Source organism: Triticum aestivum, chromosome 6A (assembly GCF_018294505.1).
Source record: "Triticum aestivum cultivar Chinese Spring chromosome 6A, IWGSC CS RefSeq v2.1, whole genome shotgun sequence".
In the NCBI taxonomy this organism is placed as follows: domain Eukaryota; kingdom Viridiplantae; phylum Streptophyta; class Magnoliopsida; order Poales; family Poaceae; genus Triticum; species Triticum aestivum.
Window position 1 is genome coordinate 509850698 of NC_057809.1, and position 72089 is coordinate 509922786.

Consider the following 72089-nt stretch of genomic DNA (forward strand, 5'->3'; position numbering starts at 1 on the left):
TGCTTGCCTTTCTTTCGACATTGATGGTTGGTCGGAAGAAATCGACGATGGCCCAGGTACACATTCTTCCTGCATTTGTCCAGGTATATACTTTCAGTGTCATCTAAACAGTGTGTGCATGCGTGGTATCCTTTGTTTGTCTGTCCTGAAAGGTTACGGAGAGCGGGCCAATCGTTGATGGTCACAAACAGCAACGCCTTTAGGTTAAATTCCTCCTGTCTGTGCTCATCCCACGTACGTACACCGTTTCCATTCCACAGCTGTAAAAGTTCTTCAACTAATGGCCTTAGGTACACATCAATGTCGTTGCCGGGTTGCTTAGGGCCTTGGATGAGAACTGGCATCATAATGAACTTCCGCTTCATGCACATCCAAGGAGGAAGGTTATACATACATAGAGTCACAGGACAGGTGCTGTGATTGCTGCTCTGCTCCCCGAAAGGATTAATGCCATCCACGCTTAAAGCAAACCATACATTCCTTGGGTCCTTTGCAAACTCATCCAAGTACTTTCTCTCGATTTTTCTCCACTGCGACCCGTCAGCGGGTGCTCTCAACTTCCCGTCTTTCTTCCGGTCCTCACTGTGCCATCGCATCAACTTGGCATGCTCTTCGTTTCTGAACAGACGTTTCAACCGTGGTATTATAGGAGCATACCACATCACCTTCGCAGGAACCCTCTTCCTGGGGGGCTCGCCGTCAACATCACCAGGGTCATCTCGTCTGATCTTATACCGCAATGCACCGCATACCGGGCATGCGTTCAGATCCTTGTATGCACCGCGGTAGAGGATGCAGTCATTAGGGCATGCATGTATCTTCTCCCTCCAATCCTAGAGGGCATACGACCTTCTTTGTTGCGTATGTACTGTCGGGCAATTCGTTATCCTTTGGAAGCTTCTTCTTCAATATTTTCAGTAGCTTCTCAAATCCTTTGTCAGCCACAGCATTCTCTGCCTTCCACTGCAGCAATTCCAGTACGGTACCGAGCTTTGTGTTGCCATCTTCGCAATTGGGGTACAACCCTTTTTTGTGATCCTCTAACATGCGATCGAACTTCAGCTTCTCCTTTTGACTTTCGCATTGCGTCCTTGCATCGACAATGACCCGGCGGAGATCATCATCATCGGGCACATCGTCTGGTTCCTCTTGATCTTCAGCAGCTTCACCCGTTGCAGCATCATTGGGCACATCGTCTGGTTCCTCTTGATCTTCACCAGCTCCCCCCGTTGCAGCATCACCGTATTCAGGGGGCACATAGTTGTCATCGTACTCTTCTTCTTCGCCGTCTTCCATCATAACCCCTATTTCTCCGTGCCTCGTCCAAACATTATAGTGTGGCATGAAACCCTTGTAAAGCAGGTGGGAGTGAAGGATTTTCCGGTTAGAGTAAGACCTCGTATTCCCACATTCAGTGCATGGACAACACATAAAACCATTCTGCTTGTTTGCCTCAGCCGCATCGAGAAACTCATGCACGCCCTTAATGTACTCGGAGGTGTGTCTGTCACCGTACATCCATTGCCGGTTCATCTGCGTGCATTATATATAATTAAGTGTCCAAATTAATAGAAGTTCATCATCACATTAAAACCAAAGTACATACATAGTTCTCATCTAACAACATATAGCTCTCCAGAGCATCTAATTAATTAAACCATACATTGAAACTATGTAAAACATTTCAATGCGAAAACAAATGCGATCATAATCGCAACCAAGGTAACAATTGATCCAACGGCATAATGATACCAAGCCTCGGTATGAATGGCATATTTTCTAATCTTTCTAATCTTCAAGCGCATTGCATCCATCTTGATCTTGTGATCATCGACGACATCCGCAACATGCAACTCCAATATCATCTTCTCCTCCTCAATTTTTTTATTTTTTCCTTCAACAAATTGTTTTCTTCTTCAACTAAATTTAACCTCTCGACAATAGGGTCGGTTGGAATTTCCGATTCACATACATCCTACATAAATAAAATCTATGTCACGTTGGTCGGCATAATTTTCATAAACAATAAATGAACCAATAGTTATAAAGATAATATATATACCACATCCGAATCATAGACAGGACGAGGGCCGACGGGGGCGGATACCAAAACCATCGCACTATATAAGATGCAATAATAAAAGTAAGAAAATAATACAAGTATCTATGTAAACATACAAGTAAGAATATTTTTCCTTTCAGAAAGAAGATAAGAACAAGAGGCTCACCACGGTGGTGCCGGCGATGAGCTCGGCGCGGGTGATCGACGGCGGTGAAGACGGGGACGGGGCGTGACGGACCGCTAAACCTAGACAAATATTGAGGAAAATGGAGGTTGGAGGTCGAGCTTGGAGAGGAGAAAGCTTAAGTAGTGTGGCTCGGGCATTCCATCGAACACCTTGTGTGCATAGGAGGTGAGCTAGAGCACCACAAAGCCCTCTCCCCCTCGGCCAGAAAAAACAGAGCAGTGTGCTCTGCTCTTACGCGAGGGGGTATATATAGGCACCTCATTGGTCCCGGTTGGTGGCATGAACCAGGACTAAAGGGGAGCCTTTGGTCCCGGTTCAAGCCACCAACCGGGACCAATGGTGGTGGGCTAGGAATGAGGCCCACTGGTCCCGGTTCGTCCCACCAACCGGGACCAAAAGGTCTAGATGAACCGGGACCAATGGCCAACGTGGCCCGGCCGGCCCCCTGGGCTCACGAACCGGGTCCAATGCCCCCATTGGTCCCGGTTCTGGACTGAACCGGGACTAATGGGCTGACCCGGCCTGGACCGTTGCCCCCTTTCTACTAGTGAAGGCGGTTAGCTCAGTTCTGAGAAGCAATGATCCAGGAGAAGTTAAAGGGAAAACGTAATAAATGCCGAGCGTTGCCTACATAATCTGACAAATAGCCTAGCGCTCCTCTCATGCATGATCTAACGTCTATTGACTGCTAATCCTATGGCCATGCACTAGTCTGATGGGACTCTAGGGATCAGTAGTCTGATCCCTAGTGGTTCCCTATATGTTATCAAAGTGCCAAGTGCACATGCATACACACAATCATTTCGCTTACTTTTATGTGTGGTGCACTTGTTCGTGAGGAATGCATATATGGTAGCAAAGCGGCCCACACATATTCACAAACAATGTCTTAGAATGTCTATGATTTTATAATTTGAAATTAGTTTAATTATTTAACTATTAGAAAGAAGACAGCCCAACACTATATGTATCCATGAATTTCCTTTTTTGATTTTCTAATTACTTGACTAATATGGCCCACTTGTGTATCTTTGTTCACATAGTCCCAAGGGAAAAAATGTTCTTTTCAAAAACTGGAGGGGGTTTAAAGTATATGAACTATGTCACTTAAACATGTGAACTTACAGGGTTTTCTCTAGTTCGACAAGTTTTTTTATCCCCATAATTTACTTGTCGTCAAGAGGAACGAGAAGTTGAATCTCTACTAATTTTCATCCGGTATGAACTACAATATGAATGTAGTAAAAGTATATCAAGACATTTTAACATAAATATAAAAATTTAAAAGTTTGGAACACAGAGGTATATAACCCTAACTATTAGATCCTGTACAGTTGGATAATTAATAATATTTTTATAGCATAAAGTAATTGTAGTGTAAACACTTTGATATGGAACTAATAATATATTCATTGATGGTATACTAATGATCAGTAGATTCTGATAAGTAATAAATCCCATGTATATCCAAATTCAGCATTCATATGATTATCTCATATCTTTTGGTAGAAGCAAACAAAATCTCCATGTAATATATATTAATCAACTCCTTCTGTTAAATGGCATTAGTGTAAGCCAAATCAATTAAGGAAGACTCAACAGTTGTCCACCCGTCTTCACATTGGATCAGCAACACATCTTCCCCGAAAACTACAACGGTGAGTTACTAGGGGCTGATTATATGTTTAAAATAAATTTATACAAGAACATTAACCTTTGCATGCACTCTCAAGATCGACTTGACTTTTGTAATGCATATATGTTAGCAAAGTGGCCCGCACACATGTGTACACACAATCATTTCACTTATATTTATGTGTGGTACACTTGTATTTGAGTAGTGCATATATCCTAGCAAAGTGTCCCGCACACATGCATATGCAATGTCTTAGAACGTCTATCATTTTATAATTTGAAATTATGTTAATAATTTAACTATTAGAATGAAGATAGCCCAACGCTGTATGTCACCATGAAACTCCTTATTTAATTTTCTAATTACTTGACTACTATGGCCCACTTGTGTATCTTTGCTCTCATAGGCCCAAGGGAAAAATATTTATTTTTACAAACTAAAGGGGGTTTAAAGTATATGAACTATTTCACTTAATCACTTTGAACTTACATGGTTTTCTCGAGTCCAACGAGTTTCTTTTTATCCCCACAATTTACTTGCCATAAAGAGGAATGAAAAGTTGAAATTTCTACTAATTGCCATAAAGTATGAACAAAGATATTAAATTTACAAAAAATATATCAAGACAATTTAACATAAATATAACAATTAAATGTTTGGAATATAAAACTAACCCTAACTATAAGATCATGTAAAGATGAATAACTGATAATATGTTTGGTAACAAAGAGTTCTTGTAGTGTGAACACTTTGATATGGAACTAACAAAGATTCAACGAGGGTAAAATAATGATCAGTAGATTCTATTTAGTAACAAATCCAGTGTATATTAAATTCAGAATTCATACAATTAACTACCATCTTTTGGTAGAAGAAAATTAAATCTCCATGTAACATATATATATATATATATATATATATATATATATTAATCAACTCATGGTGTTAATGGCATTAGTGTAAGCCAATTGAATGAAGGCAGAGTCTACAATTGTCCACCCGTCTTCCCATCGGAACACCAACAAATCTTCCCAGAAAACTACAACGGTATGTTACGAGTGGCCGATTATAACTTTAAAATAAAGTAATACGAGAACAATAACATTTGCATGCACTCTCAAGATCGACTTGACTTTTCTGTAATGTATATATGTTAGCAACGTGGCCCGCGCACATGTGTACACGCAATAGTTTCCCTTATGTTTATGTGTGGTAAACTTGCATTTGAGCAATGCATATATCCTAGCAAAGTGCCACACACACATGCATATGCAATGTATTAGAATGTCGATCATTTTATAATTTGAAATTATGTTAATAATTTAACTATTAGAATGAAGATAGCCTAATGATGTATGTCTCCATGAAACTCCTTATTTAATTTTCTAATTACTTGACTACTATGGCCCACTTGTGTATCTTTGTTCTCATAGGCCCAAGGAAAAAATATTTTATTTTTACAAACTGAAGGGGGTTTAAAGTATATGAACTTTTTCACTTAAACACTTTGAACTTACATGGTTTTCTCTAGTCCCACGAGTTTCTTTTTATCCCCACAATTTACTTGCCATAAAAAGGAATGAAAAGTTGAAACTTCTACTAATTTCCATAAAGTATGAACAAAGATATTAAATTTACAAAAATTATGTCAAGACAATTTAACCTAAATATAACAATTAAATGTTTGGAACATAAAAGTAACCCTAAATATAAGATCATGTAAAGTTGAATAACTGATAATATGTTTTGTAACAAAGAGTGCTTGTAGTGTGAACACTTTGATATGGAACTAACAAAGATTCAACCAGGGTAAAATAATGATCAGTAGATTCTGTTTAATAACAAATCCAGTGTATATTAAATTCATAATTCATACAATTAACTGCCATCTTTTGCTAGAAGCAAATTAAATCTCCATGTAATATATATATATATATATATATATATATTAATCAACTCATAGTGTTAATAGCATTAGTGTAAGCCAATTCAATGAGGCAGAGTCTACAATTGTCCACCCATCTTCCCATCGGAACAACAACACATCTTCTCAGAAAACTATAACGGTATGATACGATTGGCCGATTATAAGTTTAAAATAAAGTAATACGAGAACATTAACATTTGCATGCACTCTCAAGATCGACTTGACTTTTCTGTAATGTATATATGTTAGCAAAGTGGCCCGCGCACATGTGTACACGCAATAGTTTCCCTTATGTTTATGTGTGGTACACTTGTATTTGAGCAATGCATATATCCTAGCAAAGTGTCCCGCACACATGCATATGCAATGTCTTAGAATGTCTATCATTTTATAATTTGAAATTATGTTAATAATTTAACTATTAGAATGAAGATAGCCCAACGATGCATGTCTTCATGAAACTCTTTATTTGATTTTCTAATTACTTGACTACTATGACCCACTTGTGTATCTTTGTTCTCATAGGCCCAAGGGAAAATATTTTATTTTTACAAACTGAAGGGGGTTTATAGTATATGAACTATTTCACTTAAACACATTGAACTTACATGGTTTTATCTAGTCCGACGAGTTTCTTTTTATCCCCACAATTTACTTGCCACAAAGAGGAATGAAAAGTTGAAATTTCTACTAATTGCCATAAAGTATGAACAAAGATATTAAATTTACAAAAATTATATCAAGACAACTTAACATAAATATAACAATTAAATGTTTGGAACATAGAAGTAACCCTAACTATAAGATCATGTAAAGTTGAATAACTGATAATATGTTTTGTAACAAAGAGTGCTTGTAGTGTGAACACTTTGATATGGAACTAACAAAGATTCAACCAGGGTATAATAATGCTCAGTAGATTCTGTTAAGTAACAAATCCAGTGTATATTTAATTCATCATTCATACAATTAACTGCCATCTTTTAGTAGAAGCAAATTAAATCTCCATGTAATATACTCATAGTGTTAATGGCATTAGTGTAAGCCAATTCAATGAAGGTAGAGTCTACAATTGTCCACCCATCTTCCCATCGGAACAACAACACATCTCCCAGAAAACTAAAACAGTATGTTACGAGTGGCCGATTATAGGTTTAAAATAAAGTAATATGAGAACATTAACGTTTGCATGCACTCTCAAGATCGACTTGACTTTTGTGTAATGTATATATGTTAGCAAAGTGGCCCGCGCACATGTGTACACGCAATAGTTTCCCTTATGTTTATGTGTGGTACACTTGTATTTGAGCAATGCATATATCCTAGCAAAGTGTCGCGCACACATGCATATGCAATGTCTTAGAACGTCTATCATTTTATAATTTGAAATTATGTTAATAATTTAACTATTAGAATGAAGATAGCCCAACGATGCATGTCTTCATGAAACTCTTTATTTGATTTTCTAATTACTTGACTACTATGACCCACTTGTGTATCTTTGTTCTCATAGGCCCAAGGGAAAATATTTTATTTTTACAAACTAAAGGGGGTTTATAGTATATGAACTATTTCACTTAAACACATTGAACTTACATGGTTTTATCTAGTCCGACGAGTTTCTTTTTATCCCCACAATTTACTTGCCACAAAGAGGAATGAAAAGTTGAAATTTCTACTAATTGCAATAAAGTATGAACAAAGATATTAAATTTACAAAAATTATATCAAGACAACTTAACATAAATATAACAATTAAATGTTTGGAACATAGAAGTAACCCTAACTATAAGATCATGTAAAGTTGAATAACTGATAATATGTTTTGTAACAAAGAGTGCTTGTAGTGTGAACACTTTGATATGGAACTAACAAAGATTCAACCAGGGTATAATAATGCTCAGTAGATTCTGTTAAGTAACAAATCCAGTGTATATTTAATTTATCATTCATACAATTAACTGCCATCTTTTAGTAGAAGTAAATTAAATCTCCATGTAATATACTCATAGTGTTAATGGCATTAGTGTAAGCCAATTCAATGAAGGTAGAGTCTACAATTGTCCACCCATCTTCCCATCAGAACAACAACACATCTCCCAGAAAACTAAAACAGTATGTTACGAGTGGCCGATTATAGGTTTAAAATAAAGTAATATGAGAACATTAACGTTTGCATGCACTCTCAAGATCGACTTGACTTTTGTGTAATGTATATATGTTAGCAAAGTGGCCCGCGCACATGTGTACACGCAATAGTTTCCCTTATGTTTATGTGTGGTACACTTGTATTTGAGCAATGCATATATCCTAGCAAAGTGTCCCGCACACATGCATATGCAATGTCTTAGAACGTCTATCATTTTATAATTTGAAATTATGTTAATAATTTAACTATTAGAATGAAGATAGCCCAACGATGCATGTCTTCATGAAACTCTTTATTTGATTTTCTAATTACTTGACTACTATGACCCACTTGTGTATCTTTGTTCTCATAGGCCCAAGGGAAAATATTTTATTTTTACAAACTGAAGGGGGTTTATAGTATATGAACTATTTCACTTAAACACATTGAACTTACATGGTTTTATCTAGTCCGACGAGTTTCTTTTTATCCCCACAATTTACTTGCCACAAAGAGGAATGAAAAGTTGAAATTTCTACTAATTGCCATAAAGTATGAACAAAGATATTAAATTTACAAAAATTATATCAAGACAACTTAACATAAATATAACAATTAAATGTTTGGAACATAGAAGTAACCCTAACTATAAGATCATGTAAAGTTGAATAACTGATAATATGTTTTGTAACAAAGAGTGCTTGTAGTGTGAACACTTTGATATGGAACTAACAAAGATTCAACCAGGGTATAATAATGCTCAGTAGATTCTGTTAAGTAACAAATCCAGTGTATATTTAATTCATCATTCATACAATTAACTGCCATCTTTTAGTAGAAGCAAATTAAATCTCCATGTAATATACTCATAGTGTTAATGGCATTAGTGTAAGCCAATTCAATGAAGGTAGAGTCTACAATTGTCCACCCATCTTCCCATCGGAACAACAACACATCTCCCAGAAAACTAAAACAGTATGTTACGAGTGGCCGATTATAGGTTTAAAATAAAGTAATATGAGAACATTAACGTTTGCATGCACTCTCAAGATCGACTTGACTTTTGTGTAATGTATATATGTTAGCAAAGTGGTCCGCGCACATGTGTACACGCAATAGTTTCCCTTATGTTTATGTGTGGTACACTTGTATTTGAGCAATGCATATATCCTAGCAAAGTGTCCCGCACACATGCATATGCAATGTCTTAGAACGTCTATCATTTTATAATTTGAAATTATGTTAATAATTTAACTATTAGAATGAAGATAGCCCAACGATGCATGTCTTCATGAAACTCTTTATTTGATTTTCTAATTACTTGACTACTATGACCCACTTGTGTATCTTTGTTCTCATAGGCCCAAGGGAAAATATTTTATTTTTACAAACTGAAGGGGGTTTATAGTATATGAACTATTTCACTTAAACACATTGAACTTACATGGTTTTATCTAGTCCGACGAGTTTCTTTTTATCCCCACAATTTACTTGCCACAAAGAGGAATGAAAAGTTGAAATTTCTACTAATTGCCATAAAGTATGAACAAAGATATTAAATTTACAAAAATTATATCAAGACAACTTAACATAAATATAACAATTAAATGTTTGGAACATAGAAGTAACCCTAACTATAAGATCATGTAAAGTTGAATAACTGATAATATGTTTTGTAACAAAGAGTGCTTGTAGTGTGAACACTTTGATATGGAACTAACAAAGATTCAACCAGGGTATAATAATGCTCTGTAGATTCTGTTAAGTAACAAATCCAGTGTATATTTAATTCAACATTCATACAATTAACCGCCATCTTTTAGTAGAAGCAAATTAAATCTCCATGTAATATACTCATAGTGTTAATGGCATTAGTGTAAGCCAATTCAATGAAGGTAGAGTCTACAATTGTCCACCCATCTTCCCATCGGAACAACAACACATCTCCCAGAAAACTGAAACAGTATGTTACGAGTGGCCGATTATAGGTTTAAAATAAAGTAATATGAGAACATTAACGTTTGCATGCACTCTCAAGATCGACTTGACTTTTGTGTAATGTATATATGTTAGCAAAGTGGCCCGCGCACATGTGTACACGCAATAGTTTCCCTTATGTTTATGTGTGGTACACTTGTATTTGAGCAATACATATATCCTAGCAAAGTGTCCCGCACACATGCATATGCAATGTCTTAGAACGTCTATCATTTTATAATTTGAAATTATGTTAATAATTTAACTATTAGAATGAAGATAGCCCAACGATGCATGTCTTCATGAAACTCTTTATTTGATTTTCTAATTACTTGACTACTATGACCCACTTGTGTATCTTTGTTCTCATAGGCCCAAGGGAAAATATTTTATTTTTACAAACTGAAGGGGGTTTATAGTATATGAACTATTTCACTTAAACACATTGAACTTACATGGTTTTATCTAGTCCGACGAGTTTCTTTTTATCCCCACAATTTACTTGCCACAAAGAGGAATGAAAAGTTGAAATTTCTACTAATTGCCATAAAGTATGAACAAAGATATTAAATTTACAAAAATTATATCAAGACAACTTAACATAAATATAACAATTAAATGTTTGGAACATAGAAGTAACCCTAACTATAAGATCATGTAAAGTTGAATAACTGATAATATGTTTTGTAACAAAGAGTGCTTGTAGTGTGAACACTTTGATATGGAACTAACAAAGATTAAACCAGGGTATAATAATGCTCAGTAGATTCTGTTAAGTAACAAATCCAGTGTATATTTAATTCAGCATTCATACAATTAACTGCCATCTTTTAGTAGAAGCAAATTAAATCTCCATGTAATATACTCATAGTGTTAATGGCATTAGTGTAAGCCAATTCAATGAAGGTAGAGTCTACAATTGTCCACCCATCTTCCCATCGGAACAACAACACATCTCCCAGAAAACTAAAACAGTATGTTACGAGTGGCCGATTATAGGTTTAAAATAAAGTAATATGAGAACATTAACGTTTGCATGCACTCTCAAGATCAACTTGACTTTTGTGTAATGTATATATGTTAGCAAAGTGGCCCGCGCACATGTGTACACGCAATAGTTTCCCTTATGTTTATGTGTGGTACACTTGTTTGTGAGGAATGCATATATGTTAGCAAGGTGGCTTGCACAGATGCACTTGCAATGTCTTAGAACCTTTATGATTTTATATTTTGAAATTAGTTTAATTATTAAAATATTAGAATGAAGATAGCCAAACACTATATGTCTCCGTGAAACTCCTTATTTGATTTTCTAATTACTGTATTAATATGACTCACTTGTGTATCTTTGTTCCCAGAGGTCCAAGAGAAAAATATGTTTTTTTACAAACTAGAGGGGGTTTAAAATATATGAACTATTTCACTTAAACACTTTGAACTTACATGGTTTTCTCTAGTCCGACGTGTTTCTTTTTATCCCAACAATTTACTTGACACAATGAGGAACGAAAAGTTGAAATTTCTACTAATTGCCATAAAGTATGAACAAAGATATTGAATTTACTAGAAGTATATCAAGAAAATTTTACATAAATATAACAACTAAAATGTTTGAAACACAGAGGTACCCCTAACTATAAGATCATGTAAAGTTGGATAACTGATAATATGTTTTGTTGCAAAGAGTACTTGTAGGTATAATAATGATCAGTAGATTGTGATAAGTAACAAATCCAATCTGTATCCAAATTCAACATTCATAGGATTAACTGACATCTTTTGGTAGAAGCAAGCTAAATCTCCATGTAATATATATTAACCAACTCATACTGTTAATGACATTAGTGTAAGCGAATTCAATGAAGGCAGAGTCTACAATTCTCCACCCTTCTTCCCATTGAAACAACAACACATCTTCCCTGAAAACTACAACAGTATGTTACAAGTGTCTGATTATATGTTTAAAATAAAGTAATACGAGAATGTTAACGTTTTCATGCACTCTTAAGATCGACTAGACTTTTGTGTAATGCATATATGTTAGCAAAGTGCTCCGCACACATGTGTACACACAATAGTTTCACTTATATTTATGTGTGGTACTCTTGTTTGTGAGCAATGGATATATCTTAGGAAAGTGGCTCACACACATGCACAAGCGATGTCTTAGAACGTCTATGATTTTATAATTTAAATTAGTTTTGGGTCGGGGCATTATACGGGTTCTGCTAGAGATGCTCTAAGACAAGCCTTTTGAGACGGAGTGAGTACAATTGATCTTACCTCGACAATAACCTATATATTTTAGTTATTTAAGAATATATTGGGCTATGGTCACTGTGAAATTATTGTTTTTTTGGCACATCAATGTGTTATGCATTCTCTTGCAGTTCAGGTTGTGCAAACTTTACGACATCAAAATGCAATATTTTAACTCAAAAATAAAATGCAATGGTTTGATATACGCACTCTTCTCAGTTGATTGTTGATTTATCTTCTTATCAGGGCACCCTGAGTGGTTATCATCATTAAGTGATTGTACTTGTCTACATGCTGTTGTTCTTGACCCGCTTTGATGAAACCTACGATCCACCATGAATTCTTTGGTTTGGCATTCACTTAGTATGCCTTTCAAATCAAGTGATATGTCATGGATATTAATGCGCATATCTCCCCCATTCCAGCCTCCCTCCATTCCAAAATACTATAATGGGTGTAAGTTTTTCCAAGTCAAACTATTTAAAGTTTGACCTAGTCAGTAGAAACATATATTTATATTTAGAAATGTTTGACCTAGGACTGAACTTATAATACCACTATCCGGGTTTATTAGTCCCCTTTGTATTTTGTGTAAACTTTGGCCTTAAATTTGATTAACAAAATATAAGTTATATGCAGTAAAAATAAAATTGGGAGACTTGTATTTGAAAGAAGTTTCCAATAATATTATTTTTCTTACATATAAATTAAATTTTACTAGTTAAATCTATGGTCAAACTTTGACCCAAATACGAGAGGGAGGTAGTACGTCTTTGGGCTGGAGGAAATATTTTACTATGTGTACTTATTTTAAGATATGAAATATATTCAATGTTCTGAGAAATTAAAATCTATGAAGTTTCATATATTTTTTAAATTTAAAGATGACCACAATGGACCAAAGCTAAAAGGAGAGTTTGTACTAGATGTCTTGTTGATGTCAGCATGACATCGTCAGTGGTAATTGAACTTCTCCATGAATCGGACTGGTTATGGTCTGCGGATTCCGATAGGTCAATTTTGATTCCTCTGTTTCACATTACCAAGTGCCGATGCAGGTGGTTCTGCCTTGATCACAGCCATTGTAATCTAGTTAGGTCGGCCATAATTAGATGGCGTAGTTAATGTTGGAATTTGCTAGTGGGCTTTTGGCCTCAAGCCCAACTACAATCCTGAAATTTTCTTAGCCTATTCATGCACACATGTAAGTGGTGTGAGTGAGACTAAAATTTAGTCTCATCCCGAAAGGTAAGAGAGAGTTGCACCTCTTTATAAGATGAGATCGTCTACCATTTGTATGAGAATGAGCCGAGACGAGGACAGAGCTATGCACATTATCTACATTTTTGCTGCTGAGGAATAATTTGACGTGGGGTTTTCTCCACGACCTACCCGGCCCGCATTATATAATCAGGCAGACGTCTACCCTTCCAGAGCATTGTGCCACCACGCAAGTCTTCCCCATCCCTCCTTCCGGCGTGCACCGCGAGAAGGGACATCAAGCCTCCGAAACCCCGTCTCTCGTGATCCTGTATGAGAGAGGGGCCATCACATTTTTGGGGAGCGCATTCGCGCGACTGCTGGTAGTAATGACTTCGCCGATGACCACTTCTTCCCCGACCTCGGCAACCTCATCCTCAACGACATGTGCGACAACATCAAAGCCGGTGGTGCTGCTCCCGATGGACCGTATGTGATTCTATCCTTTTTATTCGAGATCGTGGTACAATTCATGTTTCTAGTATGTGCCCTAAATGTGATATGTTCATCTACTATGCTAGTTTGCATGATTAGTTTAATATCTGCTAGTGTTTTCATGATTTATCTTCTGTTTATTCGGATTAAATCTCACGATAATTTGCTCATATTTTCAACAGTTAATTTAGCAGAAACACAACACATAAGGTGCCCTTTTGTCCAATACTGGTAGTATGACGTTTAATAGGACCATGCAAAAGCAACGAAGGCTAATTTATTTGCAAAACAAAAACAAAAGAAAAACGAAGGCTAAGTTATAATCAAACGGACTAGTTAATTTTAGCATATGTTTTTCTGAAAAAGATTATAGGAGATGGGTGTGCGTACCAGGTCATGACGGTCTAATTACAGCCGGATGACTGCATGACTTTCCATATACATGTATATGCATATTGACATGACAACATGACGGTTCAATATATATCCAGCTGGTGTGCATGTCAACATTTTACTATATCCTGATCAAACTGTGCAAATATATTTAGCATATGTCGATGAACATGTTAGGTTGTTTTTCATTATACAATAGCGATAATAGACAGCCAGACAGACAGATAGATAGATAATCACATCGAACAATCTACACCGAGTTTGCCTGTTCATATGAAAATTTACACCAAGTTCGAATTCAACACGCGCGCCGACAAAAAATATGGATCTGAACGCAATAAATACTTGCATTTTTTCCCTTTGATATATTTCCAAATGGCAAAATCAGTAGAGTATGGAAAGAAATGCTCTTTACATTAAACAAGAACGAATTAAAGGAGTGCGGCATTTTTGCTCCGGAGCTCATCTGCACCCGCTCTTACGAAAAAAAATACGAATACTAAAAGAATTCAAAAAATTCCAAATTATTTTTGTACGGTAGATAAGTTTATGCGTGAGGTGCGCACCAAGTTTCAACTCATTTGGACATCTGAGCAACTCTCAGCAAAACAGACAAATTCAAGATTTGTAAAAAAAAGTTTACTATTCACACACTATTCTGACCCGATTTGTTTTTTTGCTGAGAGCTGTTCGAATGTCCAAATAAGTTGAAACTTGAAGAGAACCTCACACATAAAATTATCTACCACACAAAAAATTGGATTTTTTTGAATTTGTTTAGTATTTGTTTTGATTTGTTTTCTGACTGGGTGCAGATGAGCTTGTGCATCGAATTGAGTTTTCCGAATTAAAGGTGTTCGAATGTTTAATAGGCAAGATATTCATCATCATATAACATTCAAACTACCGAACAGCAAAGATACAGTAAAACAATCCAAACTCTAGCATGAATGAATCTTAAACATGGCGCTCATCTATCGTCCCTTGTGATCTCATCCGACTAGCTGTGTATAATGCGCGCCCTTCATCAGGCATCAAAGCGTTAAGGTCAGGTCGTCCTCCTCCCCAGCTCCGTCGTCCTCCTCCGGCTCGAGCGACTCCAACACGTCTCCTTCGGGCTCCACGACCGGCTGCCGCACCGGCGCCACCGGCAGCCCCATGAAGTTTATCTCCACCGGAGGGGGACCTCCACGGCGGTACTCCTTGTTGACACCAGATTTTGACACGGTCAAGAACTTATTTAAGATGACCTCAAATGGAGAAGTGATCTACATGGAAGAGTTCCATATTATTGATATGAACATCATTGAAGTTTGGGTCATCACCGTCCGATTTAATCTCGAAGGCCGAAACTATGCTCAAAGTACTAAGATCTTATGTCCTGTCACGAGGCGAGATGTGGCGCGCCCCACCAGACACATGTCTGATGGGTAGCGCGAGGGAATAGCCGGTTTTGCGCGACCGGTTTAACCCTCAAGATGACCTCTGTTCAAAAAAGCCCTTCAACATGAAAGTTGTTCGTCTTGTCGAAACGGTCAAGATTGCTTTTGGACTCGTTTTCATCCGAGATCGTTTATCACCACAAAAAGACCCGCAAGGTGCAGCCAGTTTAAACCGAACAGTTTTGGAAAGTTCGGATAAAACCAATCCGAATTTGGCTAGGGTTTTGGACGTGAATCCAAACCTTTTCCTTGCACGGGAAGTCCAGCCGCCTCTTATATATCTAAGGGGTGACGGCCGATTGAACAACACCAATCGAACCAATCAATCTATTACACTTTTGTGTTCATCTATCTTTATCCCCTACCCTTGTATCTTTCTTTCTCGTTATTCGTTCGTTCTTCGCATTGGAGGGCAGCGATCCACGAGGCTCTAGGGGCGAGCGATTCGACCTAGGGCAGCGCATAGCCGCCGCACTCCCTGACGGGGTCCCTCCCGAGCGTGTGGGGTTTCGGGTCTTCAAAAACGCCCGCTGGCTGTCTTGCGTATCGTGCTGTCGGTCAGATCTCCTGCGACGTGAGCTGCGGTGCATCACCCCCGGCGTCGAGGGTACACGTGACGTGTTCGTGTGTCAACACTCCTCCCAAAAGGATTGGTTGGGAGCAAGCACAAACAGCCAAGGGCCCAACAAAGTACATATGAGAGTAGGTAAGTTGGGTACGGGCGGGCTTACAGGCTCATTCCGGCGGCGGTTCTTGACGCAGCTGCGTGAAGACATACGGCTACCAAGTGCCTGGGCTGTTGGCCACGACTTAACGCAAAAAGGGCATTGGTGTGGTGTCCCTCCCGCGGTGGCGGCGGCCGCCATGGGTTTGACGCGCCGCCGGATGCCATCTCCTGACAGGGTTTTTGTTCTTTCTCTTTCTCTTGACAGGGCTAGCGGTTTATGTAGGCGCTGGCCTGCAACGGTCAAAAGCAACGAACGCGTCGGACGTTCTATGCATCGCGCGGTTTTCTTTCGCTTTTGCGCGTGCTAGGCTGGTTCGCACCGGGAAACTATTGAATACCTTTTTTGCGGTAGGGTAATTGTTGAATACTGCACGTTCTTTTTTTTTTCATGTCTAATACTGCGCGTTCTTTGCTGCTACGTACGTCGAGTCAGCTTCAGCAAACTCCAATCGGTTCCAAAGACTCTTATCTCTTACCCTAATCTGCTCCATAACTCTAATCAGCCTAAATTTCAGCTCTTGGTTCGAAAAAGAAAGTTTCAATTTGAGCTGCTGCATGTACGTCGGTGTTGCAACATTTTTCTCGCGCGACTATGCTAAAATCACTTGACAATCACTCAAACATTTTTGCGGTTACTACGTAAAAAAATAATCAAAATCTTTGGTATCGCAATGCGGCACCGGAAAATCATTGCAACATTTTACTCAGCTGACTCGGTCATTATCATTTGAAAACAATATCAATGTTCAAATATACACATGCGACAAATATGAGTTTTGCTTTGGTACAGACCGGGGCGAACTTTTCGTGAGTATGGAGGTCTAGGAGAGAGCAATCAGCTTCAAGTGGGAAGTGATCGTGGTATATGGTCCCGCGGACCATAGGCGATCCCATTCTTTTCTGGAAGAGCCACACATGAAGGTTTCAGCCGCTTCTCTCCCGGTCATTATTGATGGCGACTTCAACCTCATTAGAGTGCAGCAATTCAATGATTGGAACGCTGATCTCGGTTTCGCCGAGTTAGCTAGGGTAGAGGCGCGATTCACTTGGACCAACCGTCAGTTGAACTCGACCCTGAGTGTCCTATATCAGGTATTCGTCTCCCCGAAGTGGGAGCTGCGCTTCCTGCCGGCATGCTTGCAGGCCATCACCCGCATCGTCTATGACCATGCCCCCCTCCTTCTCTCCTCGAGTGATGACCGACCTAGGCCTGCCCCGCGGTTCTGCTTCGAGTCTTTCTGGCTCCGGCAACTCGGGTTCGTTGAGGCCGTGATCAGCCACTGGGTGGCTCCTCGCTCGGAACCACACCGCCAGATGTTGGCGGTGGACGAGTGGCACTTCCTGGCCAAGCGTGCCAGGCAGTTGATTGAGGGTTGGGGTGCCAATGTGGTGGGACCTCAAGGTCCAGAAAGGGGCCCTTCTTGCATATATTCAGGTACTTGACCTACACCAGTAGAAAAAAGACCTAATGTGAGACACATTAGTCCCGGTTCGATTTTGACCCGGTACTAATGGTACCATTAGTGCCAGTTCGAACGGCTATGCATTAATGTCGGTTCGTGTTGAACCTTTAGTACTGGTTCGTGCCACGAACCGGTACTAAAGGTGATCCCCTTTAGTACCGGTTCGTGGCACAAACCGGTACTAAAGGGCCATCCTTTAGTACCGGCTCGTGCCACGAACCGGGACTAAAGGGGTCTGACCTATAATATCGGTTGGAGACACAAACCGGGACTATAGGGCAATTTTCAAACTCTACCCTCCTCCCCCGGTGTATCGCCATTTCAGTTTAGAAAAAATCAAAAGAAAATGACAAAAACTTCAAAAAATAAAATCCTTCGAGAGGTAGTTATATTACTACATCTACTAGTTAGAAAATTTTGAAAACTTAAATTTGGACATGTTTTGCAAAAAGTGTAGGGAAAATGTAAAACGGCTATAACTTTTGCATAAGATGTCGGAAAAAATGTATAATATATCAAAAAATTCAGCACGAAAATCCGCATCCGGTTTTGACAGCCTACGACCCGTTTGCAATTTTTTAGTATCCTCAAATCCAAAAGGAAAAAAAGATATGCTCAAATTTTAGTTTTTTTTAATTTTTTTGTTAAATCTGGTTAAACTATGGTCAAACTACTTATTAAAGAAGTATTAATGTTACCACATAATTATTCAAGAATATTAGCGTTACTAAATAATTATTTCAATTTCTTGAATTTTTGTCAAATCTGGTCAAACTATGGTCACACTTATTCAAGAAATATTAGTGTTACTAAATAATTACTGTTTTTTTAATAATAGTTTCAAACTCAAACGGTGAAACGTGTGACCTAATGCTCAAAGTAAACTGCTGAGGGTTAATAGGATTGACAGCTTAAATATGTCAGGAAAACAACAAGTACAGACTTGGAAAGTAGGGGGAATAGAACTCGAAGCTAAGCGTGCTCAGGCTGGGGGAGTGAGAGGATGGGTGACCGGCCGGGAAGCTTGACGATTTGGGAATGAGTGATCTGTTGGAAATATGCCCTAGAGGCAATAATAAATAAGTTATTATTATATTTCTTTGTTCATGATAATAGTCTTTTATTCATGCTATAACTGTATTATCCGGAAATCGTAATACACGTGTGAATACATAGACCGCAATATGTCCCTAGTGAGCCTCTAGTTGACTAGCTCGTTGTGATCAACAGATAGTCATGGTTTCCTGGCTATGGACATTGGATGTCGTTGATAACGGGATCACATCATTAGGAGAATGATGTGATGGACAAGACCCAATCCTAAGACTAGCACAAAGATCATGTAGTTCGTTTGCTAGAGCTTTGCCAATGTCAAGTATCTTTTCCTTAGACCATGAGATTGTGCAACTCCCGGATACCGTAGGAATGCTTTGGGTGTACCAAACGTCACAACGTAACTGGGTGGCTATAAAGGTGCATTACAGGTATCTCCGAAAGTGTCTGTTGGGTTGGCACGAATCGAGACTGGGATTTGTCACTCCGTGTAATCGGAGAGGTATCTCTGGGCCCACTCGGTAGGACATCATCATATGCGCAATGTGACCAAGGAGTTGATCACGGGATGATGTGTTACGGAACGAGTAAAGTGACTTGCCGGTAACGAGATTGAACAAGGTATTGGATACCGACGATCGAATCTCGGGCAAGTAACATACCGATAGACAAAGGGAATTGAATACGGGATCGATTGAGTCCTTGACATCGTGGTTCATCCGATGAGATCATCGTGGAACATGTGGGAGCCAACATGGGTATCCAGATCCCGCTGTTGGTTATTGACCGGAGAACGTCTCGGTCATGTCTGCATGTCTCCCGAACCCGTAGGGTCTACACACTTAAGGTTCGATGACGCTAGGGTTATAAAGGAAGCTTGTATGTGGTTACCGAATGTTGTTCGGAGTCCCGGATGAGATCCCGGACGTCACGAGGAGTTCCGGAATGGTCCGGAGGTAAAGATTTATATATAGGAAGTCCTGTTTCGGCCATCGGGACAAGTTTCGGGGTCATCGGTATTGTACCGGGACCACCGGAAGGGTCCCGGGGGCCCACCGGGTGGGGCCACCTGCCCCGGGGGGCCACATGGGCTGTAGGGGGTGCGCCTTGGCCTACATGGTCCAAGGGCACCAGCCCCAAGAGGCCCATGCGCCTAGGGAACCCTAGAGGGAAGAGTCCTCAAGGGGGAAGGCACCTCCGAGGTGCCTTGGGGAGGATGGACTCCTCCCCTCCCACTTGGCCGCCGCACCAGATGCCATCTAGGGCTGGCCGCCGCCCCTAGGGGGTGGGAAACCCTAAAGGGGGCGCAGCCCTCCCCTTCCCCTATATATATGAGGCCTAGGGGCTGCCCATAACACATGATTTGATCTTTCGTTGGTGCAGCCCTGCCTCTCTCCCTCCTCCTCCTCTCCCATGGTGCTTGGCGAAGCCCTGCGGGATTGCCACGCTCCTCCACCACCACCACGCCGTTGTGCTGCTGTTGGATGGAGTCTTCCTCAACCTCTCCCTCTCTCCTTGCTGGATCAAGGCGTGGGAGACGTCACCGGGCTGTACGTGTGTTGAACGCGGAGGTGCTGTCCGTTCGGCACTTGATCATCGGTGATTTGAATCACGACGAGTACGACTCCATCAACCCCGTTCACTTGAACGCTTCCGCTTAGCGATCTACAAGGGTATGTAGATGCACTCTCCCCCCTTTCTACTCGTTGCTGGTCTCTCCATAGATAGATCTTGGTGATTCGTAGGAAATTTTTTGAATTTCTGCTACGTTCCCCAACAGTGGCATCATGAGCTAGGTCTATTGCGTAGATTCTTTGCACGAGTAGAACACAAAGTAGTTGTGGGCGTTGATTTTGTTCAATATGCTTATTGTTACTAGTCCAATCTTGTTTCGACGGTATTGTGGGATGAAGCGGCCCGGACCGACCTTACACGTACTCTTACGTGAGACAGGTTCCACCGATTGACATGCACTTGGTGCATAAGGTGGCTAGCGGGTGCCAGTCTCTCCCACTTTAGTCGGAACGGATTCGATGAAAAGGGTCCTTATGAAGGGTAAATAGCAATTGGCATATCACGTTGTGGTCTTGCGTAGGTAAGAAACGTTCTTGCTAGAAACCCATAGCAGCCACGTAAAACATGCAACAACAATTAGAGGACGTCTAACTTGTTTTTGCAGGGTATGCTATGTGATGTGATATGGCCAAGAAGAATGTGATGAATGATATGTGATGTATGAGATTGATCATGTTCTTGTAATAGGATTCACGACTTGCATGTCGATGAGTATGACAACCAGCAGGAGCCATAGGAGTTGTCTTTATTTTTTGTATGACCTGCGTGTCATTGAAGAACGCCATGTAACTTACTTTACTTTATTGCTAAACGCGTTAGCCATAGAAGTAGAAGTAGTCGTTGGCGTGACAACTTCATGAAGACACGATGATGGAGATCATGATGATGGAGATCATGGTGTCATGCCGGTGACGATGATGATCATGGAGCCCCGAAGATGAAGATCAAAAGGAGCTATATGATATTGGCCATATCATGTCACTACTCTATTTGATTGCATGTGATGTTTATCATGTTTATGCATCTTGTTTACTTAGGACGACGGTAGTAAATAAGATGATCCCTTACAAAAATTTCAAGAAGTGTTCTCCCCTAACTGTGCACCGTTGCTACAGTTCGTCGCTTCTAAGCACCACGTGATGATCGGGTGTGATGGATTCTTACGTTCACATACAACGGGTGTAAGACAGTTTTACACAGCGAAAACACTTAGGGTTAACTTGACGAGCCTAGCATGTGCAGACATGGCCTCGGAACACGGAGACCGAAAGGTCGAGCATGAGTCGTATAGTAGATACGATCAACATGAAGATGTTCACCGACGTTAACTAGTCCGTCTCACGTGATGATCGGACACGGCCTAGTTGACTCGGATCATGTGATCACTTAGATGACCAGAGGGATGTCTATCTGAGTGGGAGTTCATAAGATGAACTTAATTATCTTGAACATAGTCAAAAGACCTTTTGCAAATTATGTCGTAGCTCACGCTATAGTTCTACTGTTTAGATATGTTCCTAGAGAAAAATTAGTTGAAAGTTGATAGTAGCAATTATGCGGACTAGGTCCGTAAACTGAGGATTGTCCTCATTGCTTCATAGAAGGCTTATGTCCTTAATGCACTGCTCAGTGTGCTGAACCCCAAACGTCGTTTGTGGATGTTTCGAACATCGAACATACACGTTTTGATAACTACGTGATAGTTCAGTTAAATGGTTTAAGTAGAGGCACCAAAGATGTTTTCGAAACGTCACAAAACATATGAGATGTTTCGAGGGCTGAAATTGGGATTTCAGGCTCGTGCCCACGTCAAGAGGTATGAGACCTCCGATGATTTTCTTAGCCTGCAAACTAAGGGAGAAAAGCTCAATCGTTGAGCTTGTGCTCAGATTGTCTGAGTGCAACAATCACTTGAATCGAGTGGGAGTTGATCTTCCAGATAAGATAGTGATGTTTCTCCAAAGTCATTGCCACCAAGCTGCTAGAGCTTCGTGATGAACTATAACATATCAGGGATAGATAAGATGATCCTTGAGGTATTCGCGTTGTTTGACACCGCGAAAGTAGAAATCAAGAAGGAGCATCAATTGTTGATGGTTGATGAAACCACTAGTTTCAAGAAGGGCAAGGGAACAAAGGGATACTTCATGAAACGGCAATTCAGATGCTGCTCAAGTGAAGAAACCCAAGGTTGAACCCAAACCCGAGACTAAGTGCTTCTGTAATAAGGGGAACAACCACTGGAGCAGCATTACCCTAGATACTTGGTAGATGAGAAGGCTGGCAAGGTCGATAGAAGTATATTGGATATACATTATGTTAATGTGTACTTTACTAGTACTCCTAGTAGCACCAGGGTATTAGATACCGGTTCGGTTGCTAAGTATTAGTAACTCGAAATAAAAGCTACGGAATAAAAGGAGACTGACTAAAGGTGAGCTGACGATGTGTGTTGGAAGTGTTTCCAAGTTTGGTGTGATCAAACATCGCACGCTCCCTCTACCACCGAGATTGGTGTTTGCGTTGAGCATAGACATGATTGGATTATGTCTATCGCAATACGGTTATTCATTTAAAGAGAATAATGGTTACTCTATTTATTTGAATAATACCTTCAATGGTCTTGCACCTAAAGGAATGGTTTATTGAATCTCGGTCGTAGTGATACACATTTTCATGCCAAAAGATATAAGATAGTAATGATAGTTCCACTTACTTGTGGCACTGCCATGTAAGTCATAATGGTATAAAATGCATGAAGAAGCTCCATGTTGATGGATCTTTGGACTCACTCATTTTTGAAAAGTTTGAGACATGCGAACCATGTCTATTGGTATATATGCATGAAGAAACTCCATGCAAATGGACCGTTTGAACTCACTTGATTTTGAATTACTTGAGATATGCAAATCATACCACATGGGCAAGATGACTGAAAAGCCTCGGTTTCAGTAAGATGGAACAAGATAGCAACTTGTTGGAAGTAACACATTTTGATGTGTGCAGTCCAATAAGTGCTGAGGCATGCAGTGAATATCGTTATGTTCTTACTTCACAGATGATTCGAGTAGATGTTAAGAATATTTACTTGATGAAACACAAGTCTGAATTATTGAATGGTTCAAGTAATTTCAGAGTGAAGTAGAAGATCATTGTGACAAGAGGATAAAATGTCTATGATATGATCATAGAGATGAATATCTGAGTTACGAGTTTTGGCACACAATTAAGACATTGTGGAAATTGTTTCACAATTAATACAACCTGGAACACCATAGTGTGATGGTGTGTCCGAACATCATAGTTGCATCCTATTGGATATGGTGCGTACCATGATGTCTCTTATCGAATTACCACTATTGTCCATGGGTTAGGCATTAGAGACAACCACATTCACTTTAAATAGGGCACCACATAATTCCGTTGAGATGACACTGTATGAATTATGGTTTAGAGAAACCTAAGTTGTCGTTTCTTAAAGGTTTGGGGCTGCAACGCTTATGTGAAAAAGTTTCAGGATTGATAAGCTCGAACCCAAAGCGGATAAAATGCATCTTCATAGGACAACCAAAACAGTTGGGTATACCTCCTGTCTCAGATCCGAAAGCAATAAGGGATTGTTTCTAGAATCAGGTACTTTCTCGAGGAAAAGTTTCTCTCGAAAGAATTGAGTGGGAGGATGGTGGAGACTTGATGAGGTTATTGAACCATCACTTCAACAAGTGTGTAGCAGGGCACAAGAAGTTGTTCCTGTGGCACCTACACCAATTGAAGTAGAAGCTTATGATAGTGATCATGAAGTTTCAGATCAAGTCACTACCGTACCTTGTAGGGTGACATGGATACGTACTACTTCAGAGTGGTACGTAATCCTGTCTTGGAAGTCATGTTGCTAGACAACAATGAGCCTACGAGCTATGGAGAAGCGATGGTGGGCCCGGATTCCGATAAATGGCTTGAGGCCATAAAATCCGAGAGAGGATCCATGTATGAAAACAAAGTGAAGACTTTGGCAGAACGGCTCGATGGTCGTAAGGCAAATGAGTACGGATGGATTTTAAAAGGAAGACACACAATGATGGTAAGAATTACCATTAAGAAAGCTCGACTTGTCGTTAAGATGTTTTCCGACAAGTTCAAGGAGTTGACTACGATGAGATTTTCTCACTCGTAGCGATGCTAAGAGTCTGTTGGAATTATATTAGCGATTACTGCATTATTTATGAAATCTTGCAGATAGGATGTCAAAACATTGTTTCCTCGACGATTTTAATGAGGAAAGGTTGTATGTGATACAACCGGAAGGTTTTGTCAATCCCGAAAGATGCTAATAAGTATGCAAAGCTCCAGCAATCCTTCTAAGGACTGGAGTGAGCATCTCGGAGTTGGAATGTATGCTTTGATGATGATCAAAAATATCGGGTTTGTACAAAGTTTATGAGAAACTTGTATTTCCAAAGAAGTGAGTGGGAGCACTATAGAATTTCTGATGAGTATATGTTGTTGACATATTGTTGATCAGAAATGACGTAGAATTTCTGGAAAGCATATAGGGTTATTTTGAAAGTGTTTTTCAATGGAAAGCCTGGATTAAGCTACTTGAACACTGAGCATCAAGATCTATAAGGATAGATCAAAATGCTTAATAATACTTTCAAATGAGCACATACCTTGACATGATCTTGAAGGTGTTCAAGATGGACCAGTCAAAGAAGGAGTTCTTGCCTGAGTTGTAAGGTACGAAGTTAAGACTTAAAGCTCGACCACGGCAGAATAGAAAGAAAGGACGAAGGTCGTCCCCTATGCTTAAGACGTAGGCTTTTCAGTATGCTATATACCGCACCTGAAGTGTGCCTTGCCATGAGTCAGTCAAGGGGTACAAGAGTGATCCAAGAATGGCTCACAGGACAGCGGTCAAAGTTATCCTTAGTAACTAGTGGACTAAGGAATTTTCTCGATTATGGAGGTGGTAAAAGAGTTCGTCGTAAAAGTTACGATGATGCAAGCTTGACACCTATCCGGATAGCTCTGAGTAGAGAGACCGGATACATATAATGGAGCAATAATTTAGAATAGCTCCAAGTAGAACAGTTATTTGGAATAGCTCCAAATAGAGCGTGGAAGCTGCATCTAGGAGATGACATAGAGATTTGTAAAGCACACACGGATCTGAAAGGTTCAGACCCGTTGACTAAAACCTCTCTCACAAGCAACATGATCAAACATAAAACTCATTGAGTGTTAATCACATAGTGATGTGAACTAGACTACTGACTCTAGTAAACTCTTGGTTATTAGTCACATGGCGATGTGACCTGTGAGTGTTAATCACATGGCGATGTGAACTAGATTATTGACTCTAGTGCAAGTGGGAGACTGTTGGAAATATGCCCTAGAGGCAATAATAAATAAGTTATTATTATATTTCTTTGTTCATGATAATAGTCTTTTATTCATGCTATAACTGTATTATCCGGAAATCGTAATACACGTGTGAATACATAGACCACAATATGTCCCTAGTGAGCCTCTAGTTGACTAGCTCGTTGTGATCAACAGATAGTCATGGTTTCCTGGCTATGGACATTGGATGTCGTTGATAACGGGATCACATCATTAGGAGAATGATGTGATGGACAAGACCCAATCCTAAGACTAGCACAAAGATCGTGTAGTTCGTTTGCTAGAGCTTTGCCAATGTCAAGTATCTTTTCCTTAGACCATGAGATTGTGCAACTCCCGGATACCGTAGGAATGCTTTGGGTGTACCAAACGTCACAACGTAACTGGGTGGCTATAAAGGTGCATTACAGGTATCTCCGAAAGTGTCTGTTGGGTTGGCACGAATCGAGACTGGGATTTGTCACTCCGTGTAAACGGAGAGGTATCTCTGGGCCCACTCGGTAGGACATCATCATATGCGCAATGTGACCAAGGAGTTGATCACGGGATGATGTGTTACGGAACGAGTAAAGTGACTTGCCGGTAACGAGATTGAACAAGGTATTGGATACCGACGATCGAATCTCGGGCAAGTAACATACCGATAGACAAAGGGAATTGAATACGGGATCGATTGAGTCCTTGACATCGTGGTTCATCCGATGAGATCATCGTGGAACATGTGGGAGCCAACATGGGTATCCAGATCCCGCTGTTGGTTATTGACCGGAGAACGTCTCGGTCATGTCTGCATGTCTCCCGAACCCGTAGGGTCTACACACTTAAGGTTCGATGACGCTAGGGTTATAAAGGAAGCTTGTATGTGGTTACCGAATGTTGTTCGGAGTCCCGGATGAGATCCCGGACGTCACGAGGAGTTCCGGAATGGTCCGGAGGTAAAGATTTATATATAGGAAGTCCTGTTTCGGCCATCGGGACAAGTTTCGGGGTCATCGGTATTGTACCGGGACCACCGGAAGGGTCCCGGGGGCCCACCGGGTGGGGCCACCTGCCCCGGGGGGCCACATGGGCTGTAGGGGGTGCGCCTTGGCCTACATGGGCCAAGGGCACCAGCCCCAAGAGGCCCATGCGCCTAGGGAACCCTAGAGGGAAGAGTCCTCAAGGGGGAAGGCACCTCCGAGGTGCCTTGGGGAGGATGGACTCCTCCCCTCCCACTTGGCCGCCGCACCAGATGCCATCTAGGGCTGGCCGCCGCCCCTAGGGGGTGGGAAACCCTAAAGGGGGCGCAGCCCTCCCCTTCCCCTATATATATGAGGCCTAGGGGCTGCCCATAACACATGATTTGATCTTTCGTTGGTGCAGCCCTGCCTCTCTCCCTCCTCCTCCTCTCCCATGGTGCTTGGCGAAGCCCTGCGGGATTGCCACGCTCCTCCACCACCACCACGCCATTGTGCTGCTGTTGGATGGAGTCTTCCTCAACCTCTCCCTCTCTCCTTGCTGGATCAAGGCGTGGGAGACGTCACCGGGCTGTACGTGTGTTGAACGCGGAGGTGCTGTCCGTTCGGCACTTGATCATCGGTGATTTGAATCACGACGAGTACGACTCCATCAACCCCGTTCACTTGAACGCTTCCGCTTAGCGATCTACAAGGGTATGTAGATGAACTCTCCCCCCTTTCTACTCGTTGCTGGTCTCTCCATAGATAGATCTTGGTGATTCGTAGGAAAATTTTTGAATTTCTGCTACGTTCCCCAACATGATCCACACTTGAGCAGTTAAGACGGGTGATTAGAGACTAAATCATCAAATAATTCCGAAAATCAAAAAAAAAATCCAAAATTTTCAAAAAAATACCTTTAGTACCGGTTCGTAACACCAACCGGTACTAAAGGTCCCCCATACCACGGCGCGAGCTCATGCCACGTGGTGGGCCTTTAGTGACAGTTCGTGCCAACCGGTACTAAAGGGGAAGGTCTTTAGTCTCCACTCTTTAGTGCCAGTTGCAGAACCGGCACTAAAGGCCCTTACGAACCGGTTTTAAAGCTCCGTTTTCTATTAGTGCTAAAGGCCGACACCGCGGGGCTGCCCCCGGATGAATGGGCCCTCCGCTATAGCCTCGAAGACGAATTGCTGGAAATATATCGGAAGGAGGAGGAATACTAGCACTAGCGGGGTACCATTAATTGGGTCCTCTTCGGAGATGCGAACACATTGTATTTCTAGGCGATTGCCAATGGCCGACGTCGTAGATGTATTATTCCCCTTCTTTGGGAAGGGGACTAGTTGTTCCAAGATCCACACGCGATCCGGGAGCATGTGGATGGCTTCTACAAAACCATGTTCGCTGCAAGGGAACACAAAGGCGCGGCGCTTGCAGACAATATCTGGGTGGGGACCTAGCTAGTCTCACAAGAATAGAATAAGATGCTCTTGGCAGAGTTCTCAAAGGAAGAGGTAGCTTCCATAATAAAAGGGATGAATGTTTCGTCGGCCCCAGGTTTAGATGGCCTCTTCGGTTTTTCCAGGTGTTCTGGCAGGCAATTAAGCACGAGATCATTGGGTTGTTTAGGGAATTCTCCCAAGGGTGCTCGACCTATCCCGGTTGAACGACGCCATTATCTCTTTGATCCGTATGGTCCCGGGGGCGTCGGATATCCGACAATTCCATCCTATCACTCTGATCAATGTGATATTTGGGATCCTTGCTAATGGGTACGCCAATAGGGCGGCCCTTCTAGCATCCCAGATTACCCAACTGAACCAGTCTGCGTTCATTAAGGGTCGGTATATCCTGGATGGGAACCTGGTCCTCCATGAGGTTCTTCATGAAGTCAAAAGGAAACACCTTAAAGCGGTCTTCTACAAGATTGATTTCCATAAGGTCTATGACACAAACCATTGATCCTTCCTTCGGGAGGTGTTAGAAAGGAAGTGTTTTGACCACCACTGGGTTGGCGGGTCATGCAGCTTGTGATGAGCGGTCGTTCCGCCGTTAACATCAATGGGGAGGTTGGTCCCTTCTTCTAAATGGTGCAGGGGGTGCGCCAAGGGTAACCACTCTCCCCCTTCCTATTCAACCTTGTAGTTGATGCCCTTGCGACGATCCTAGAGTCGGCCAAGCAGGCAGGTCACATCAAGGGCATTTGCCCTCACTTGCTCGCAGGAGGAGGCCTCACACACCGCCAATTCACGGATGACACGATCCTGATGGTTGAAGGATCAGATGCCATTATCTAACACCTCAAGTTCCTGTTATTGTGCTTCCAATAGATGTCCGGCCTAACAATCGACCTCAATAAGAGTGAAGTAATTGTCTTGGGCTACCCAGAGGAGGAGAAGCGGCGTATTACCAACCGGCTTAATTAACTCCCGGTCACTCCTTCCCAACAACTTACCTGGGTATGCCCGTTAGTGACTCTCTTATATTAGGCAAGGACCTTCGATCGACGGTGTCCAAGGTCCAATATCGAGTGGAGCCATGGCAAGAGAGATGGCTCTCCAAGGCAACTCGGGTCATCCTCATCAACTCGTCGATGACCAGCCTGCTTATGTACCTCATGGGATTCTATAGTTTGAACGAATCCCTTCATAAAGATATAGCAAAGTACCAGTCCGGATTTTTCTGGGCAGGGAAAGATAATAAGCAGAAGTACCACATGGTGAAATGGGCAGGAATCTGCAAGCCTAAAGACCAAGGGGGCCTGGGCATCATTTCCTCCAAACGGATGAATATTGCTCTCCTGTCCAAGTGGCTATGGAGAATCGCCTCGGGGGAGGGAAGACTCTGGTTTGGAGATCATCAACGCAAAATACTTGCATGGCCAGGGCCTAGCATTTGCTCAAAGATCCTGGGACTCCCAGTTCTGGTGAACAATCATTCAGCTATTGACGGTCCTCCGCCTCGTATCTTCCATCTCGGTAGGCGCTGGAGTCTCCACTCTCTTTTGGCTAGATCGATGGTCCGGCCCCCACCCCTTTGCCATCCGGTTTCAACCACTGTTCAACATCTATGTGAACTCGAACATCACCGTAGGTGCTGCTCTGCAGGATCTAGGCCACAACGCATTCCGACGTACTTTCATTCCCATAGGAAGAGACCTTTGGGATGACCTTATCGCCTGCATGGCTCTTCATACCCCATCTCTCGGGCCAGATTCACCGAGGTGGGATCTTGAGCCGTCAGGGCGATTTTCCGCTAGATCTCTCTATTGGGCCATCATGCCCACCCCTGGCCCAATTGAGCTTAACCTCCTGTGGGAGATTAAGCTCCCCTTGAAGTTTAGGATCTTCATATGGCAATTAGTAAGGGGCCGTCTACCATCCGGCACAGAGGTGCTTAAGTGCAATGCCCCCTCCGACGGACTATGCCCCTTTGTTCAGTCCCGGAGGACTCCAACCATATCTTCTTTTGGTGTCCCTCTGCGAGATTTTTGTGGAGTTGCCTTCAGGAAACGGTAGGTGGTGGTTCGTTCCATGACAACCTCCCAGAGATGTTCTCGGAGCAACTCACATTCCCTACGGTCGAACGCCCCTCCTTATGGGTGTTGGTGGGGCGCTATTGTGGACATTATGGAATGTCCGTAATAAACTGGTGATTGAACATCTTATCCCACGCATGTGACTGATGCCGTTTACAATCTGTGTGGGTTTCTACAACTCTGGAGGCCGCTTAGCAAGCGCCAAGACTGATCCTACATCGACCGGATGATTGTCGTGCTCTGCTCCCCCGCATCTCGACGCGCGCCGCCATTGCCGCCGCCTCTACCGCCGCCTCCCCGGGAGCCAGATTAGAGTCCTTTTTTGGTCTATTTTGGGACTTGTTATGCTGATCGCCAGCAAGACTTTCGTATTCCGTACTTTTCTCTCGGGTTTGTTGTGGCCCGCTAGTCGGAACCTTCATACCGTTTTCCTATGTTGTGGTCGTTGCTTTATAATATAAAGCGGGGAAACCCTTTTTCATCAAAGTTTGCATGAATAATAAAGTTACTTAAAGGGGTAACATTCATGATCAACTAATTCTACCCACGAAAAAGAAACTAGTTATAATTCCTATTATTCCAATGAATAAAACAAGAAATAGGAACAATCTAATATTTTTTGTTGAAGAGGTAACTTCTAATCTCCATCTTTAATCTGCTTCAAAATTTGTAAAATCTTCTAGGGGGTGAAATAAACAAACATAGTTTTGGTCATAAATCAAATTGTAATAAATAAAAATAAAACGGGTCGCAATACATGCAACTTATCACTTTCCGAAATTTTCCGAAACCGACCAGTTTTCGGAAATTTCGGTGAACCCCAAGAAACTTGAATATGCTGAAATTTGAGATGGGCTCTAGGCCCATATAGCAATTTCTGAAAAATCTCTAAGGGCCCATGTGGGTTATATGGCACTAGGTGTAGTGGGAATTTTAGTCCCACCCCGCTAGTGGAAGGAGAGTTGGAGTGGTTTATAAGGGTTTCACTTCTACATGCTATTGGAGTTTGAGAAGAGAAGAGGCCCTCGCGCACTCCTCCTCCGCCGCCCGCCTCGCCACGCCTCGTCACGACGCGCCACGCCGCGTCGTGCCGCGGGTTGCGGGATTGAGCCGAGCCGAGCTCACACCTACACGCTTATTTTTGCCAGTCACTAACGGAGAGTTCTCTGAGATGGGCCACGATCTGAGACGTCGGATCGTGGGCTGTAACGGACTCGGACGTGGGTCGAGCCCACGTCTCTCCACGCGGCTGCGTTTATATAAGTGTGCGGTGTCTTCTAACCCTAGCCGCCACGAACAGATCACATCTGCTCCACGCGCACGCCCACCGTTGTTCCCTTGCTGCTGCTGCCGCCGGTGACTCCATCCCATCCGCCGCGTACACGGTCGACGGGAGAGCAGGTCTCCGAAACCACGCCCTTCTGGTTCCTGTACGGGGTGAGGGGCGAATAGGTTTTTGGGCAGCGATTACGCGACTGCTCGCTTCCGATCGTCTACTTCCTCTACGTTCGCGTCGCCTTCATCATCACCATGTCCACCGACGCCGAACGTGCCGCCGCCGAGAAAGCTGAAGCCGACAAGAAGGCCGCCGAGGATGCCGATGCCGCCACCAAAGCCGCGGCCTCTGCATGACCTACTGGAGGGTATAACTCGTTTATCCCGCTCCTACTGTTTTCTGTTTTAGCCATGCTAGCATTATACGTAGGTCTTTCTGCAATTAGCGTAGTATGTGCTATCTTGACTGAATATCAGTATGTGTTTATTTGTGTCAATGCCGTGCTAGTGATTTACTCCTGGATTAATTTAACCGAGAAATTGCCTATTTACTCAACAATCCAAAAACCTATTATGTGTAGGAATTTTTCAGCAAGTGGCTTTGCCGCTGCATTGAAACCGGATAAGTTTACCGGTACATACTTTTAGCGTTGGCAGACTAAGACCACGTTATGGCTCACGGCTATGAACGTGTTCTGGGTCACCGGTGTCTCCACGGGAACGATTGCTCCTGAACAGGAGAAGGCGTTCAAGGAGGCTACCGTTGTGTTTCTCGGAGCAGTTCTTAGCGTGATCGGAGATAAACTGGTCGATGCATATTTACATGTGCATGTCGCCAAGGACTTGTGGGAGGCGCTCGAATCTAAATTCGGGGCCGCCGATGCAGGGAGCGAGATGTATATTATAGAGCAGTTCCACGATTACAAGATGGTTGAAAACGCCCTGTATTGGAGTAGGCTCATGAGGTAATATGCATTGTTAAGGAGCTTGAACTTCTTAAGTACGAGTTACCAGGCAAGTTTGTCGCGGGCTGCATAATCGCTAAGCTCCCTAATTCCTGGAGGAACTTTGCCACCACTCTGAAACATCAGAGGCATGAATTCTCTGTGGAGGATGTCATTGGCCATCTGAATGTTGAGCAGAATTCGAGGGCAAAAGACTCGCATGGAAAAGGGACCGAAGGGACTTCTGTCGCCAACATGGTGAACCAGAGGAACCATAACTCCCACAAGCCCAAGGGAAAGAACGGTGTCCAACAGAATACCGACTTTAAGAAGAAGGGTAAGAAGACCTTCAAGAAGAACAAGAAGGATGAGGGCTGCTTTACTTGTGGTTCGGTTGAACATTGGGCCAATAAGTGCCCAAACAAGTACAATAAGCCAGGACATGACTCCAAGGCTGTCAACATGATTGTGGGCAACAATGAGAATGGTGCATCTGGGTACGGTAATTTATTTACTGTTTTTTCAGTGTTTCAACCCAACGATTGGTGGGTGGACACAGGTGCAGGTGTTCATGTGTGTGCTGACATTTCATTGTTCACTTCTTACCAGGTCACAGGTCACGGGTGATCTGAAGTTTACTTCGGGAAGGATCGTGCAGCTGAAGAACGTGCATCATGTCCCCGCCATCAAGAAGAACCTCGTTAGTGGCTCCCTTCTATGTAGAGAAGGGTTTAAGTTGGTTTTCGAGTCTAATAAATTAGTTGTTACGAAATATGGACTCTTTGTTGGAAAAGGTTATGAGAGCGGAGGGATGTTCCGCCTTTCCCTCGCAGATTTTTGTAATAAAGTCGTGAACCATATTCATTCGAATGTTAATGAATCTGAAGTTTGGCATTCACGTCTTTGTCACATTAGTTTCGGTGTTATGACGCGGCTAGCCAAGTTGGATTTAATCCCTAGTTTCACCTTAGCCAAAGGTTCTAAGTGCCTTTCATGTGTGCAAGCTAAGCAACCTCGCAAGCCTCACAAGGCCGTGGAGGAGAGATACTTGGCACCATTAGAACTCATACATTCTGATCTTTGTAAGATGAATGGTGTGTCGACTAAAGGTGGAAAGAAATACTTCATGACATTGATAGATGACTCCACTAGATATTGCTATGTGTATCTGTTAAACACTAAAGATGAGGCTCTACACTACTTTAAAATCTATAAGGCAGAAGTTGAGAAACAACTTGAAAAGAAAATTAAGCGAGTCCGGTCAGATCGTGGTGGAGAGTACTTCTCGAGTGAGTTTGATTCTTTCTGGCATTGTTCATGAGAGGACGCCTCCCTATTCACCCCAGTCAAACGGGGTTGCCGAGCGGAAAAACCGTACTCTAACTGATTTGATTAACGTCATGTTAGATACATCGGGTTTATCCAAGACATGGTGGGGGGAGGCTATATTGACGGCATGTCATGTCCTGAATAAAGTTCCGACAAAGGATAATGAGATCACTCCCTATGAGAAATGGGCAAAGAGAAGGACAACACTCTCGTACTTGGGGCTGTTTGGCGAAAGTCAATGTGCCGATCCCCAAAAAGCATAAGCTTGGACCAAAGACTGTGGACTGCGTTAATTTGGGTTACGCTAAGAACAACGTTGGCTATATATTTCTAGTAGTGAAATCTGAGGTACATGACCAGAAGTTCGGTACAATTATGGAGTCTAAGGATGCTACATTCTTCGAGGATATTTTTCCTATGAGAGATATGCAAAGCACTTCTAGACAGGAATCTGAGGAGACTCCTGAACCTGCCATTCCTATGGAATATTATGAACAAACACATTATGAAAATCATGAGGAGGATGACGAGGAAACCCTTGGTAGGGGCAAGATACAAAGGACTGCAAAGACCTTTGGTGATGATTTCTTCGTGTACCTCGTGAATGATACTCCCACTTCTATTTCAGAAGCGTATGCCTCTCCAGAAGCTGACTACTGGAAGGATGCGGTCCGTAGCGAGATGGATTCCATCATGGCTAACAGGACATGGGAGATCACTGATCGTCCCTATGGTTGCAAACCACTGGGGTGTAAGTGGGTGTTCAAAAAGAAGCTTAGGCCCGATGGTACTATTGAAAAGTATAAGGCTAGGCTTGTGGCCAAGGGCTATGACCAGCAAGAAGAGGAAGATTTCTTCGATACTTATTCACCTGTGGCTAGACTGACCACCAATCGAGTATTACTCTTGTTGGCGGCCTCGCACGGTCTTCTTTTCCATCAGATGGATGTTAAGACGGCTTTTCTAAATGGAGAGCTAAAGGAGGAAATCTACATGCAATAGCCTGATGGCTTTGTGATAGATGGTCAGAAAAGAAAGGTGTGTAGGTTGATAAAATTTTTATATGGCCTGAAACAAGCACCTAAGCAATGGCATGATAAGTTTAATACAACTCTGACATCTGTTGGTTTCGTTGTTAATGAGGCTGACAAATGTGTATACTACACTACTAGGAAAAGGGCTATAGATGAAATTGACACTAATGGCGCACCAGACATGTGGTGCGCCATTATTATATACTAATGGTGCACCATGTGTTGGTGCGCCATTAGTAATTTTTTTTAAAAATTTCATCAAAACTACTAATGGCGCACCGTGGGGGTGGTGCGCCATTACTAGTTCAACTAGTAATGGCGCACCACCCCCACGGTGCGCCATTAGTAGTTTTAAAAAAAATTAAAAAAACTTTTTTTACTAATGGCACACCGTGGGAGTGGTGCGCCATTAGTAACTAGGCCACCACTTCCACCGAATGCACCCCTCCCCCCCGGTGGACCGCCTTTTCAGTTTAAAAAAAAACAAAAATGATGGAAATGTCAAAAAAATAAAAGAAAATAAGTTTCCCATGTGATATGTGGTCTAGTTGTTGTGAAAATTTATAAATATGAACTTCGACTTTATTTGCGAAATCTCTTGAGAATTTGTAAAATGGGCATAACTTTTGCGTACAAACTCGGATGAAAAAGTTTTTTATATGAAAAATCATCTACTCGAAAAGTTACATCCGAATTTAACGGGGTAACCCCGTTAAACATTTTCAAAATCCTCAAAAACCTAACAGAAAAAAAGATACGGGGCTTTTAAGATCTGGAGAGATAAAAAAATTCAAAAAAAATCAAACTTACTAATGGCGCACCTACCCATGGTGCGCCATTACTATCTTCCCGCCTTCAAAATTCAAAATAAGTCAAAAAAAATAAAAAAAGTTACTAATGGCGCACCTGCCCATGGTGCGCCATTAGTATCTTCCTGCCTTCAAAATTCAAAATAAATCAAAAAAAAAGTTAGTAATGGCGCACCTGCCCGCGGTGCGCCATTACTATGCCATATATATGGCTGGGCGTGGTCCTCTCCTTCATTTTTCTCCTCCACTCCACCGCTCCTCCACTCCATCTCCTCCTCTCCTCCACTCCATCTTCCTTCTCTCCTCCACCATACTACCCTCCTCCTCTCCGGCGACCTCCTCCTCCTCCTCTCCGGCGACCTCCTCCTCCTCCTCTCCGGCGACCTCCTCCTCCTCCTCTCTGGCGACCTCCTCCTCCCTCCTCTCCTCCCCTCCCCTCCCCTCCCCTCACGGTTTCTCCTACCTCCTCTCCGGTGAGCTCCTCCTCCCTCCTCTCCTCCCATCCCCTCATGGTTTCTCCTTCCTCCTCTCCGATGCTCTGGTGAACTTCTATCCAGCGACCTCCTCCTCCTCCTCCTCTCCGGCGACCTCCTCCTCCTCCTCTCCGGCGAACTCCTCCCCCTCTCCGGTGATGTAGGCGAGCGCCTCTCCGGTGACCTCCTCCTCCTCCTCTCCGGTGAACTCCTCTCCGGCAAAAGAACACGGCAAAAGAACGTACAAGATCCAAAAACAGGAACAAAATTTGAAATAATATCGTGCCAAAAAACGAGCAAAAAATGGGCAAAAAAATCACAATCCAGATCCAAAATCAAAATTCAAAAATAGCAATGGTGCACGGTGGGGGTTAGACGGTGCGCCACTACTATTTTCCCGCCTTCAAAATTCAAAAATACTAATGACGCACCAGTGGCCTATACTAATGGCGCACCAGTGGCCTATACTAATGGCGCACCGTGGCCTATACTAATGGCGCACCAGTGGTGCGCCATTAGTAAAAAATACTAGTGGTGTGATACTAATGGCGCACCAGTGATGCGCCATTAGTAGGCAAAACTGGTGAACTATTAGTAGCCCTTTTCCTAGTAGTGCTATCGCCATGGTGGGGGCGAATGAGTTATATTGTGCTTGTATGTTGATGGCATACTGATATTCGGAACAAACCTCAAAGTCATTAAGGAGGTCAAATCGTTTCTATCACAGAACTTTGAGATGAAAGACCTTGGTGTGGCTGATGTTATCTTGAACATCAAGCTACTGAGAGATAATGAGGGTGGAATTACACTTCTGCAATCCCACTATGTTGAGAAGGTGTTGAGTCGTTTTGGATATTCGGACTGCACGCCATCTCAAACACCATATGATCCTAGCGTGTTGATTCGAAAGTCCAAAGGCATGGCTAAAGATCAATTGAGATACTCTCAAATCATTGGTTCACTGATGTACCTAGCGAGCGCAACGAGGCCTGACATCGCGTTTGCTGTGAGCAAACTGAGCCGGTTTGTTTCCAAACCGGGTGATGTACATTGGCATGTTGGTGAGAGAGTTATGCGCTATCTGAAAGGTACTATGAACTATGGACTTCACTATACCGGATACCCGTCGGTACTTGAAGGGTATAGTGATGCGAATTGCATCTCTGATGCTAATGAGATGAAGGCCACAACTGGGTATATGTTTACTCTTGGAGGTGGCGCTGTTTCCTGGAAGTCTTGCAAGCAAACGATCTTAACGAGATCGACAATGGAAGCAGAATTAATAGCATTAGACACATCTGGTGTTGAAGTGAGATGGCTTCGAGATCTTTTGATGGACTTGCCATTGGTTGATAAACTGGTTCCGGCTATCCTTATGAACTGTGACAATCAGACTGTCATCACCAAGGTGAAGAGTTCAAAGGACAACATGAAGTCCACCAAACACATAAGAATGAGATTAAAAGCTGTCAGAAAATTAAGAAACTCTGGAGTGATAGCGTTGGACTATGTCCATACGGCTAAGAATCTGGCAGATCCCTTATCAAAGGGCTATCACGTGTTGTGATAGATAATGCATCAAGGGAGATGGGTATGAGACCCACATGAGTTGCCATGGTAGTAACCCAACCTATGTGATCGGAGATCCTGTGAATTAGGACCTGGGAAAACAAGCCAGTGGTGAACTGAGGAGAGTAAGTATACTAACCCACTCCGTTGAAGATGTAATACTCTCGATACTGTATGGTAGGATGACTATTGTCTTAATGTGTTCCAAAGCTTATGTAAGCAAGATGCTATCCTACAGAGCGATCTCTGGAGGAACACATCTATGCGAGCCCGACTGCTGATCACAGTCTATGAGATTGGGGTGATCTCTAGTAAGCTCATGAATAGGCCAGGAGTGTGACTTATATGCTCCACCCGAGGGGTCAGCCTTCGGCAGCCTAGTACTAGTAAGACATGTAGTGAAACTTCTTTACGCAAAACTGACAATTCAAGGCATAGTCCATTGTTCAGTTGTGAAGGAGTGTAGCTACTTGCTCTAGGTGAAGTTCAACCTTAACAAGTCTTCACTGACACACTGGTATATCGAAACAGCAATTGGAACAGAGCACAATGCGCCCTCGAGATCTGGTGGGGGATTGCTGAAATTTGAGATGGTCTCTAGGCCCATATAGCAATTTCTGAAAAATCTCTATGGGCCCATGTGGGTTATATGGCACTAGGTGTAGTGGGAAGTTTAGTCCCACCCCGCTAGTGGAAGGAGAGTTGGAGTGGTTTATAAGGGTTTCTCTTCTACATGCTATTGGAGCTTGAGAAGAGAAGAGGCCCTCGCACACTCCTCCTCCGCCACCCGCCTCGTCACGACGCTCCGCGGGTTGCAGGATTGAGCCGAGCCGAGCTCACACCTACACGCTTATTTTTGCCAGTCACTAACGGAGAGTTCTCTGACAGCTGGGCCACGATCTGAGACGTCGGATCGTGGGCTGTCACGGACTCGGACGTGGGTCGAGCCCATGTCTCTCCACGCGGCTGCGTCTATATAAGTGTGCGGTGTCTCCTAACCCTAGCCGCCACGAACAGATCACATCTGCTCCACGCGCACGCCCACCGTCGTTCCCTTGCTGCTGCTGCCGCCGGTGACTCCATCCCGTCCGCCGCGTACACGGTCAACGGGAGAGCAGGTCTCCAAAACCACGCCCTTCTGGTTCCTGTACGGGGTGAGGGGCGAATAGGTTTTTGGGCAGCGATTACGCAACTGCTCGCTTCCGATCGTCTACTTCCTCTACGTTCGCGTCACCTTCATCATCACCATGTCCACCGACGCCGAACGTGCCGCCGCCGAGAAAGCTGAAGCCGACAAGAAGGCCGCCGAGGACGTCGATGCCGCCACCAAAGCCGTGGCCTCTGCATGGCATACTGGAGGGTATAACTCGTTTATCCCGCTCCTACTGTTTTCTGTTTTAGCCATGCTAGCGTTATACGTAGGTCTTTCTGCAATTAGCGTAGTATGTGCTAGCTTGACTGAATATCAGTATGTGTTTATTTGTGTCAATGCCGTGCTAGTGGTTTACTCGTGGATTAATTTAACCGAGAAATTGCCTATTTACTCAACAGAATACCTTTCGAAAAATTTGATATTTTTTAATTTGTGCATCCTGGTAATGCACCTATTATGACGTGACATCTCTTGGCCTGGTGGTATGGCAGATAAGAGCACCTCCAACCACAATGAGCTAATTCAAGTCCTATACGACCGCGGACGTGCCCGGTCAGTGACTGGACGCGTCTGTTTTGAGTCTCCATTTATGCGTGTGCATGCTATCATGTCTCCTACATCCTCCTTAAATTGTCCGTTCATCATGATTTTTGACATGCCACAAATGTGTTTGTCTTTGTACGGAATACGAAAGGAATCATGACTAAAATCCTTCCTCACAACAGCCATACACCAGTAAGGACACATATTTTTAACTATTTGTAGCAATCAAGAAAACATTAATACATGGTGTTCATGTGTATGTAAGAAACACAAACACATTTGTGGCATGTCAAAAGATAGTGCGCAACCTAAAAAATATCAATTCACTGACATCATGCTGCCAACATTGTATGCACCGGCCTTCACTGATTCTGCTCCATAGAGTCACGAAAACATGATTTCACATACATGTGGAACAGAAGACAAGACCAACGCTATACATAGGTCGGGTGAATGTGAGGAAAAACCGTCAGCCTTCACGATGTCGAATCTCCCTAAGCTGATGGTTTGAAAGCATCTAATTGTCAACCAAGGCCAAGCGTTCCAAAGCCTCCCCGGACTCTCTGCGTGCTCCTAGTGCCAGGGCTAAGGCCGCGCTGGGGGACCTTTCTTCCATGAAGAGTGCGCAGCTCCGCCTTGCTGACAAGAACCTCGAGACTTCAGGTAATCCCTCCCTCCTATAAGATTCTGAATGCTTTTACTGATTCACAATTAGCTACGATCCTAGCCGACGGTGGTTTTGAGTTAGGCTTGGAGGGAGGTGCGCTTATTTCTCTTATCCTTGCTTGCGAGGATGCCCAAGTGGCTCTGGCTTGTTGGCGCCGCCTCCTTGCAGCGCCGCTTCTTCTTCTACCTCGAGCCGCCTCGCGCAACTCTCTCTCAAGGACTCTCGGTTTCTCTCACACAAGAACACACAGGACAAGGAGAAGAACTCACACGTACACACACACTTCACCAGGGAGAACACTTGCTTTGCCTTAACTCCCGGTGAAACACATATGCTACATCCTTTCTCTAGCCCTCTCGACCTTCTATCTCATTCATCTGGTCACTTAAATAATAGATACAAGACTCATGCACGCCGGCCATCACACCCGGCCACCACGTCTCCACACTAGTTGCTCCACGAACCAACTAACTACATGCACTAACCCATGATCTTATCTTCTTCTAGAATCTCTCTAGGGTCAAAAGACTAGTACGTGCATGCAGCTAACTACTGCTCCCTTCGTTCCAAAATACTTTAACTTCCATTTATCCAAAAATAAATGTACCTATATACTAAAACATGTCTAGATACATCTATATTTTGACAAATGGAAGGTATGTATTGTGGAACGGAGGGAGTAGATAACTACTCCATGCATGCAGCTAACACCCTCACAAACCCATCAATTCTCTTGGCTCCAACGTACTGATCCATTCAGCCGGTCTTGCTTCAACCCGTCCACGTGCTTGCCGTATCACACGACCTTGCCGTGTCATCCGACTCAACCTAAACCAACCCATCATGCTCCAGCCTTGTCGTATCTTGCCGACTCTCATGGCATCGCCGTATCACACGGCACAGTCGGCATCTCGTCGCGCTCGCCGCATCGCACGGCATCCGACATCTCGCCTCCTCTGCGCATCTTCGCTGAAACTTTGTCGACTAGCTACTCCCTAATTATGCTACATGCATTACGAAAACTAAATATGCAGATACACGAATTAAGATTAAGTCTAACATGACTGAAGCAGCGGCTGCGGCCAAGGCCAGGGAGGCCAACGCCGCGGCCCCGGCAGCCCCTGACAAAGTAGGGACTATGGCCGGCGCTCGCCCGTTAGTTCTGTCGGACGGTGGTGTTGAAACCAGGGAGGTGGAAGCAACCCCCTCTACAAGCCGTGCCCCGGCCAAAAAATGTGTGGCAAAGTCGGTGACCTCTAGAGGGGTACGCCTTCGTAATCATATTATCTGATGCGTTACTTGTTCTGTAATATTCGGGGTTGCGGTCACTCGGGTAGGCCTACACATCTTAGAGAGTATATTGCCCGTGAAAGTATCGATGTCGTGACGCTCCAAGAGACGATCAAAGCTGATTTTACCTATAGAGATCTTGCGGCCTACGATCCCCTCCATCATTTTGTGTGGGGTTGGGTCCCCTCTTATGGTCATTCGGGCAACCTTCTTTTGGGATGTAATAGTGATGTATGTGATGCTGTAAGCTGGGAATCGGGCTCTTTCTTTATTTTTGTTACGATTAAGCACCGTGTTTTCTTAGCTGTTTGGGCGATAGTTTGTGTTTACGGTCCGGCTGATCACTCGCGCGCGGCGGATTTCCTGGGCGAAATCCAAGCTCTGGTTGGGGCCAAGCAAGCCGCAGATATCCCCATCATGCTCGGGGGTGATTTTAACCTTATTCGCTCGAGGGTGGATAAGAATACCCGCAATATCGACTGGCCGAGAGTAACCCTATTCAATAACGCTATCGCACCTTGTGCCTTACGGGAAATTGCTAGGACTGACGCTAGATATACGTGGACGAATAAACAACTTGCCCCGATCCGTAGTGTTCTCACTACTAGAAAAAAGGCTGTTAGTGGCGCACCAGTTTTTGCTATTAATGGCGCACTATAGGTGCGCCACTATTAACAGGCCACTAGTAACAAATAGTAATGGCGCACCTGTGGTGCGCCATTAGTATCCCATGTAACAGTGGCGCACCATATAGTGTGCCATTATTATGTCCAACAGTGCTCCATTACTATGCCTCCTAGGGGCCATATTTACCGTCACGTATACCCCCAAGTGCGCCATTACTATGCCCATAATGTGCCATTGGTATTTAGCCTTGTGCGCCACTAATGCTCAATATGGTGCGCTACTACTGAGGGCCATATTTGCCTTCACCTATGCCCCAAGTGCGCCATTATTATGCCCGATAATGCGCCACTGGTATTTATCTTGGTGCGTCACTAATTCTCAATACGGTGCACCACTACTATGAATATTAGGAATTTTTTTTTGCTTTTCTGGTATTTGCACAGGCTACAAAAATACGTTACAACACAAAATATAAACATCACACAATAGAATTCATCATATTAGTCTCCAAATTCGAAATAGCGAACAAAGTTCAAACATTAGCCAAGTTTAGGTATTGAGACATTAGCAAAGTTCATCATATTAGCCGAGTTTGTCGTCACATTACAAAGTCGATATCGATCATCTAAACAACCATCACATAGAAGAGAGCTACGGTCACGATGAGCATCATCGCGATGAAACTGGTCTTCGTCCGGTTCCTCCTCTGCACCCTCCTCTCTCCTGCTAGATAGCGCGCGTATCTAGCTACCGCCTTCGCCCTAGTGGTGTACCCTTTGTAACTGTTACCACTGAAACGGTGAACCTGTCTCTGACACTCCTCCCAGTCGTCGTACACTCTGGAAACCTTACCCTTGTACACGACATACGAGGGCATCTCTATGCACTAGACAAACAAAGCGTCAGTAGAAATTCACAGATAATATATAAGCAATATATAAGTATGCACCAAAAGGACCGGAAGAGAAAAGCAACACATTAATAGCATGATTCATGGTCCTACTAATAAATAGCATCAATTACATATAAGTTGAACGACTGTCCAAACTAAAGAGACATACAAGTTCATGAAAGTTTAATTACAACATGAGCTAATCAATATTTCAGAACTACATAGCATCAATACTTTCGACTCAACTCAGGGACCGGAGCGTGGATGAAGCCGCCATCTTTCGTGATGGTCATGAAATCGCGATCGTTGTCAGCCTGCATTTGTAGCGTCGTTTCTATTTCACTGTTGGACGGTTGATATTTGAGGTAGAACTACCCTGAGGTACGAAGGACATCTTAATAGATGATTTCCACAAACTCCGACTGGATGCGAAAGAATTCTTGTCTGATGTCCTCGTCTTGAATTGCGACAAGCGTGCGGCCCAATCTTTGAGATTATTTGGTAGCAGAAGGTGATTATGGTCCCGTACGATCGCCCGCATGTGATGGAGGGCATAGTAGGCATCCTTCTGACTGCCAGGTGGCTGCTTGACGCAGGGGAACGTCGTTACGTGGGTGAACACGTGCTCGCCGTACCTACAAACTGGCCTCTTGAAGGTGCCTCCAAATTTGTCGTAGCCGGGGAGAGCATCGTCAAGAACTTTCTTCATATTTTTGTTGTCTTTCTTCGAGTGACAGTCCGAGTTGAAATACGTGGCCATGGAATATTTCAGGCTTAAGTGGATGAGTGTGCAATGTGTGTCACTGCACAAAACACAGAATGTTAGAAAAAAAAGAACGATCGAAATCTAAGAAATCATATGTTACGGGGCAATGAGGGGATTATTTACTTGGAAAAGTAAGGCACGAGGAAGTTATCCTTATTTGGGTTCGCCAGAATGACGCCTTCGAGGTATGAACTCGCGACATGCCAGTCCCCAGTGCTGCCCAAGATTTTGGCACGCATGTAGAAGGGGTCGACTATCACGATGTCCGGGGTCTTGTCTCTAATGATCTGCATCTGCATACTGAGAGAAAATAGCCGAAGGAAGGTGTAGTGCAGCGGATGAAGGTTAAAGATAGCGAAGATGTCATCAAAACGCAGGACGATCATACGCCCGATGGTGCTATCGACAAAGCCCTTGCCCTATGGCACCTTGGCCACGAAAACAGGGTATGCCACATCATTCTCGGAGAGACGCCGCTTATCCATAGAAAGAACACTGTCATGCAGACTCCGCATAGCACCGGTTGTAGCATTGAGCAGATTAGTTGGTAGCATCGGCCTACCCGCCACATGCACTCTCCTCGAGATATCCTTAGGTATTGGTGGCCCGTCCTGAGCACGGATCGTACTCGGTGTCTACTGGCTCGCACCCTTGTTATTTTTTCTTTTCTGTCCCTTCTGCTTCTTCTGCTGTAATGGGATCGAGTTCTGCTCAGAGACCACCTTCTTGAGTGTGTTGGGCTGATAATATTTCACATCTCGGCTATTTGAGTCTCGATAAAGGCGACAGCTGGAGGCGTCTCTTGAGAACTGAACGCCAGACGATGCTTGTTGCAATTGGGTTTCTCCGTGGTACCAGCTAGATCGCGATCGTCTTTTGCAGGGTTGGGTTCTTGAGAAGGAGGCCCCAAGAATTCGTCACCGTACCCATGTTAGTTGAAGTACTTATCGATGTTGGTAAATGTACCGTCGTCGTCATCCAGATCCTGTGCCATATGCATGTCCGGATCAGCTGACGGCGGTAGCGTTGTGGCGGTCTTGCCATGGCTTGGTGCCGGCACGACTGGCGGTGTTGTCCCCCGCCCCCAAACGAATCTGGCTCTTTAGCCAAAGCATCGACCAGCCTAAGAAGGCGCTGAGGGTCATCACATCATCTTCGTCGGGCCCAGGGGGTCGATACGGAGGTAACAAGTCATTGCAGCCCCGCAGCACCCGAACCAGTTGAGCCCTATACATGGTGGGTGGCATCGGATTACCCTGGAACACGCGGTTGCCCGGTTCAATGATTTTGGCCTTGGCGACATCGATCAACTCGCCGTCCACGAAGTGCAGGAGAGTGCATGGAACGTTGGTGGCGCCCTGCGAAAACATGTAGGGCGTTAGATATGCCCAATCAAAGGCAAGGAGATGAAGTCATCGGCCGAGGCTTAGTTACTGTGATGGCATCGAGCTCGGCTAATGTCGAGGCACCGCCAACGGCGGGCGTGCAAGTGACGGAGGGGCCGCTTGCTGCAAAGGTGCCGGCCGGTGTATTCTTCCCACACCTAGCTGCATTAAGCTCCAATGCCGGCGCCGACGCCGGAGACACCAATGCCGCCTCCGCCGGAGACACCAATGCCGGCGCGTTGTGCGAGATGCTACCCGTGAAGCTGGGAATCGGGGGCGGCCCCTGTTGGCCGCCCGCAATCCACCCCCGCAGCTCCTCAAGCAAGGTAGGCATAATGGCGGTGATCGTCGCTCCCACTTGGTCTCGCGCTTGCTCTTCAACTATCTCCGGAATCCATGCCACTTGTGCCTTGAGTTCTTTAACCTCGCGCTCCTAGCTTTCCGAGCTGGTCTTTCTCTCCTTTCGCCCAGCAGTATAGTATTCCGACCATTTCGTGGACAAGCCTTTGCTAGCCACACGACCAACTGACGACGGCTTACTGCACTTATCCTTGTGTTTCATTATGTTAAACGCCCTATTTAAAGTGGTGTCCAAGGGCCAGACGGGGAGCTCTGAGACGACCCTGTGCTACTGCTTTCAGTTTCCTGCAGAAGGAACGTGAATCATTTAGAAATTTGGCTTCATTAATTAGAATGCAACCATATGGAGCTAATTACACGGGGGTGTATTCCTTACCAGAACAAGCTCAAGCGCCTTCACCTTCGGATCTGTGGTAAGCTCCTTTGTTACCGGGTCCACCTTGTATCGAGCCCTGACATAGTTCCTGGTCTGCTTTTCATGGCATTTATCGAAGAGGGGTGGTAGGCCTTGCTCGGCACACTCCGCATCCTCCTTGTCCCATTTAGGTTCCGCCACTCTGTAACCGCCGGGACCGAGTTTGTGGACCCCTAAGTTCAAGTCCCACATATCTTTGCCCCACTGACTTGATTCCGTGGATGCGTTGCTCTCGCACTTGATCTTGAACTCCAGGTAGTCAGCTTCGATGATCGAAGGATATGTCTCCTTGATCTTCTCATAACTATCACCACTTAGAATCCTTCTCTTCACCGCGGCTCTCCAAGTAGCCAGGGCCGTGCTCATCTTCGTGAGGGCGGCACTGTTCACTTTATTCCCTGAGAGGCGTGTGTTTGCAAAGTCACCGGGGAACTTGTATCGTTCATGCAACTTTGTGAAGAGGAGGTTGCGCAAATTCCCTCGGTCACGATGCCTTAGGTTCTCGGTGTTGATCGAGACGATGCTCCGGAGAATGCACCCAAGTTGTCCCTCGTACCCACTAACTAATTCTTTGGGCGCAGTTGGTTGCCCACTGGAGGACACTTCAGTAAATTCCTCTTGATGGTGTCAAGCACGTTCGGGCGCTGGTCCTTCCGTTGCCTCCTCGGTTGGCTGCCATCTGTGCGTTCGCTGCCATCATCAGTGGTGGCATCCCCTGCGACACCATCAGTGGTGTCATCCCCGATGCCACTAGGGGTTGTGTAGTCGGGATCGGTGTCTTCCGCGGCGTCCTCATAGCGGTGAGGTTCTTCCTCCATCTCCTGGGACAGCTCCTAGAATTGCTTGCCTGAACCGCCGGCCTCATTTTTGTCGGCCATGTTCGCTCTAAATAGGAAAAAAGGATACTAGAGTTATTTCTTGAATGTAGTCTAGTTTGTTAACTGAATGCCTGCAGTGTAATTCAGAATAAAGGCTACTAGCGTTGACAAGCATCTCCTTTCTGCTCGTCCAGAAAATATTTTCTCTACGATACAAAAGCCATTTAAAGAAGTATAGTGGAGATAGGGTGTGATGCTGGTGATGGATTATTGTTGGCCACAATGGGTGAAGTGACTGACGAGCCTCGCGAGGAGCCTACTGAACTTGACTGTGGAGACCTTCAGTTGTCCACTTGCAAAATTAAGAAGGTACACTTGTGATTGTTATTTTCTTGCATTTATATAGATGCTTGCATCATAATATATCTATATGAACTTGGTATTCTTAAAAAAACAATCTGAAATTTCTCCTTAATTTACTACTCCTATATTAAAGCGCATACTGTAAACAGCTATGTCTTTGGCATTGCGCAACTTCTCCCTGTACTTCTCCCTGTAACCTAACTCAGTCTTATATTTTTGGTGTACTAGGTTGGTATTGGAGGTCCCCTTATTAATTCTAATGATGGGAGTTTTGTTAGGATTAACTTTTATGATAATACCGATAAAACCCCTTTCCTGCCAAGGAGTAAAATTGTTAAGGCTACTAGAGTTAACAAATTGGGCATCTTCTAGGTCAAACTATAAATGTTGATTAATTTTGTTTCGGTTGAGAATCGGGCACCTTCTAGGTCAATTTGGACCATTTGAGTTAGCTGGGATCATAATTTTGATATGCCTTGCATTAAAGCTCCATTTTCATGAAAAACACTGCCTTAAATTGAGAAAGAAATCTAATTCTCTCTTGGGTTTTCAACTTCTCACTGCTGCAGGAAATGATCTTCTACTCTGTCACTTCTAACAATTCTAAATTCACTGCTCAATTTTCCTAATTTTGTCCCATCAGATCAAGGCTTAAGAGGTGTAGAATATCAAAAACAACTGACATAATCAAGGATGTGCATCCACATATCATGGAACCAGGATCATCTAGCCTGTGGACCAATAATATATTGTGGAATCATGATCACCATGAAAATACGGTTCCTGCACATGCACAAATTACTGAATCCGAATCATCGATAGATGCCCATAAAGGGTCTAAGTCTGAGGTGGTTTATGTCCCAAAGCAAAACAATATCATGTTTGATGTGTGTTCCTTAGAGAAAAACAAAATCATTCTAGCATTCCTAGTTCTGCTAGCATACATTAGTTTTTTTTGGATTTTTTGTTTCATGTAATATTTTTTAGAAAATGACCATAAATTTTAAAATGTTACGATATAATTAGTTATTACTAATTTTCAAATACTTGCGTTGCAAAACATTTGTGAATTGGTAAAACATTTATGAATATAAAAAAATATCATCAAATTTGAAAAAATATTCATGAATTCAAAAAGTGCCCATGAAATTTAAGAATATTCATGAGTTCAAAAAATATTAACAAATTCAATACTTTTTGTGCACTAGTGCAGAACCGGGCAATAGCACCGGTTTGTAAGGCCCTTTAGTGCCGGTTTGGTAACCGGTGCTAAAGTGTAGGCACTAAAGGCCCTGCCCCCCTTTAGTACCGGTTCAGCACAAACCGGTGCTAAAGGGCTACCACGCGGCACGAGCCAGCTTTGGGGGCAGGGAGCCCTTTAGTACCGGTTGGTGTCACCAACCGGTATTAAAAGGTTGGGGGGGTTTTGGGTTTATGATTTCTTTTTCATTTAATTTTGTGTTTTCCATTTAATTATTTTTCATTTGCTGGTATTTTACAATACTACATATTGTACACGTTATGCATATATATAAATAGAATTTCTAGTAGAACCGATCATAATATATATATATATATATATATATATATATATATATATATATATATATATATATATATATATACAATTTCTCCTAATTGGTGCCTTCGGAGCCAGTGGCATTAGCCTAGCTAATTGGTGCCTTCGGAGCACGATAACAATTGGAAGTGGTTCATGGGGGCGGTAGCGGGTAATAGTATTCTCCTTTGGGATCTATGACCTGGTCGAGCAAAAATCCCGCTATTTCCTCTTGAATTGCTTCTATGCGGTCCTGTGCTAGGAGCTTGTCCCGCACCTCTTTGAACTGTTAAGAAGGAGATCAATATGCATGTGTATTAGTTGTGTGACTAGATATCGATAATGGTGTAAAAATTGTGAATAGTGTTTTGACAATCGATATCGTACCCACTCCTGTCTTTGAGATTTGCTCCTTTCGGACGCCATCATGCGAATGTTCTCGCAAACATAGTATGCACATAGATCATTCCCCGGCGCCTGTTTCAGGGCCTTTACGAGAATGAAATTTGATCAGATAATAATTAATCAAGCATGATAATTAAAGAGATGGCAGCTAGCTAGCACTACTTAATTACTTACCTTGGGTCAATACCATTTCAGATTTTGTTTCCATGGGCCTGGAGTGGCCCTGATGAACTTTGCCCAAGCCCTGCCCGCCGACAAAGAAAATGAATAAATGGGTTATTAAATAGTTGTTATCAGGAAATGACGAACTAATTAAATAGGCCGAGATATAGTTAATAATGATTGAAATTACCTGTTGACTATCCCCTTCACGATGGTATAGTCACTTGCTTTCTTAAGTAGTGAGTCTAGTACTTCAACTGTTCCTTCATCAACTTTAATGATTAACAAGATCCAGGGAAATCTGCATGCACACACGTTTGCATGTCTTAATTAAGTGGGCATATGTAAGCAAAAACATGTAGCTAGCTAGTAGGGAAAACAGAATTTGTAGTACAAGACAGTGTGACTCACTGGAAGTTGTAAGGAAGTAGTATATCTTCATTGTATTTGAGTTCCTTAAAGAACTGTAGCATGCTTTCCTCTACACTTTTTTCGTGATATGGATCTATTTTCCATGTGTATTCATTAATGGTATTTGGGTCAACGAACCCAATGCCATAGCATCCACCTTTTTTCATTTCATAAATCTTCATCCTGCATAATACCACAGAAAAGAATATAGTGAGGATAATTACAGGTAATGATTGATCAAAATGATCACTACAGCTAGCTTCAGACTTAAATTACAGAAAGAAATCACTTACAGACAATAGCAACTGACGATAGATTTGTCGAGTGCGTCTTGATTGTATAGCTGAAATAGTTTTGAATACTCAACGGTCACAGCTTTCTCATGTTAGTAATGATCCTTGTTGACATTCACCATGAGGGACTCTCGATTGGAAATCTTGGTAATATCCATGTACCATTGATGCAATTCATACATTCTCGTTGGGAGCTTATGGACCTCCTATGGCTCGACCAAAGGTTGGCCCCGGGCATATTTCTGTTTTATTTCCTCCTCTCTAGTCGGAGACACGAGCTCGATATCGAGGAGTTGTCGAACAGTGATCCCGATCGATTCAGCCTGCACAATATGCTCCTCGGTTATTACCACATCGCCCACCCCGGGAACGTTAACGGTTTGCCCACAATAATATTGGGCGCGCCTACTCTCATGTGTTGTTGGCACAACAAGCGGGGGGATTGATTGCGCCGCCTGTTCTCCCAGCTGGGGAACGGTTTTACCGCTCCTTTTGCCAGCTGATTTGCTCGAGCTCGAGCTCGCCTCTTTCTATAGACGTGCTCGATTTAACTTCCTGATGTGGCGCTCATAGTCTATGTCAATAGGCTTGGGAGCTGGTGCTCTAGCCATACGAATGAAGTGGTCAATCTTTTCCATAGGCACTTTCTCCCTTGGCGGCGGTGGCGGTTTCGGTGCAAAATGGGCTTCCACCTCGGCCATTGATATGGCTACGTTTTCCTCCTCGGACTTGTCGTAAGACCTCTGCGGAAGAGGCGCGAGGCTTGGACCATATTGAAATCGCTTGCCTCCGCCTGTACCTCCAGTACTATCTCGACTTGTACCGCTACGCACCATAGCTGAGGCGGCTCTCTTCCGTGATTGTTGAGGCGGCGAAGATGGCTGACGTGGCTGAGTTGGAGGAGGAGGAGTGGCCTGAAGCTGTGCCGGACTTGGAGGAGGAGTGGCCTGAAGCTGTGCCGGACTTGGAGGAGGAGTGGCCTGACGCTTTGCCGGACTTGGAGGAGGAGGAGTGGCCTGAAGCTGTGCCGGACTTGGAGGAGGAGTGGCCTGACGCGTTGGTGGACTTGGAGGAGCGGGAGTCCGCTGACTCGGTGGCTGACTGCGACGAGGAGTCGGATGACGCGGTGTCGGTGGCCTTCGAAAGATATGCAATCCTTTCTCCGTAGGATGATACGATGGTTGGCCTCTCCTAGTGTGTGCTCATCGTCACCTCCAGGAATGTCAAGCTCTAGCCCCGAATATTGGTCCACCACCTCATCAACCAAGACACGAGCATAGCCCGCTGGAATCGGGTTGCAATGGAAGGTTGCTTCGGGGGGATTTGTAAAAGCAAGGGCGTCCGCCACCTTCATGGATATGTTCTTCATTTTGAAGTGTAGCTCGCAGTTAGTGTTCTCCATGATGTCATCCAGTGGGTAGCTATCCGGCAATGCGTCGCCCAGGGCGGAACCCACGCTGCTTCTCGGCATGGATGGGACGGTGCTATCCAATGGTGGATCATCCGCTAGCTGCTGAGACCCCCTTTGCTGGCTAAGTGAGTCGATCTGCTCCTGCGGCCGCTGGAATTTGACTGCCAAGTCCGCGTGCGCTGATTCTAGGCCTTGAAGGCGTTCATAGTCTAGCTTCCTATGCTCCTCCTCCATCTTCCTCTTCTTCTCCTCCGCAATCTTCTTTCTCGCACGGGTCCTGTAGTCGGCGTTCCAGTCCGAAAACCCCTCATACCACGGAATAGCGCCCATGCCTCATGTTCTTCCCGGGTGTTCAGGATTTCCCAGGGCACGCGTAAGCTCGTCGTTCTCTCTGTTGTGCTCGAACAACCCCGATCGAGCCTCTTCTATTGCAACAAGTAGCTTATCTTCGGCTCCGTCCAGACATGCCTTCTTTGAAACTTTGCCTGTCTTCGGGTCCAACTCCCCCCATGCGCATAGAACCAAGTCCTGCACCTGGGGGGCCAGCTCAATGTTTCTGGAGTGACACCTGCATCCAGCATCTCTTTCTCAAACTTATACCACTTAGGCATTCCCATCGCATAGCCACCTGGCCCCAGCTTATGGAACTTATCCTTTTTTGCGGCATTGGCCTTATTTATTCTCGACCGTTTCTTAGATAATTCCGAATCCTTGAATTTCAGGAAATCGTCCCAATGAGCACTTTGCTTCTCTAGTGTTCCCTCGAATACTGGAGTCTTCCTTCCTCCGTTGACGTACTTGGCCCATTCACGAATCTTGTGGTTCTTAAATGCAACCGCCATCTTCCTAAGAGCAGCGTGCTTGACTTTCTCCACATCTGCATCTGTGAAATGATCTGGTAGGGTGAAATGTTCCATGAGCGTTTCCCAAAGCAGAAGTTTTTGTCTGTCGTCGACAAAAGTAACTCCTGGACGTGGCTTTGCTGGCTCTCTCCATTCTTGAAGGGAGATCGGGAGTTGGTCCTTCACAAGAACTCCGCACCGACGAATGAACTTGTCCGCAATCTTCTTAGGCGCTAATGGTTCGCCATTAGGTCTGATGGCCTCGATATTGTACTTTACGCCCTCCTTCAACTTTTTGTTCGGGCCACGTTTCATTTTGCCTAAAGATTTGCTCGATCCGGATGGCTGAAAGAAGAAAGATCGATTCGTTAATATATCTTTAAGTAATTTAAAACATGTGATGATCACCAGATGCCTTCTTATATAAATATATATACCTCGCCGGTCTTTGTTGTTTCAAGATCAACATTTTCTTCGTCATGTTCATAGTTCATGACTTAATCAATTCGGTCATCGCGATCGAATATCATATCACCCTTCCCGGTGTTGTTTAGATATTCGGAGCCGTCATAATCTTCTTCATTCTGATCATCATCTGGCCCGCGAGGATTGCGTATGATATTGAACAGGGCCTCTTCTCCCTCTCTACCGGTATTGTCCGCCATAGGTTTTGTTTAACTAATACAAAAGAAATATATTCAAATTACAATGCATGGATGCAATCAATTAATAAGGAAAAACTGAATCAATCATAGTACATACTAAGCATCATCGAATATAATCTTGAATACGTCGTCTCGAATAATAGATATAATCTCGAATACATCGTCTCGAATAATAGATATAATCTCGAATACATCGTCTCGAATAATAGATATAATATCGAATACATCACTAGCTAGCTAGCTAGCAAGCTAATAAAGATCGAATACTACAGAGTAATCTAGGCCACTCGCGGTTCCTGAGGTGCCAGCCCAGCGGAGCCCAGTCCCAGACATGGGTCCTCTGAAGCAGGACGTCGTCGCGAACGGGTCGACGACGAGGATGCGGGTCAGGCATCGTCGACAACAAATACTATATGCCGCAAAAGTAAAGTAACATTTTTTAAATGATGGATTATGATTTCATATATGCAAATTCTAAATTTTATAACTAAAACTAACATTTCTAATATTTCTATAACTAAAACTAACATTTCTAATATTTCTATAACTAAAAACATTTCTATATAACAAACATTTCTAATATTTCTATATAACTAACATTTCTATAACTAAAACTAACATTTCTAATAATTCTAGAACTAAAAAACAGAAAGATTGCTAACAATTCTATAACAATGTGTGTGTGTGGTTGGCGGCCGGGGCACAGCTCACCGGCGAGGCGCGACGACGGTGGGCGGCGACGGGGACGGGGACGAAGACGGAGACGGGGCGGCGACGACGGGGATGGGGACGGGCCGAGCGGGGACGACATACGGGAGGACGGGCCGGGCGGGGACGACGGGAGGACGGGGCGCAACGCGGTGACGGGGACGACGGGGACGGCGACGGCGATGGCGATGAATGGCGACGGGGACGGCGACGGACGGCGACGGGGGCTGCGACAAGGGGCGGCGGCGACGGGGCAGAGGAGAAAGAAGCAGGGAGAGAAGAGAAACTGACAATTTTTTTGAAGTGTTTTCTTATATAGAACAACCTTTAGTACCGGTTGGAGCCACCAACCGGTACTAAAGGTCTGTTTTGGCCAGGCCAAGTGGCGGGAATGGCACCCCTTTAGTACCGGGTGGTGGCTCCAACCGGTACTAAAGACCCCCCTTTAGTACCGGTTAGAGCCACGACCCGGTACTAAAGGGTGTGCGCTGCCAAGCGAGGGGCGCAAAAGTTTAGTCCCACCTCGCTAGCCGAGGGGCACTCGCACCTGCTTATAAGCCCCGCCGTCGCTGCTGTCTCGAGCTCCTCTCTTAAGCAGGCCTTCTGGGCCTACCTCTTCTGCGATGCGCTGTTGGGCCTACTGGGCTAGCGGGCCTGCATCCTGGCCCAACTAGAATTTGGGTTTCTAGTCATATGCAGGCCGCTGTGGCCCAGTAGGTGGGCTTTTTTCTTATTTTTTTGCTTTAGTTATTTTTGTTTTATTTATTTTGGAGTTGTTTTTTTGCTGTATTTAGAGTTTGTTTGTGAATATTTTTGCTTTAGGTACAAAAAATTACAAACTTTCTGTTAGTACCGGTAGTTTACAAATTTGAATAGTTTAAATTTTGAATTATTTGAAATTTATGTGAATCACTAGTTTGTGAATAACTTAACTTTGAAAATAGATTTTTCAGTGATTCTTTTTTATTATGTTTAATATTAGTGTGTTTTATCATTATATTCAATTTGGTAATGCTTAGGTTATTAAAAAAAATGAAATGCCTTTGTAACGGATGAGTTTTAGTCTGAAACCGTGATACTTCGAAAGAGATTGTCCATTTTGTACACGAAGTACATCCAGTTTTTGCGGTAACCCTCTCTACTTTTTTGCACATGCTATGTGGGTGAAATTATGATACCATGCCAACTTTCAACCTTTTCTGAGTTCATTTGAAATGCTTTTCAATTTCAGGGTCATTTAGCTGAAAAAAATCAGTAAATGCATGAAAGAATTTGCTTGCACATAAAATTTCTTCGCGTTTCAAATGCCAAAACACATAACTAGCTACCCTAACTATTACAGAGATTCCCTCCTGGGTGTGAAACACAGAAGAAAGTGATGATAGTGAAGCCGATCACATCCCAGATCTTTGGGTGTGAAACTTTTTCTTCGCGTGTGTCCCTTTGCGCCGTAGCCATGGAAAATCTTCATCATTTAACTGGATGCTTGGGTCAATATTCACTGTGAATGGAGCAATTTCATCAAACTTTTCATAATCTCCTGACATGTCTGTCTTGTCATCCACTCCCACGATGTTTCTCTTCCTCATCGAACTATGTGCCGCTTTGGCTCATCGTACGATGCATTCGCTTCCTCATCCATTCGCTTCCCAGAAAGAACTATGTGCCGCTTTGGCTCATCGTACGATGCATTCACTAGCACGGTTATGAACATATTTCTTTAAGACTCCCATGAACCTCTCTAAGGGGAACATATTGTGTAGAAATACATGACCCAAAATGTTAATCTCTTCACATAGGTGAACTAGGACGTGTGTGATGATGTTGAAGAACGATGGTGGGAACACCAACTCGAAACTGACAAGACATTGCACCAAATCATTCTCTAACCTTGGTATGATTTCTGGATCGATTACCTTCTGAGAGATTGCATTGAGGAATGCACATAGCTTCACAATGGCTAATCGAACGTTTTCCGGTAGAAGCCCCCTCAATGCAACCGGAAGCAGTTGCGTCATAATCACGTGGCAGTCATTAGACTTTAGGTTCTGGAACTTTTTCTATGCCATGTTTATTATTCCCTTTATATTCGACAAGAAGCCAAACGGTACCTTAATACTGAGCAGGCATTCAAAGAAGATTTACTTCTCTTCTTTGGTAAGAGCGTAGCTTGCATGACCTTGATGTATGCCGTCTTTTCTGTGCATACGTTGCTGGTCCTCCCGTGCCTCAGGTGTATCTTTTGTCTTCCCATACACGCCCAAGAAGCCAAGCAGGGTCACACAAAGATTCTTCGTCACGTGCATCACGTCGACTGCGGAGCAGACCTCTAGGTCTTTCCAATAGGGCAGGTCCCAAAATATAGATTTCTTCTTCCACATGGGTGCGCGTCCGTCAGCGTCATTCGGAACAGGTTGTCCACCAGGACCCTTTCCAAAGACCACCTTCAAATCCTTGACCATATCATGTACATCAGCACCAGTACGGTGGCGAGGCTTCGTCCAGTGATCCGCCTCACCTTTGAAATGCTTGCCTTTCTTTCTTACGGGATGCTTACTCGGAAGAAATCGACGATGTCCCAAGTACACATTCTTCTTACAATTAGCCAAATATATACTGTCGGTATCGTCCAAACAGTGTGTGCATGCATGGTATCCCTTGTTTGTCTGTCCTGAAAGGTTACTGAGAGCAGGCCAATCATTGATGGTCACAAACAGCAACGCCTTTAGGTCAAATTCTTCCCCCATGTGCTCATCCCACACACGTACACCTGTTCCATTCCACATTTGTAAGAGTTCTTCAACTAATGGCTTTAGGTACACATCAATGTCGTTGCCGGGTTGCTTAGGGCCTTGGATGAGCACTGACATCATAATGAACTTCCGCTTCATGCACAACCAATGAGGAAGGTTATACAAACATAGAGTCACAGGCCAGGTGCTATGGTTGCTGCTCTGCTCCCCAAAAGGATTAATGCCATCTGCGCTTAGACCAAACCATACGTTCCTTGCGTCATCTGCAAATTCCCGTACTTTCTTTCGATTTTTCTCCACTGCGACCCGTCAGCGGGTACTCTCAACTTTCCTTCTTTCTTACGGTCTTCTCTGTGCCATCGCATCGCCTTGGCATGCTCTTTGTTTTGGAACAAACATTTCAACCGTGGTATTATAGGAGCATACCACATCACCTTGGCAGGAATCTTCTTCCTGGGGTGCTCGCCCTCGACATCACCAGGGTCATCGCGGCTGATCTTATAGCGCAATGCACCGCATACTAGGCAAGCGTTCAAATCCTCATACTCACCGCAGTAGAGGATGCAATCATTAGGGCATGCATGTATCTTCTGCACCTCTAACCCTAGAGGGCAGATAGTGTTCTTTGCTTCGTACGTACTCTCGGGCAATTCGTTGTCCTTTGGAAGCATATTCTTTATCATTACCAGCAACTTTCCAAATCCCTTGTCAGATACACCATTCTCTGCCTTCCATTGTAGCAATTCCAGTGTGGTGCCCAGCTTTTTCTTGTCACCTACGCAATTCGGGTACAACAATTTTTTGTGATCCTCTAACATGCGCTGCAACTTCTTCTTCTCCAAATCACTTACGCAGTTTCTCTTTGCATCAGCAATGGCCCGACCTAGATCATCAACGGACTCATCCGATGCCTCTTCTTCAGCTTCTTCCCGCATTGTTGGCTCAGCTCCTTCCCGCATTACCGACTCAGCTTCTTCCCTCATTGTTGTATCATCGTATTCAGGGACCCCATGGCTAGGATAGCTGTCGTCGACCTCTTCTTCATCATTGTCTTCCATCATAACCCCTCTTTCTCCATGCTTGGTCCAAACATTATAGTGGGGCATGAAACCGGACTCAAATAGGTTGACGTGAATGGTTCTTGACGTAGAGTAATTGTGACCATTCTTACAGCCAGCACATCGACAAGGCATAAAACCATCCGCCCGCTTGTTTGCCTCAGCCGCAAGCAGAAGAGTACGCACGCCATTAATGAACTCGGGACAGCATCGGTCATCGTACATCCATTGCCGGCTCATCTTCAATACACAGCACCGAAAACACCAAATTAATACAATACATAAAGTTCATACAAAAAGATCATACAACACTTAAATGCAACAAACAAATAACTCTCTAGCTAAATAATTTAAATGCAACAACAAATGCGATCAAGATCGCAACTAAGGTAACAATTGATCTAATATCATAATGATACCAAGCCTCACTATGAATGGCATACTTTCTAATATTTCTAATCTTCAAGCGCATTTTCTCCATCTTAATCTTGTGATCATCAACGACATCAGCAACATGCAACTCTAATTCCATCTTCTCCCCCTCAATTCTTTTCAATTTTTCCTTCAAATCCTCGTTTTCTCTTTCAACTAAATTTAACCTCTCGACAATAGGGTCAGTTGGAATTTCCGGTTCAACTACCTCCTACATATAAATATCTATGTCAACTTGATGGGCATAATTTGTCATAAACACGAAATGCAATGAATAGTTTTAAAAGAGAATATACCACATCTGAATCATAACCCAGACAAGGGCCGACGGGGACGGATATCAAAACCATGTCACTATGTATAACAAACAACGTATGGGTAAGATAATTATACGAGTAGCTATATATGCAAATCACACAAACATCAATTTTTTATATAAAACTTCATGAACAAGAGGCTCACCACAAGGTGGTGCCGGCGACGGGACGTTGCGAGCGATCGACGGTGGTTACGACGGAGATTTAGAAGGTACTAAGTAAACCACACCTACATATGCAAACTAAGTGTTATTTTTGACCTCAAATTGCATATAAATCAAATACTAGCACATATATATAATTCCTCCCAAATTACTAAACTCAAAAATCAATCACTATATAAAGCATTGCACGAGCTATTCTAGCAATGAGAGATGAAAGGACAAAGTTGCTAACCTTTGTGATCATTTGAATGGATGGGGGCCTTCAAATCTTGACAGATTTTGGGCAAAATGTGTGATGAGCTTGAGAGGAAGAGGGAAAAGAACAGAGAGGAGAGGGGAAAGGGGAAGAACAGAGCGAGCTCAGGTGGACGAAGGGTCTATGTAGGATGACCTTTAGTACCGGTTCGTGATACGACCCGGTACTAAAGGTGCTGGAGGGGCCCCGGACTGACAACATCCTGCCACCACTCACTTTAGTACCGGTTCGTGGCACGAACCGGTGCTAAAGGTTCACCACGAACTGGTACTAATGAGAGCGGCCGGCTAGCCATTGGAACCAGCACTAATGCACACATTAGTGCCGGCTCAAATTCAAACCGGCACTAATGTGCTTCACGCTTGACCCTTTTTCTACTAGGGGTGAGTTAGAAAAATGTTCACATTTTCAAAAAATGTTTGCAAATTTAAGCGGGAAAAGGAACACTGAAAAATAAAATACCATAATAAACATAAATAAAAATTGGTATATCAATGGCGCACCTTCTAGGGGTGCGCCATAAACACCGTGATAGCAATGGCGCACCTTCTCCTGGTGCGCCATTACTAACTTTTTTTATTTTACCAGAATAAACATAAATAAAAACAATTAAAATACCAAAGAAAACACAAAGATGCCCAAGGTGCCTGTAAATGATGATTTGCAACAAAACAAGAGGGAGAAGAACAAAAATTCCAAATCCAAGAAGAAGGTGGTCGATACTTCAACTTGGTGATGGAGAAGTTACAAAAGGAAGGTAAGTATAGACAACATTAATCCCCACTGTTTTGAACAAAAGAGGTTACTGGATAGAGGACTAGAACAAAAGAAATGCCATTTCCATATGTCGAAATACAATCAAGAAATGAAGACTACAACTTAAACCATTGTGCAAAGATTTAGAATTAGATGACATGGTTGAAATTAAGTGATACATGTAATAATTTAGTTGCATGTAATAATTGAGCTTGCCATTGACACACACACACACACGCGGCGGACACTTTGTGATTCGATCTTAGCTACCTTTTCACAATCTTCTTGCCCCTCTTTTTCGCAAATGGAGTTCTTCTCTTGAATGAACATCCTTTAGGTAGGGTGGTCCTGCTTCTTCTTGTGGTGTATGGTACTTCATCGTCGTCGTCATCTTTCATCTTCGGGTCGCCGTACTTGTTGAAGTCTTGCTCATTGGTGACTCCATCCATTCCGATGATGTTCCTTTTGCCTCTCCTCACGACAACACGACTGGGATTTGACGGGTTGGTAATGAAGAAGCATTGGTCCAGTTGGGAAGCCAGTACCCATGGCTCATTTTTCACGGTGACGTTTGCTCCCGCGGTCTTGGATTTGGCTTCGGGTATAACCATGGTGGTGAAATACCGGTCTTCTTTTAGGACGCTCTTGGCCCATCTGACACGGAACAACGGGACCTTCTCTCCAGCGTAGCTCAGCTCCTAGATCTCCTCGATCCTTTCGTAGTATATGTCCTTGTCGTTACCGGTGTAGGATTCCATCGTTACCCCGGAGTTCTGATAATCGCTCTACATGTCCTTTTCCTCGGTGTAGAATGTGTAGCCGTTGATATCGTACACCTCATAGGTCATTAGGTTGTGCTCGGCGCCCTGTGACAAGGCGAATATGAGTTTTTCTTCCATGGAAGAATCCTCATGTAAAGGGTACGACAGAAGCTTGTCCTTGAACCAACGCGTGAAACATGAGTTGTGCTCTTTGATTATATCTCCGTCCATCCTCTGTTGTCCTCGGTCATTGTACGTCTTCTCAATAAAGGTTTTGTGCTCTACGACCCAAGGATCGACCACATCTATGTGTTGTAGCGCGACTAGGTTTGCTCTTTCAAAGTCGGCGAGTCGACCCTTGAAGTCGACATGCATTTCGCGGCGACCCTCGCAGTGACCCCATGCAGCAAGCCTGCCAAGGTGCCTGTTGACGGACAGACCAACAGGGTTCTCGGTGCCTAGATAATTCGTGCAGAAGGAGATGCACTCTTCGGTCAGAAAGCCCTTAGCTATGCTTCCATCTGTACGTGCCCTGTTGCGAACGTATCCTTTGATGACACCATTCATCCTTTCGAACGGCATCATGCTGTGCAGGAACGTCGGCCTAAGTTGGATGATATCCTCCATGATATGGATCAGCAGATGCACCATAACGTCGAAGAATGCGGGCGGGAAGTACATCTCAAGCTCGCATAGTATCACCACGATCTCTTCCTGTAGCCTTCTGAGTTGCCTCATGCCAACTGACTTCCGAGAGATGACGTCGAAAAAGTTGCATAGGCCAAATAGCGTTTCACAGACATGCGTGTCCATGATCCCACGGATTGCAACTGGAAGTATCTGCGTCATCAGCACGTGACAGTCGTGAGACTTCATCCTGCTAAACTTCTGCTTCACAGAGTCTAGGTATCTGCTTATCTTCCCCACGTAACCGTAAGGAAGTTTTACTCCTACAAGGCAAGTGAAAAACTGCTCGATCTCCTCCTCAGTTAGAGTGAAGCACGCGGGAGGGCAGTCATATTCGATCTTCTTGGCCTTTTTGTCTTTGTGATGACTTTCCATGTCCTTCGCCTCATCATCATCATCATCATCATTAGGGAGTTTTGCGTGAAGCTCCTCCCTGAAGCCCATTGATTGCAAGTCTGTCATTGCTTTCGGCCCATCTTTGGTCCTCTCTGGCATGTTGAGCAGGGTACCAAGCAGACTCTCACACATGTTCTTCGTGATATGCATGACATCAAGGCCGTGAGGCACATGGAGGATCTTCCAGTACGGCAAGTCCCAGAAAACAGACCTTGTTTTCCATACCTTCAGCAGTGGCTCTAGCACCTTTTGCTTATTTCCAAGTGGTGGGCACTCTTTCCAATTTTTCAATAGCTCGTCTATTTCCTCGCCGCTCCTCGTACGCGGGCGTCTTCGGGGTTCGGTTTCACCATCGAACAGATCCTTGCATTTTCTCCATGAGTCATCGTCCCGAAGCCACCTTCGATGTCCCATGAACACGGTTTTCAAAGACCCGGGATCTCTATCTAGCTGGCGATACGTTGTGTCATCCATGCACCTGACGCATGCACAAAATCCGTGGACCACCTGCCCCACGACATATCCGTAACCGAGATAGTCGTGCATCGTCGTGAGCAGTGCGGCTCTCATAGGGAAATATTCTTTCGTTGCGGCGTCCCAAGTATTGGATGGCGTTTTCCACAACGTGTCTAGCTCTTGTTTCTGCAGCCCCAGATACAGATTGATGTCGTTCCCTGGTTGTTTTGGCCCTTCAATTAGCATACTTATGTGAATGTACTTCCTCTTCATGCACATCCAGGGGGAAGGTTGTACATCCATACAAACATAGGCCAGGTGCTATGTGTGCTTCTCTGGCTGCCAAACGGATTGACTCCATTGGTGCTCGCGCCCAGCACGATGTTCCTTGGATCATCCCCAATTTCTGGGTGTTCAAAGTTCAATGCTTTCCACTGGCTCGCATCCTTAGGGTGACTTAGCATCTTGTCTTTTTTATCTCCGGATCATTTCTCTCATCTTCTTGCTTCTTCTCCTCCCTATCCGCATGCCAACGCAGGAGCTTCGCTAGCTTAGGGTCTGCGAAATACCGCTGCAGACGAGGAGCGATCGGAAAGTACCACACCACTTTTCGATGAGCTTTCTTCCTCTTCTTGTATCGAGTGACGCCGCACACCGGACATATGGTAGACTCCGCGTGCTCGTCCCGAGAAATGATGCAATCATTCATGCACACATGGTATTTCACGTGCGGTAAATCTAGAGGACACACGATTTTCTTCGCCTCCTCGAAACTGGTCGGGCACTTGTTCCCCTTAGGAAGACGTCCGTGCCAGAATGACATGTTCTCTTTGAAGCATGCGCCGATCATTTTGTGTTTTGCCTTCATCTCTAGAGCCATGAGCGTTACTTTCAGGCGGGTATCCTCGGGCCTGCATCCTTCATACAATGGAGTAACCGCGTCTATCTCCAGTTGATCCAGCTTTGCTTTCTCTTGGGCGGCAGCTCTTGCGTTACCCGTCTGCTTGAGAAGCAGCTCTTGAATATGAGGGTCCTGCACCCAGCCCATCGATGGTCCATCGCCGTCTGCTCCTGCATCTTCATCTTCATGATCATGCCCTTCGTCTTGATCTTCCTGATCATGATGTCCGCCATCTTCTACATGATGACTGTGTCCTGCATCTACTTCGTCATCTCGCCCGCCCTCGCCGCTATTGTCTTGCTGCCCTTCCTTATTTCTTGCCCGCCCCCCATGGACAACTTCAAAATCATCTTCATCACCTTGCCACCGATAGCCATCCATGAAACCACACACGATCAGGTGGTCCCGCACCTATCTGGAATCCAGGTCCATAAGGATCTCTTCAGCTTGCATCTTCGACATAGACATCTTATCTCCGTCTCGTTCTTTTGAAGCATCTCGGCCTTCGCGGAGCTCAAAAACATATTCACGATGCCTTCGGTCATCGTGCAGACCATGGTCGCCTGCGGGGTAGAGCAAAACAATATTTTAGAACCAAAATAAAAATTGGCATGACTTTGCCTAAAATAGGACCAAAAAGAATGCATAGTGCCAAATTCTCGCCGAAACGGAAATGAATCAACATTCCGGCAAAATATTGTCAACCATCGCATTTCAAATACCGGTACCTGCAAACACAAACATATGCAACACCACAAACATACGTAGATCTAGGCCATAAAAAGTGTGTATGTTGTTGGAGGGAGAAAAAAGTAGATCTAGAACATAAAGAAAGCTTTCCCCTTACTTACCTATGAAAAAAAGGAAATTTAACCACTTAATTTGGGTGAATCTATGGTGCAAATGAGGCGAGGAGGAGGAGGAAACCAAGACCAAGCTTGGTAGAGGTGGAGAGAATGAAGTGGGGAAAGTGATTATGGTAGGTGGCTGCCAAAAATATCTAGCTGCTCTCAGGTTACCAATGGCGCACCTCCTAAGAATGCTCCATTGGTAACCAGGGTTACTAATGGAGCACCTGGTGTGTGGTGCGCCATTACTAGTTTTGAAAAAAAATTAAAAAAATTGTTAGTAGTGGCGCACCGTGGGTGTGGTGCACCATTACTAGTTAAAACTATTAATGGCGCACTATCCCCTGTTGCGCCACTGCTAAGTCTGGGGAGGGGTGTGGGGCCAGGACAAAACTAGTAATGACGCACCACATACGAGGTGCGCCATTAGTAATATGGCCATTAATGGCGCACCACATACATGGTGCGCCATTAATGTCCATATTAGCTATAGCCGTTTTTCTAGTAGTGTCTCGACCATGTTTTCGTTACGAGCGATTGGGAATTGCTCTTCCCCATGTGCACGCTGGTTGCGGAAACTCGCATCGGATCGGATCATGTCCCGCTAGTCTTGACCTCTAGGGAGGACAGGATCAAGCGCAACCCGCGCTTCTACTTCGACACTGGGTGGTTCGAGGTAGAAGGATTCAACCATCTTCTCATCGCTCGCTGGGAGCAAGCGATGGTTGCGGCTGGCCGCTCCATAGGCCCTATGGATATTTGGATCCCAGAAGCCGTAGCGATCCGTGGTTTTCTCCGTGGGTGGGGTGCAAACCACGGTAGTGAAGCTAAGCGAGCTAGGGAAGCTATTATCGAAGAAATCAAATCCCTCAGTTCTCAAGCTGACTCCAGAGCCTTTTCAAAAGTGGAGTGGGCTAACCGCTATGCCCTCGAGAACCAGTCACTCTTCATCCTCAGGGGAGAGGAGGAATACTGGTGCCGTAGGGGAGGTGTCAAGTGTGTTACCAAGGGCAATGCGAATATGGGCTATTTCCATGCCTTCGCCGATGGGCACAAATGGAAGTGATCGATCTTGAGGCTTCAATCCGAGCATGCGGAGATCTCGGCCCACATATACAGTTTCTTCCTGAACCTGTTGGAAACAGCCGAGGAGAAACACTTGCGCCTTCGAGCGGACTTCTGGGGGGACGAAGCCCGCGTGTCACAAGCAGAAAATGACCTCCTGGTCATGTCCTTCTCCACGGCGGAGATCGACGAAGCGGTTGGCTCGATGAAGATTGATACAGCTCCTGGTCCGGATGGGTGGCACGTTGCTTTGTTCCGCCGCTTTTGGCCTTCGCTCAAAGATATTTTCTACGATATTATTAATGTCTTCGCGCTAGGTACTGTAGACATTTCGCGCCTCAGTTACAGAGTCATCAATTATATACCAAAGGTCAAAGGGGCCGGCATAATCAAGAAATACCGGCCCATCACCCTCATTAATGTGCCATTGAAAATTTGCACAAAGGCCTACACAACGAGGCTTGCCCCGGTGGCGCAATGCGTGATTGACCATAGTCAGGCGGCGTTCCTCAAAGGGCGCAACATCCTCGAAGGGCCGGTTGTGCTGCAGGAGATTGTCCATGAGCTTAAACGGACCCGGCAGCCGGCTGTGCTCCTCAAGCTGGACCTTGAGAAAGCCTATATCGATCGAACTGGGAGTTCATTCGTGAGGTCCTGAATCAAAAGGTATTCGAGTCAGGTTTTGTCCATCATATCATGCACCTGGTCTTGGGGGCAAGACTGCGGTGTCAATAAATGAAGAGGTTGGGAACTTCTTCCGCAACAAACGAGGCCTAATGCAGGGAGACTCTTCTTCTCATCTGATCCTTAACTTTGTCGTGGACACCCTCTCAGCCATGGTTAATAAGGCTAAGGGTGCCGGTCACATCCGCGGTGTCGTTCCGCACCTCATTGCTGGAGGGATCACACACCTCCAATACGCGGACGACACCATGTTGCTCTTTGAGCTGGATGACCATAGTGTTGAAGGAAATATGCTCTAGAGGCAATAATAAAGTTATTATTTATTTCCTCATATCATGATAAATGTTTATTATTCATGCTAGAATTGTATTAACCAGAGACATAATACATGTGTGAATACATAGACAAACATAGTGTCACTAGCATGCCTCTATTTCACTAGCTCATTGATCAAAGATGGTTGAGTTTCCTAGCCATAGACATGAGTTGTCATTTGATCAACGGGATCACATCATTAGGAGAATGATGTGATTGACATGACCCATTCCGTTAGCTTAGCACTTGATCGTTTTGTTTATTGCTATTGCTTTCTTCATAACTTATACATGTTCCTATGACTATGAGATTATGTAACTCCTGATTACCGGAAGAACACTTTGTGTGCTACCAAACATCACAACGTAACTTGGTGATTATAAAGGTGCTCTATAGGTGTCTCCGATGGTGTTCGTTGAGTTGGCATAGATCGAGAATAGGATTTGTCACTCCGATTGTCGGAGAGGTATCTCTGGGCCTTCTCGGTAATGCACATCAGTATAAACCTTGCAAGCAATGTGACTAATGAGTTAGTTACGGGATGATGCATTACGGAACGAGTAAAGAGACTTGCCGGTAACGAGACTGAACTAGGTATTGAGATACCGACGGTTGAATCTCGGGCAAGTAACATACCGATGACAAAGGGAACAACGTATGTTGTTATGCGATTTGACCGATAAAGATCTTCGTAGAATATGTAGGAACCAATATGAGCATCCAGGTTCCGCTATTGGTTATTGACCAGAGACGTGTCTTGGTCATGTCTACATAGTTTTCGAACCCATAGGGTCCGCACGCTTAAAGTTCTGTGACGATCGGTACTATGAGTTTTTGTGTTTTGATGTACCGAAGGTATTTCGGAGTCCCGGATATGATCACGGACATGACAAGGAGTCTCAAAATGGTCGAGACGTAAAGATCGATATATTGGACGACTATGTTCGGACACCGGAAGTGTTTCGGAAGGTTTCAGACATATACCGGAGTACGAGGGGGTTACCGGAACCCCCTGGGGAGTATATTGGGCCTAGTGGGCCTTAGTGGGAGAAGAGGAGGGGCGGCCAGGGCAGCCGCGTGCCCCCTCCCCCTCTCGTACGAATTGGACAAATAGGGGACGGCGGCGCCCCCCTTTCCTTCTCTTCTTCTCTCCCTTCCTCTCCTACTCCTACTCCTACTTGGAAGGGGGGAGTAGGACTCATAATGGGGCGCGCCATAGGAGGCCGGCCCCCTCCTCCTCCTCCACTCCTTTATATACGGGGAGGAGGGCACCCCTTGGAGACACAACAATTTATCATTGATCTTTTAGCCGTGTGCGGTGCCCCCTCCACCATAATCCACCTAGGTCATATCATACCGGTTCTTAGGCGAAGCCCTACCTCGGTAGCTTCATCAACACCATCACCACGCCGCCGTGTTGACGAAGCTCTTCCCGAAAGCTCTACTGGATCGTGAGTTTGCGGAACATCACCGAGCTGAACGTGTACTGAACACGGAGGTGCCGTACGTTCGGTACTGAGGATCGGTCGATCGTGAAGATGTACGACTACATCAACCGCGTTGTCATAACGCTTACGCTAACGGTCTACGAGGGTACATAGACGACACTCTCCCCTCTCGTTGCTATGCATCACCATGATCTTGCGTGTGCGTAGGATTTTTTTTTAAATTACTATGTTCACCAATAGTGGCATCCACCTAGGTTTATGCGTAGATGATATATGCACGAGTAGAACACAAGTGAGTTGTGGGCGATACAAGTCATATTGCTTACCAGCATGTCATTCTTTGGTTCGGCGGTATTGTTGGATGAAGTGGCCCAGACCGACTTTACGCGTACGCTTACGCGGGACTGGTTCTACCGACGTGCTTTGCACACAGGTGGCTGGCGGGTGTCAGTTTCTCCAACTTTAGTTGAACCGAGTGTGACTACGCCCGGTCCTTGTTGAAGGTTAAAACATCACTGACTTGACGAACTATCGTTGTGGTTTTGATGCGTAGGTAAGAACGGTTCTTGCTCAGCCCGTAGCAGCCACGTAAAACTTGCCACAACAAAGTAGAGGACGTCTAACTTGTTTTTGCAGGGCATGTTGTGATGTGATATGGCCAAGGCATGATGCTATATTTTATTGTATGAGATGATCATGTTTTGTAACAAAGTTATTGGCAACTGGCAGGAGCCATATGGTTGTCGCTTTATTGTATGAAATGCAATCACCATGTAATTGCTTTACTTTATCACTAAGCGGTAGTGATAGTCGTAGAAGCAATAGTTGGCAAGACGACAACGATGCTACGATGGAGATCAAGGTGTCGCGCCGGTGACGATGGTGATCATGACGGTGCTTTGGAGATGGAGATCAAAGGCACAAGATGATGATGGCCATATCATATCACTTATATTGATGGCATGTGATGTTTATCCTTTATGCATCTTATTCTGCTTTGATTGCCGGTAGCATTATAATATTATCTCTCACTAAAAATTTCAAGGTACAAGTGTTCTCCCTGAGTATGCACCGTTGCAAAAGATCGTCGTGCCGAGACACCACGTGATGATCGGGTGTGATAAGCTCAACGTTCTTATACAACGGGTGCAAGCCAGTTTTGCACACACAGAATACTCAGGTTAAACTTGACGAGCCTAGCATCTCCAGATATGGCCTTGAAACACTAAGATCGAAAGGTCGAGCATGAATCATGTAGTAGATATGATCAACATAGTGATGTTCACCATTGAAAACTACTCCATTTCACGTGATGATCGGTTATGATTTAGTTGATTTGGATCACGTAATCACTTAGATGATTAGAGGGATATCTATCCAAGTGTGATTTCTTAAGTAATATGATTAATTGAACTTAAATTTATCATGAACTTACTACCTGATAGTAATTTTGCTTGTCTATGTTGTTGTAGATAGATGGCCCGTGTTGTTGTTCCGTTAAATTTTAAAGTGTTCCTTGAGAAAGCAAAGTTGAAAGATGATGGTAGCAATTACACAGACTGGGTCCATAACTTGAGGATTATCCTCATTGCTGCATAGAAGAATTACGTCCTGTAAGCACCGCTGGGTGCCAGGCCTGCTGCAGATGCTGCTGATGACATTAAGAATGTCTGGCGGAGCAAAGCTGATGACTACTCGATAGTTCAACATGCCATGCTTTATGGCTTAGAACCGGGACTTCAACGATGTTTTGAACGTCATGGAGCATATGAGATGTTCCAGGAGTTGAAGTTAATATTTCAAGCAAATGCCCGGATTGAGAGATATGAAGTCTCCAATAAGTTCTACAACTGCAAGATGGAGGAGAATAGTTATGCCAGTGAATATATACTCATAATGTCTGGGTACCATAACCACTTGACTCAACTGGGAGTTAATCTTCCTGTTGATAGTGTCATTGACAGAGTTCTTCAATCACTGCCACCAAGCTACAAGAGGTTCATGATGAACTATAATATGCAAGGGATGGATAAGACAATTCCCAAGCTCTTTGCAATGCTAAAGGTTGCGGAGGTAGAAATCAAGAAGGATCATCAAGTGTTGATGGTCAACAAGACCACCAGTTTCAAGAAAAAGGGTAAAGGGAAGAAGAAGAAGGGGAACTTCAAAAAGAACGGCAAACAAGTTGTTGCTCAGGAGAAGAAAACCAAGTCTGTACCTAAGCTTGAGACTAAGTGCTTCTACTTCAAACAGACTGGTCACTGGAAGCAGAACTGCCCTAAGTATTTGGTGGATAAGAAGGATGGCAAGGTGAAAAAAGGTATATATGATATACATGTTATTGATGTGTACCTTACTAGAGCTTGCAGTAGCACCTGGGTATTTGATACTGGTTCTGTTGCTAATATTAGCAACTCGAAATAGGGACTACGGATTGAGCGAAGATTGGTTAAGGACGAGGTGACGATGCGCGTGGGAAATGGTTCCAAAGTCGATGTGATCGTCGTCAGCACGCTACCTCTACATCTACCTTCAGGATTAATTTTAGACCTGAATAATTGTTATTTGGTGCTAGCGTTAAGCATGAACATTATATCTGGATCTTGTTTGATGTGAGACGATTATTCATTTAAATCTGAGAATAATGGTTGTTCTATTTATACGAGTAATATCTTTTATGGTCATGCACCCTAGAAGAGTGGTCTATTTGTGTTAAATCTCGATAGTAGTAATACACATATTCATAATGTTGAAGCCAAAAGATGCATAGTTGATAATGATAGTGCAACTTATTTGTGGCACTGCCATTTAGGCCATATTGGTGTAAAGCGCATGAAGAAACTCCATACTGATGGACTTCTGGAATCACTTGATTATGAATCACTTGGTACTTGCGAACCATGCCTCATGGGCAAGATGACTTAAACGCCGTTCTCCGGAACAATGGAGCGAGCAACAGATTTATTGGAAATCATACATACTGATGTATGTGGTCCAATGAATATTGAGGCTCGCGGCGGGTATCATTATTTTCTCACCTTCACAGATGCTTTGAGAAGATATGGGTATATCTACTTAATGAAACATAAGTTTGAAACATTTGAAAAGTTCAAAGAATTTCAGAGTGAAGTGGAAAATCATCGTAACAAAAAAATAAAGTTTCTACGATCTGATTGTGGAGGAGAATATTTGAGTTACGAGTTTGGTCTACATTTGAAACAATGCGGAATAGTTTCGCAACTCACGCCACCTGGAACACCATAGCGTAATGGTGTGTCCGAACATTGTAATCGTACTTTACTAGATATGATGCGATCTATGATGTCTCTTACTGATTTACTGCTATCGTTTTGGGGTTATGCTTTAGAGATGGCTGCATTCACGTTAAATAGGGCACCACCGAAATCCGTTGAGACAACGCCTTTTGAACTGTGGTTTGGCAAGAAACCAAAGTTGTCGTTTCTTAAAGTTTGGGGCTGCGATGCTTATGTGAAAAAGCTTCAACCTGATAAGCTCGAACCCAAATTGGAGAAATGTGTCTTCATAGGATACCCAAAAGAAACTATTGGGTACACCTTCTATCACAGATCCGAAGGCAAGACATTTGTTGCTAAGAATGAATCCTTTCTAGAGAAGGAGTTTCTCTCGAAAGAAGTGAGTGGGAGGAAAGTAGAACTTGATGAGGTAACTGTACCTGCTCCCTTATCGGAAAGTAGTTCATCATATAAACCGGTTCCTGTGACACCTACACCAATTAGTGAGGAAGCTAATGATGATGATCATGAAACTTCAGATCAAGTTACTACCGAACCTCATAGGTTAACCAGAGTAAGATCCGCCCCAGAGTGGTATGGTAATCCTGTTCTGGAAGTCATGTTACTTGACCATGACGAACCTACGAACTATGAAGAAGCGATGGCGAGCCCAGATTCCGCAAAATGGTTTGAGGCCATGAAATCTGAGATGGGATCCATGTATGAGAACAAAGTGTGGACTTTGGTTGACTTTCCCGATGATTGGCAAGCCATCGAGAATAAATGGATCTTCAATAAGAAGACTGACGCTGACGGTAATGTTACTGTCTACAAAGCTCAACTTGTTGCGAAAGGTTTTTGACAAGTTCAAGGGGTTGACTACGATGAGAATTTCTCACCAGTAGCGATGCTTAAGTCTGTCCAAATCATGTTAGCAATTGCCGCCTTTTATGATTATGAAATTAGGCAAATGGATGTCAAAACTGCATCATTCCTGAATGGATTTCTAGAAGAAGAGTTGTATATGATGCAACCTGAAGGTTTTGTCGATCCAAAGGGTGCTAACAAAGTGTGCAAGCTCCAGCGATCCATTTATGGACTGGTGCAAGCCTCTCGGAGTTGGAATAAACGTTTTGATAGTGTGATCAAAGCATATGGATTTATACAGACTTTTGGAGAAGTCTGTATTTACAAGAAAGTGAGTGGGAGCTCTGTAGCATTTCTAATATTATATGTGGATGACATATTGTTGATTGGAAATGATATAGAATTTCTGGATAGCATAAAAGGATACTTGAATAATAGTTTTTCAATGAAAGACCTCGGTGAAGCTGCTTACATATTAGGCATCAAGATCTATAGAGATAGACCAAGACGCTTAATTGGACTTTCACAGAGCACATACCTTAACAAAATTTTGAATAAGTTCAAAATGGATCAGGCAAAGAAAGGGTTCTTGCCTGTGTTACAAGGTGTGAAGTTGAGTAAGACTCAATGCCCGACCACTGCAGAAGATAGAGAGAAAATGAAAAGTGTTCCATATGCTTCAGCTATAGGCTCTATCATGTATGCAATGTTGTGTACCAAACCTGATGTGTGCCTTGCTATTAGTTTAGCAGGGAGGTACCAAAGTGATCCAGGAGTGTATCATTGGACAGCGGTCAAGAACATCCTGGAATACCTGAAAAGGACTAAGGATATGTTTCTCGTTTATGGAGGAGACAAAGAGCTCATCGTAAATGGTTACGTCGATGCAAGCTTTGACACTAATCCGGACGATTCTAAATCGCAAAACGGATACATATTTATATTGAACGGTGGAGCTGTTAGTTGGAGCAGTTCTAAAGAAAGCGTCATGGCGGGATCTACGTGTGAAGCGGAGTACATAGCTGCTTCGGAAGCAGCAAATGAAGGAGTCTGGATGAAGGAGTTCATATCCGATCTAGGTGTCATACCTAGTGCATC